This window comes from Drosophila gunungcola (assembly GCF_025200985.1).
Source record: "Drosophila gunungcola strain Sukarami chromosome 2R unlocalized genomic scaffold, Dgunungcola_SK_2 000017F, whole genome shotgun sequence".
Classification (NCBI taxonomy): domain Eukaryota; kingdom Metazoa; phylum Arthropoda; class Insecta; order Diptera; family Drosophilidae; genus Drosophila; species Drosophila gunungcola.
Genome location: NW_026453173.1, coordinates 791,968 through 864,056, shown reverse-complemented (window position 1 = coordinate 864,056; position 72,089 = coordinate 791,968). Strand labels below are relative to the sequence as shown.

The 72,089-nt window shown below is 36.2% G+C and overlaps 1 protein-coding gene across 4 annotated transcripts; it reads right to left on the bottom strand.

Annotated features, from left to right (window-relative positions):
* Positions 1-32,642: 32,642 nt before the first annotated feature.
* LOC128256389 (protein apterous) lies at positions 32,643-70,166 on the bottom strand. 4 transcript variants are annotated; one of them, XM_052986716.1, is made up of 8 exons: positions 68,573-70,166; positions 57,294-57,505; positions 57,021-57,237; positions 54,216-54,355; positions 34,417-34,590; positions 34,107-34,363; positions 33,685-33,881; positions 32,643-33,595 (listed from the first exon to the last, which is right to left on the bottom strand). In XM_052986716.1, exons 1-8 carry the CDS (start codon positions 68,609-68,611, stop codon positions 33,422-33,424), a joined length of 1,410 nt encoding a protein of 469 aa, XP_052842676.1. In that variant the 5' UTR covers positions 68,612-70,166; the 3' UTR covers positions 32,643-33,421. The 4 variants fall into 4 exon arrangements, with proteins under 4 accessions (XP_052842676.1, XP_052842677.1, XP_052842678.1 ...); XM_052986717.1 differs by having other exon boundaries at positions 57,294-57,502; XM_052986718.1 differs by lacking the exon at positions 68,573-70,166 and having other exon boundaries at positions 57,021-57,226; positions 57,294-57,466.
* Between the last annotated feature and the right edge of the window lie 1,923 nt (positions 70,167-72,089).

Below are 72,089 nucleotides of genomic sequence, written 5' to 3'. Positions count from 1 at the left end.
AACGCATAAAATCGGAGGAACGGGCATTGCTGGCCACAAATACAAATGTTCAAATTGTTGTATGCCGCTTTTTAGCCAGTGCTAGAAACATCTGATGTCAGTGGTGTGTTTTACAAGTTGTGTAGAGAACCTGAGTTGCCAAAGAACAGAGGCGGCGGAATCGCTAAAATGCCGAAGTCTAGAATCAACCCGATTCTGAGTTGACACAGAATTAACAGGGCTGATAATATATTTCGTATTCAGTGAAATGTCTCGGGTATGCGATGAAGTATATTTAGAGTTACCAAAACAACTGATAAATTCCGGCGGTGTGATCCATTTTGTACATTTTTGGTTAAGGCTCCCATCACCAATTCGTCTAGTATCAACAGAATAGGCTCATTATTTTCGTTTTCGATTGTTTCACGAACTCCTTTAAAGTATTCAAAAGTACTTAATTTTTGTTTTTATTAGGATTTTTAATTTTTTAGATTATATTAACCTTTTTTATGCTTTTCCTGGTCGCGTTTCTTGGCGCTGTTATTCTCGAAATGAGTATCAGATCCGCAGCAGACCCTTTTTTAAGGGGATCTTATCTATCAATTTTTTATAAAATTAATTAACGATCAGGTTGGGTCCACTAAATCTCCTACTATACCTAAAGCGCATGTGCCATCATTACTATATATATATTTCATAACTGGAGTTTTCTAAGAATACACAAAACAATAAAACAAATGCTGAGAATACGTGTGGTAGCGTACTTTTCAAACGTTCAACTGTCACGAGGCAAGATTAAGAGCCTGTATATGTATGACATCTGCAGACAACAATATCCCAAACGTCAAGGAAAGAAATAATAATGTTACCATCTGCTGAGAAGATGCTCCGAAGATCATTACTAGTGGCGGTACCCTATATATGAAAATTAAATCATTTAGAGACGCTCTAGAAGTTTGAAGTTTGACAGTTTATTTTTATAATACTAAGGTACCCCCAGGGTTAAAAAAAAAATTGTTTCAAAAATTTGAAAATCCTATCGTGGTCTAACCCCTTAAAGAAATTTTTTAATGAACATCGAAGTGGAACATTTTCTTATGTATTCTACAATTAGTGAAAAAATTGGGTAATTTAGTTAAACTTTTTCGAATATCTTTATCAATTTTGTGAGTTGATAAATATTTGGTTAAAAAGACTTGTTTTTGGTTTCACCAGAAACAATCAGTTATAAAATCAGTTTATAATATTCACAAAATATTTCCAAAACAATAAATTTCTGAAGGGGTCTTCGTTAGAATAAGTAAATAAACTTGGACTACCGAAGATTTTAAAGTTAAACAGCCCTGTTCCCTCTGTTAATTCTCTGTTAACTTCCGTAAAAATCTCACAAAAACTTTTCGCCAAACATTTGGCAGACGGATTTAGATCCGCAAGAACAGAAATTAATTTTTTAAAATACTTTGCGATAAATTAAAGTGCAAATGATAATTTTACCTTATTCTTTGATGTTTTAAGAACATTGTTGCATAACTGATTTTGTTAATAGTGACATATTTGGCTTTTTAACAATTAGTTTGTGATCGCATCTCAGAATCGTCTCGATACTAACCTACTGGAGTTTTGCAAATCCGCCGCCCCTGTTTTAGTTTTCGAACGATTTTTCTTGGGACTTATTTTTAGCAAGCGCTTTTCGGATTGTTTTTATATGGTTAGAAGTTTAAATTATCTAAGTTTAATTTAAAAGTGTCTTTCTTCTTATTTCCCCTTAATTTAAAGTACTTATTGTGCAAAGCGTGTTGTTTTGGGACCTTTTTCATCGTCTTTGGCAACTTGGTTCCGGACACTACTTGTGAACCGATATAAAAGCCTCCGTGGCCAAAAGCCAAATCTTTGGAGGAGGTTTGCGTTACAAAATGGAGCGCGTGGTGTCTAGGAGTTTAATCTGACAATGCGCACCCAAACCGAATTGAGGTCCCAGCATTATACAGAGATGCAAAAGATCGAAGACAAAAAGTTGGAAGTCCTTTCCAATATGTTAAATAATAATAATAAGGCTATAAAACGTAGAATGTAAGATAGATAGAAATATTTAAGTTCCTTTCCGTAATGAATCTCCTCATCAATCTCAGGCATTGACTCATTACGTCGGCGGCAAAAGTTATGTAACAGGCAACAAACATTAATAATGCTACAAACAAAACTTGGATCATAATGAAGAGCATATAAATCTACTTTTTAGTAGACCAATAGTCCTTTCTACATGTTCCGAGCTGCTGCATGTTTCTCGTTATACACATGCTCCATACTTTCATTTTGTGGACTGTTATATGTCGTTAACACAAAGGGCTCTAAAGCAATCCCTGAGTCTGCTAGTACAAACAAATTAGACGTTTTGGAGAAAAATTCTATCGTCCTGCTGTTATTCCAAATAAATTGAACGTGGCATCAAGTGCTAATATCTCCATTATGTAGTTGCATAACTAAGGAACACTCAGTTACACAACACTATCGAATTTAAATAATTCTCTAAAACAAACTTACCACCATTGCATTAATGCTGAAATAGCCTTTTCTATTAAAATGTATAAATATTTATCGCAACCAATGACATTATACCGAAAAAATTTGAGAACGAAAAAACCAAGAACAAATCTGATCTTTTTCGTTATATTTACTTCTCAGTTTATCGAGCAAAAACGTTCTTGAAATTGAGGAGAAATTGTTCTATTAGTTCTCGATTTTGCTAATCGAGAAGAAAAGATCTTGAACTCGAGAACAAAAGATCTTGAACTCGAGAAGAAATTATTATAAAGCTTAAAAAAATTAAAAGGATAAAGGAGAAGGACCACAACTATTGAGAATCGAGGAAGACAAGGCCCGACAAAAAAAGTTCAGCATAAGAAGAAGAAAAATCCAAAATCCAAAAAATCTGGAAAAAAAAAGCAGCAAAGGCGGAAAATTGAAGAATTATATAGACTTATTAACCTATCAACAGGGGAATATAAAAAACAATAATTTAAAGAACTATTAATATTAAAGCATCTGCTGATATGTGATGAAAAGTATGAATAGCCTTGGACATTTTAAAAAACGTCAGTTGTTTATAAAAAATGTTTATGTTTATGATAAACAGCAAATAAGAAAGAAGTGTCTTAAACATGCTGGACACAGCACAAAAATGCACTCATGCCATCAAGGGCATGGGCATCGCATTAGATGACACCGATGTATTCATTGCTGGAATATTACTGAGGAAATTTGATCGTCTAGGACAACAACAATATGAACATTCTTAAAAAACAGGATAGAGGTTCAGACGCTTAAAGATTTGTAGGAAGCAGTAAGGCAGCCCAGACACATAATTGTGGTAGACGCTATCACGAGTTGTTACATGGGCAAGAAGAAACCAAAGCAACTATAATATCAAAATAGGGAAAACAACTTTGTTGGCCACAGCGCAGATAGAGCTCTAAGATGCAAGTGGATAACCCTCCGAGCATTAGTGGACCAAGGATCTTAAATTACTGTCGTTTTTAAAGAGGCAGTTCAAATGTTAATAGTACCCAAAAAGAAAAAGAGAACCCAAATATATGGACTAGGAGAAAGGTTAGGTTATTAAAAGCGTCGATCCAGCTTTTAATACGTCCAAGATTTTCCAGCAATGATCGATTTGAGACCGAAGCTATGGTTTTAACGAAGTTATTAAGACCACAACCACCGCAGTCATTTGAGTATGATTTGTAAAAAAGGATTGTGATTTGTGGCGGACTCAGCCTTTAACAAGATCTCTTGGCCGAAATTATTACTCAAGGATTGAAACAAGATAAAACCATGATAGGTCAATGTACTAAACTGGGATCGATTTTATCTGAAATTGTGCTAATACCGGGTAGTAAACGCATTCACTCGGAAGTTGGAAGAAGTTCCAGAAACAACAACCGTGACCGATACTGAGAAATGTATGGAATTATACAAAAAAACGACGAAGATTGATGTCGATGTGGAAAATAAAGAGTTGGGAGAATCCCGAAAAAAAGCAATGGCCCCATTAATAAATTTGGAAAGCTGTTTGGAAAAGATACAAAATTAAGGCAACAACATTCGGAAATCATGTATGATTATACACGACACGGACACATGGCGGAAGGAGAGGTTAATGATGCAGAAAAATAATATATTTCCCCTCCAACCGATTATAAGAGAAAAACAAATTATAACAAAAAGAGGAGCTCTATCGACCTTAGCAAGAATTTTTGATCCAATGGGTTGGTTGGCACCATCAACAATCATAGCAAAATTAGTTATCTAAAAGCTGTGGATGGGATGATGTGCTGGATGAAAAATAAATAAATGGATAAATTTTAATGCAAAATTAAAAGCAATAGGCAACATTAGGATTCTACGACGGTCTGGAGGATCGAAAAATGAGCCTACAGAAATATATGAGTTTGCAGACGCCTCGGAGCAAGCATATGCATCAGTAGTATATGGGAAGACATCAAGTGGGATAACCATAATAGCAAGCAAAACAAAAGTTAATCCAATAAAAAACCGAAAAACTCTGCCAAAATTGGGACTGTGTGTAGCACACCTACCAGCAAAATTGTTGAATGTATGTATGAATGCGACCATAGCGACGAAAACTGATGTCTTTGCTTGGAGTGATTTAACAATTTCGTTAATTTGGATACAAAATTGGATAAATAAACACAGGTTTATACGATCAAAAGTAGTACAAATCAAGCAACTCGCACCAACGACTGCATGGAGACACATAGGGTCAAAGGAAAATCCTGCTGATTTAGGAACGAGAGGCATACAATTAGACAAGCTAGGAAACTCTGAACTTTTGTGGAAAGGACCGAAGTGGCTTAAAAAAGAAAAGAAAGAATGGCCCTTGAAAGAGGAGGAGACAATATTAGGATTTATCTTCAGGGAATATTGTTCAAAATAGTTACAGACTAAGCCGTGTGGTTAGCGGCGAAGAATACTGCCACAGCACGTCATTGCTTGTCGTAGGAGGCGACTAATATGAAACAGGGGCTCCCTATCCGGGCTTGTCGGAGCCAAAGGGGAGGGCCTACCGAGCCCCCGGGCCGGACTAAGGTGTAAATCGGACCGTGCCGAGAGTCAGCCTGGCTGAGGGCCCGGGTTAACAACTAGCTCAGTCTCAAACGGTGGGTTCAGGGAGATGGTGACCCCCTGTCCTAACTATCGCCATACCCGGGCATCGCGGATCTCTGCCCGGGTGGACCTTCCTTTCTCCGCAACTCGTGGGATTCAATAATGAACACAAATAATAAGAAAAAAACACCACAATGGAGCCGGACACTCCTAAAAAACCCGAAACGTTGGCAAAGGTGGGTGCTGCAACAGTGACAGGATCTGCGAGCGTTGGCTCCGCCTGTGCTGGCACCAGCTCGGGGGCTATCCCGGAATTCGGGGTTGAAAGATGGAAAACAGTCGGCCGCCAGCACCTCTGCAAAGTGTGCGTCGGCGCCAAAAACTGCAGAAGGTGCGACTAAGACTGTCGCTCCACCGAGCTCGACCGAGCAAAGCAAAATTACATATGCGGAGAAGCGGACTGCCGCGCAGACACTCCGCTCACAGAACAGGAGCAAGATCGCCAACCCCTCATCCGAATGGTTGAAGAAGGTGGAAGAAGAGGCAGCGATCTCTTGAATTACCTGGGCCTGCGGCAAAGAGATCGAAGGTCCAACCAAACCTGTATTTTGCGGACATCACGCGGGACAGGATTTTGATTGGGCTGGTGGACGAGGGAAATTCCAGAGGCCCGATCCCCAAAAATCAATGGAAGGCAGTCGAGGAGAAGCTGGCCACCTAGTGTATGGCACTGCTCCGAGACTTCCCCCAGCCAACACCATGCTGCAAGGATGCGGGGTGGTTCAAGGGCAGCGTCAAAGTGGTGGCCTGTGATATATACACAGGAAGGGGACAGCGCAGCTTGGCGAGGTGTACAAAGGGGCGAAAATCGTCGCGCTGGATTAGCGTGACGTCCCCAGTAGGCCCCGAGCGAGGATTTGGCTGCCGTCCTCCATAAAGACGCCGGGCTTGAAAAAGTCACAAATTGGGAAGTCTCAAGCGAAAATACTTTATCAATAGACCCTCCCACTCCAGCTGAATTCGTCAACCTTAGACGAATAAACTGACGCGCTTATAGAGAAGCCTTACTAGGTATTCTTCCAATAGAACCCCCAAATGACAATAGTGATCTACCCAGTCTAGATAGGGACCTTCACAGAAGCCTGCAATATGGCCTTCGAATCAGCCTATCCTAAATGCAAACCGAGGGGATCCAAAAAGCCTCCTTGGTGAACCCAGAAACTTTCAGAACTTTCAGAACTTTAACAGGGCGAAAGCGGGGAACGAAGATCTAAAATGGCAACAATGTAAGTTGGAGCTAGCCTCCTACAAGAAGGCCATAAGAAGTGGAAAACGATCAGCTTGGCAGACCTTCTGCTCAAACATAGAGGAAACAACCGATGCAGCTCGGCTTAGGAAGATCCTCTCCAAAACAACGCCTTCCTTGGGATACCTTAAAAAACCAGATGGCTCATGGTCAGACTCTAGTGAGGAGACCCTAAGCCTTCTTCTAGACTCCCACTTTCCGGGTAGTCTCCAGGCAGAACGTCTTCCAGAAAATCAGTCTGGTTCAAGCATCGACCTGGAAACGCTTATTTATGAACGTAACATAAGATGGGCCATAAACAGTTTCAAGCCCCTCAAATCAGCAGGACCTGATAATCTCTCCCCTGCGTACATCCAAAATGCTGGTCAACTTGCTGTCAACTGGCTAAAGAAAATTTTCCGCACCATACTTAAGATAGGAACATTTCCATCAACATTGAGGGAAACAAAGATAGTCTTTATACCCAAAGCGAGCAAAGCCGCGCACACGACGACGAAAGATTTCAGGCCTATAAGTCTGACATCCTTTCTACTTAAGAGTTTTGAACGACTGATTGGACTGCACATCAGGTCAGTCATGGACTCAAAACCATTATCAGCAGCACAACATGCATACTCAAAGGGCAAGTCCACCGAATCAGCTCTACACGCGGTAGTCAGCCAAATCGAAAAGTCACTCAACCACTCAACAATGTTCTCCCTGCAGCCATAACCGAACCCCTCACCGACCTGGGTGTTGAGGTTCAAGTCGTGGAGCTAATCCATAAATTGTTGATGAGCAGAATGGTAACCTCCACCCTAGGAAACTCAGCACAAACAAGGTTCGTGAGCAGGGGAACCCCACAGGGTGGTGTAGTCTCCTTTCAACTATGGTACATCGCAGTAAATAAGCTGCTGTGTAACATGGAAGTGGGGTGGTAGTCAGGTTGTGGCGTATGCGGACGATGTAGCCATTAATTTCTCAGGGAAATTCTCTCAGACACTATGCGATCTAATGACCACCAAACTTAAAATACTCTCTGACTGGACAACAGAAAAGGTTTAGGGGTAAACCCCTCGAAAACGGAGCTGGTGCTGTTAACAAAGATTCAAGGTTCCTCATCTAAACCCACTAACTTTAAATAACTGATCTCTCTCTTTCAGTGATAACGCTAGATACTTGGTGTTAGTATTAGATAAGCGTCTGAACAGCCGAGAGAGAACGAGAAAGGTAACAATTGCCCTCTATTCCTGCAAAAAAGCCATCGGAACGAAATGGGGCATGTCCCCGAATGGATACACACAGCGGTAGTCAAGCCTATTCTACTCTACGGAGTGTCAATATGGTGGCCTGCGCTAATGAAACAGATAACACAGCAAACCGGCATGGAGCGGGCCAAGATAGCTGCGGTTCGAATGAGGGAAAATATTTTGACCCTACCAGCTCAGGAATTGCTAACTCAACTTGCGAAGGTTTTTCAGTCCAAGGAAAGCAAGATTATGTCCCGACGCAAGTTTCAGGAGCGCAAGTGGCAACCATCTTAAGACTTTGCCACCTATTTCAACGGAAAAACACGTTTAGCTGCACACATTCAGATGTACGACAAAAAGTTGATTGATTTCGTCAACAAGCGCAAATGCACTGCTTCAACTCGTCTGCACAAATTTTGCAGACATTCACGAAAGTTTCGTTCCGCAAAACACCGTTTACACCGGACGCCTCAAAGTGGCTGCCGGGAGTGGACCTGGTTTGGGCACCACTATTAGACGTTTCATTTGCAACTCTGTTGGACATTTCGCAGCCGTATGCCGCAGGCCCAAGCGCGAGTTCGGATCCTGCTACGCATGTGGAAGTCTGGAGCTCCAAGTGGTTCAGTGCACCGAGAAGAAAAACATACCCAGCAACAATTACGTAAGACCGTTTAAAATTTACTTTAGCTGTGGCAAGTCTTTGTTTGAAGAATGCCTAATTGATTCTGGTAGCCCAATTAGTTTTATAAAGGTATCCTGCGTTAAAAGCATAATGAAAAGTAAATTTGTTTGTATGAGTGAAAATTATCTTAAAAATTACTTTGGCTTAAACAAAAGCCCTTTAGGTATACTTGGAAAATTACCATGCTTTGTTGTTATGAATAAAGAAAAGTTTAATTTTGAATTACTGGTTGTGGCGAACAAATCAATGGCATATAGCGCTGTTCTAGGAAGAGATTTTATGAACATATGTAAGATCGTTTTAAAAATGATTGCTCAAATGCTAGAAATATTGAAAATGATTGCTCAAATGATAGAAATATTGAAAATGATTGCTCAAATGATAGGATTACTGAAAATGACTGCTCAAATGATAGGATTACTGAAAATGACAGGATTGACAAATGATAGGATTACTGAAAATTATTGCTCAAATGATAGGATTACTGGTAATCATTACTCAAATGATAGGATTACTGACAATTATTACTCAAGTCATAGGATAACTGAAAATGTTTACACGAATGAATATAGAAAAATATTACTCAAATGATAGGATTACTGAAAATGATTTTTTGAACTGTAATAGAATTGAATTTGAGGGTTGTATTAAAAACGTTCACTTGTTTAATAAATATGTTAAGAACAGCTGTGACATTACAAGAATGACTGATGATAGAATTAAAAATGATAGCAAAATAGATAAAACTAAAAAGATTTAGGGTAAATATGATAGGATTACTGACAATTATTACTCAAGTCATAGGATAACTGAAAATGTTTACACGAATGAATATAGAAAAATATTACTCAAATGATAGGATTACTGAAAATGATTTTTTGAACTGTAATAGAATTGAATTTGAGGGTTGTATTAAAAACGTTCACTTGTTTAATAAATATGTTAAGAACAGCTGTGACATTACAAGAATGACTGATGATAGAATTAAAAATGATAGCAAAATAGATAAAACTAAAAAGATTTAGGGTAAATATTAGAGAGCAATGAGCAATGTAATAAAATTGAACGCAACTTGAGTGGTTCAAATGATACGGCAAAGTCAAGTCCAAGTTTATGCGTGCAATTTGAGTCTGAAATGTCAATTGAATGCCCCATTCTAACTGAGTGCAACCAATTAAATATAAATGATGAGTGCGAGTTTAGTTTAAGAAACAATCTTTCAAACATTTTTGACAAATATTATATAAAAGCGAAACGGCCAGAGATCTCTTTAGTTAAATGGGCAATGAAACTAAGTTTTAACAAGAAAAAACCGTTTAATTACGATCCAAGTCAAGTGCAGGACTTGTTAGATGATTGTATTAAAAACGGTATCATACGGGCAAGCGTGTCAGAATATGCTTCACCAATAGTACTAGTTAAGAAAAAGTCTGTACGTAGACTATCGAATACTTAAAAAAAATATGTTAAAAGATAGTTGTTACACCACCCCTTCAATAACTTTAATAAAACCCATTTTACCAAGTTAGATCTCAAAAATGGGTTTTTCCAGTTCAGTTCAGTTAAATTTAGCGCCTTCACAACGTCAATGTGAATGGCTTAGAATGCTGTTTGGATTACGAAACGCCCCTGCGGTGTTCCAAAGATTTCGAAGTAAAATTTTGGCCGATTTGGTTAGAGAAGGCCAGGTTCGTATTTACATGGACGACATTTTGATAGCAACAAAAGATAGTAAGAGTCAATTAGAAATATTAACTGAAGAGTTTAAGCGATTGGTAGATAACAAACTCGAACTAAGGCTAGACATTATACGATCTGGTAAGAAAGGATAGAATATTTGATTAAGGTGGGCCAGAGCTAGAGCTTCGACATGTTAAAAATAAACCTTCTAGAAGCTCCTATTTTGGCATTGTATAATCCGACAAAATTTTATTGTGATGCTGGCGCCTTAGGTTTCGGTTCAACTCTGATGCAGGAAAAGAAAGACAATAAATTTCACCCGGTGATATATTATTTTAAACGCACGACAGATGTGGAAGCGAAATACCATAGTTTCGGACTAGAAACTTTCGCAGTAGCTTGCTCCTTACAACGGTTTAGAACTTGTCTTCAGGAATATCGTTCAAAATAGTTACAGATTGTAACTACTGCAAGGTGGGCTCTATTTCTTCAGGATTACGACTGTAGTCTACAACATAGAGCTGGAAATCGCATGCAACACGTTGATGCACTGAGTAGACACACACATACTCACGATAGATTCTTACTCATTTGAAGAAATTATTTGTCAGAGTAGAGATAAGGAAATCAAAAGCATTGTTAAAAAATTGCAACGAGAAGAACTCTAAGATTATGAAATGGAATAGTTTACAGGAAAAAGGATAAGGCAGCTTTTTTATTTTATGTACCAAGCGAAATGGAAAAACATGTTTTGTTTAGTTATCATGATCAGTAAGGACACGTTTGTATAGATAAAATGGTAGAAGTGATTTCAAAAAGCTACTGGTTCCCAAAAGTTAGAGAAAAATGCAGCTTATAATAATTAATAATTGCCTGAAATGTATTGCCTATTCAGAAAAGTCTGGAAAAAATGAGGGTTTTCTTCACAACATCCACAAAGAAACTACTCCCTTTTACGTAATACACATTGGCCATTATGGTCTTGTAGATAAAAGTAGAACTAACAAGCACGTGTTAGTAATTATAGATGCGTGTACGAAATTTGTAAGCTTTAATTAAGCTAAAACAACAAAATTCAGTGATGCAATTTTAGCGTTAAAGGACTATTTTAGGGCTTATTGAAGGCCGATATGTGTGATTTCAGACCGAGGAACATGCTTTACATTCAAAGAATTTCAAGTTTTCTTAGAGGAAAACAGCGTTAAGCAAAAAAAATAACTACTGGATCTCCGCAGGCAAATTGTATAGTCGAAAGAGTAAATAGAAGCATTGGCCCCATGATTGCATGTTCTTAATAATACAGTTCAAAGATCGATAAATCAACATCCATGTCAGGAAAAAGTTATAGATAACTTGAAGGAAAGTTTTGAAGAATAAAATAAGAATAGTGAAATTAGAAACTCGGAAAAAATTAGACATAAAGCCAGTAACAGCATTGAAAAGTTACAACAGAGTGCAACAAGTTGCTAACAGACTCTAAAAGAAAACAGCATCATAGGTACGAGCAAGAGGATTTAGTAATGATTAGAAATTTCGACTCTCACATAGGAGCGTCGAAAAAACTTATACCAAAGTTTAAAGGTCCTTATAGAATAACTAATGTACTACGTATTGATAGATATGTCTTGGAGGATGTTGAAGGTTTTCAACAGTCCAGACTTCCTTACAAGGGAGTTTGGGCAGTATCGAATATGCGCCCATGGATCAATAATGTTTGTAGTTAGGAGTTCAGGAGCTCTCTAGTCAGGATGGCCGAATGGAGCAAGCAGTCATACACACCTACACTTAAGTACTAAGGATCCTATTATACATTCATGCTCTAAGTTAAGTTCCACAATTATAATATCCTATATATGTATCTTTTACTCTTGTGCGAAACACATTTTTAACCGGACGATATGTCTGTCACGGTCTCTCACGTACTATCGGTTTAAGTTCCACTGTTGTCAAATAGGCTAAGCATGCATAACTCAGAAAAGAATAAACTCACTTTTGGTGCGACCACTGAATCAAAAGCACGTAATTGTGCCTCCTACACTACTGAAGCTTTTATGGCAGACCTAAAAGGATTCGTAGCAAGAAAAGGTCGATGGAGACATACTTGTATAATATTTAATCAAATTATGCGTGCAGCGACAAGTGGTATAGGATAGGCAATATCATCCGAATTCACATAAACACGAAGGGGATAGCTATTTCGCTCGCGGAATTCCAGTGCTCCTCAGGTGTTTCAGTGGACTTACATCTGCCCTCCCTGCCTTGGCCATTCTCTACCAAAAACCTCCCACATTATCATTGAATGGCCAATTTCTCTCATTGGGGTCTCTACAGGGGACTCATCCTAGCCGAAGGCAAAGAAAGTAGAACTTAGCAAATCATTTTAAAATATATTTAAAGCCTAATACAATTTCTTAGCACTAGAGGACATTTTAAAATAGATATTAAATAAAAACATAAATACATGCAATACAATTAATTTAAAGTCGAAATAACATATAAATGGAAGTTACAGAAATTGCACTGATGAGCTTTCGGCGAAATGGAGAGGTTTAAATTTAAAATTTATCTCACTCATAAATTCGAGAGTCGGGAGAGATGATAATATCGCTCTCTTTTTTTCATTTATGAATATGCTTTGTATATGTGGGACATTTCTTTTGGCTTGCATTTTTATAGAGTCAAAAGCGCTTCTATTTTTTTTTCCTTTTTATTTGGCTTCTTTTAACACATTTATTCTTATTTAACCACTGAACAAACTAAAAATAAATATTGATCAAAGCCATCTGGGCCTTTGGCTAAATCCTTTTTAGCCTTTTAACCATCATCACACATTCCTTATCCTTTTTTTTCTCTTACACTCACATCCTCTTTTTACATAACCTAAACAAAAAAAACTTATAATTATCCGTTTTCCGCATTCTTCGACTGATCCTTAGATTTTCGATTATCTTTACATTTCGTGTGGCGTTAACTTAAAACTCTTAATTTTTATTTATCATACAACTGGAGTGACTCCTAGGCCTTTAAGACCCCTTTGGTAACGATAATTTCCTTTCTGTGAGATGAATTAGATCTCCTTTGGGTATCTTTTGGTATTATTTCCTCTACAAAGCAAGGGCCGGATCCAATATCTGACACTGAGCGCCAAACCAGAATCCAAAAAAAAAAGTTCGAGTCTGCAATTTCCTGAGTATTGCTTCTTTTCCTTACCCATAAACAGGATTTAGCGCCATATATAAGCTAATCCGGAAATTCTGTCCGTCACCTTAACTCGATGCCACTCGACGCACAAACTAACTAAAAATCAACATACAATTAATTAGAACTGCACTCGATGACTGCTGAAAAGGAAAAGACACCATGCAGCTCGTGGCTCTGGGCGGGAAGCTAAGTTAGCCCCCATCGGATAACTCTCCCGTTTTCCGGGGAAATGACAGCCGACTCTGTTTCCCCTTTGTCTCCGAAAATTCTTACCACAATCGCAGCACAAAACTGACCCCTAGATGTCACCATTTTCAGATCTTGCCTCATAGATGGCCCTGCCCAGCGACTTATCTGCCTCAAGCGTTACAAATTCCCCCAACACAAGATGAGACTTGGGGGGAAACTCACAGGGCTGACCAAAACTGAGCTGAGGCAGCTACATTACTGTTTCATATCCATGGCATGATGTCTACCGATTAATCGCACCTGCAAGTATTCCAGATCATAGTAAGCATTTCCCACTTCCACTTCGCTTTCGATGTCGGAAAATTCGGCGGCTCATCTGGCAACGGATATTCGAGCAGTTCTTCAACTTGTTTCAGGTAAGGCGTTACCTTTGTGAATGCATAATTCCGCCTACGGTCCTCCAGAAAACTTTCCCTTCGCCTACAAATTTCTCTTAATTGCCCCCCAGAATTAATTTGGACATGAAGAAGTTCACGTCGTATAATTTGGGAAGGTGTTAAAACTTGAGCTCGCTTTCACTCTTTCCCCTCTCTCCTTCCTTATTCGGCCTCCAGCGATTTAATAAATAAAACTTGAGTGATCTTAGGCCTTAGAGACCCCTTTTGGTGACGATCGTTTCTTTTCTGTAAGATGAATTCGCTCTCCTTTAAGGTATTAATACCTCTACAAAGCAAGGGCCGGATCCAATATCTGACACTGAGCACCAAACCAGAATAAAAAAAAAAAAACGTTCGAGTCTGCAATTTCCTGAGTATTGTTTCTTTTCCTTACCCATAAACAGGATTTAGCGCCATATATAAGCTAATCCGGAAATTCTGTCCGTCACTTTAACTCAATGCCACTACATTGATAGATAGCTGTTTTAGGTAAATCCGCACAAACTAACTAAAAAGCAACTTACAATTAATTCGAACTACACTCGATGACTGCCGAAATGGGAAAGAAAGCCTGCAGCTCGTGGTTCTCTGTTGCGTCTTTGTCTCTGAAAATGGCGCCATTTTTAGATCTTGCCTCATAGATGGCCCTGCCCAGCAACTTATCTGCCACAAGATGCTATGCGAAAGGACAGATGTACGGCCTAATCCATTTTCGGAAAACGAAGGAAATAATTCAATAGTATCTTTCAGTTGCTTACGCTGTTCCGTTGGAAGCCTCTGCGTATGGGCTAAAGCACCTTTGCACGTTCCTGCCTAATTATTTTAAAACAAATTCGATGACGGATTCCTTCACAGTTCCAACAATGCAGCTCTATTCTCTGATTTTCATCGATCTACTGATCTTTTTCTGATCGACAAAGCTCTTGTTGTATTTCTGTTAAAAGTTTGGACCTTAACACTGGCTGAGACAAGTGGTCTGCCATAGCAGCTGTAACCTGATGGTATTCATCAAAAGACTCGTTGGGTTTCTGCTTGCGCTGATCAGTAGTGGCTTGAATATCCCTATCAGTACGCGCATCTCTGAACTGGGTTCTTAGAGCCTGACACAAATCTGCCCAAACTGTGGACTCTACTGACTTGCGGTATCTTGAAAACCCCTCAGTTGTCCCGCCTTCAATAAAGTTGCTTAAATACTGAGCCAACAAACCAAATCGTCCTGCTAGGGTATGTTTAGGCAAGGCTTCGGCACGATAAAAAGAGTTATCTACCGATAAGGCACCAATTGGTCACTATTTGAATAATACGACTTTAGGTCGAAGTAATTCGGAGCAGCGGCCGAAAATGGGAAAGAGCTATGGATGGAGAGAAAACGGAGAAAAAAACAGTGTCAAGAACAAAAATTACTGTATAGAATACCCTTTTTTAGAAGCGCTGGTATTTTTATTAATTTTTATACCCTTGCAGAGGGTATTATAATTTCAGTCAGAAGTTTGCAACGCAGTGAAGGAGACATTTTCGACCCCATAGAGTACATACATTTTTTGATCAGCATCACTAGGAGAGTCTATTTAGGCAGGTCCGTCTGTCCTTCCGGATGTCCGTCCGTCTGTCCTTCCGTCAGTCTGTCCGTCTCTGCGTCCGTTTCTTAGCAAACTAGTATCTTAGTTTTAAAGATATCTGCATGAAACTTTCTTAAAAGTTGTCTTTCTATTGCAGGTAGTACATAAGTCGGAACGAGCCGATATTTTAGAATTACGGTTCAAATTCCAGCAAAATCTGACGACTGTAATAGCCGTACCTATTTTGCATTAAAATTACTGAAAACAATAGCGAGCGCAGCATATCCTGCTCGCAGGTCCACAATGCATTACTGCACTGGCAGGAAGAAACACCCACATATACGGAGATCCTTGCTCTTTGTTAGAAACTGTGGTGCTCTCCTTTGCAAACCCGTTAAACAACAACATCAGCTTCTCTTCCTTGTCGTCCAAGTTGGCAAATGCCTCGGTCGCATTATGGATGTCCTGTTGGGCATTAGAGACATCCGTAAACTCGCTTATATTTATAATTTTTAATTCATATAGTTTTGATTTGCGACAATTCAAAAGCAAACAAAGCCAGGTCAGCTGTTCGTGCCATTCACATGTCGGAGTAGCATTAGCTAAATGCTAATGCGCCAATGGAATCAGGCACATTTAAAAAGTCCACTAATGCGGCAATGGAATCAGGCTATAAGATGAAGGTCCCATGGGAACAATACATAAAAAAAAAATTTGTTAAAAATGTAACTTTTTTATTTTGTAATTTTTTTTTGATTATTTAATTATTTTAAGTTCAAAATTAAGCTTTTAGTTTTGTTAAAATTGTAAAGCGGTATCATATAGCTGCCATAGGAACTCAAAAAATTGAGCTGCAAATCATCATATCTTAAATTTTTTAGACACACAGGCAAGTAAATCATAATTTTAATGTCTTCAAAAATATTTAATTTTTGCAATAGCATCAAGGGTATATAAACTTCGGCTTGCCAAAGTTTGCTTCCATTCTTGTTTTTCATTTATTTTCCGATTGCTTCTATGGAAGCTATATGCTATAGTCGTTCGATCCGTCTCGTTCCGACTTATGTACTATCTGCAATACAAAGACAACTTTGGGGAAAGTATCATGCAAATAGCTTTAAAACTGTGGGACTAGATCGACTCTCCTAGTGATGCTGATCAAGAATATGTATACTTTATAGGGTCGGAAATGACTCCTTCAATGCGGTGCAAGCTTCTGACGGAAATTATAATACCCTCTGCAAGGGGTATAAAATTCAGGGACCGTAATCATTATAAGCAATATTCAAAAAAATCACAAATAATTTTTATTTTTGAATTTTATTGATTTTGCTCAGAAAAGTAATTGTTTTTGAGTTTTATTATATACATAAAAAATTAATCATTACATGTAAACGAAAAAAAATATCGATTAGAAATAATGATTATTTAGTGAGCGATAATATTTCGCTTAAAAATATAACTCAAAACCCGATTGCAGCCGTTCTATACGGAAATATGACAAGATTGAAATGTGTACTTATAGGTTAAACCATGGAGCACATACACAAGGTATAAAATTGTTCATACAGTAGGGTTAATAATGTTTGTATTTAAAAGACAAAAAAATAAAATTAATTAAAGAAATAAACTGTTTTTTGAGGGTTCTACTTTGCTTATAAGGAACAGAGTTCATATATATCTTGCTAATGGGCTTATAACACTACATTGTTGACCTCATTCATTGCTCATTTATTTTTTTCACGATTCGATTTTACGTAAGTGCGAGCAAGATTACCTATGACGATTTCAATGAGTAATGAATGAGGAAAATTGTCAGAACCGATACCCGATAGTAAAAAATGTGCACCGGGTTTTGGTGTAAAAATACCATTCGATGAAATACCATCGGGGCCGATACATCAATGACCAAAATTGTATATAAGACGTACAATTTTGCACGTTTATTGGAGTTGACGACGAAACGGAATAAAAAAGCGAGGCTTAAGGATATACGAAATATTACAACTCTAAACTTTTAAACGCTAAAATTAATTTGAATTTAACGCTAAAAAGGCGGCATGACCGTGAACTTATTTCCAAAAAATCTCAAGCAGTATCCATATTGTTGTCTTTGTCTCTGACAAATCCGTCAACGAATGAGGCGAAAAATGTTGTCATACCCGCATAAATAAGTACGTGCGGGTTCGACTACAGACGTCGCTACTTGGTCAGTAGGCCGGTTTTTGATCTGGCAACACTGGCATTTTTTTTTTGGTGTCATCAAAGCTTTATTTTCAGTATCTGCGATTTCCCTGCAATCAAAATCAAACTCAGTTGCCTTTAATTATAAACTTAATTTTTATTTCTCACAGACCCTGGTAGGTCTCTTTCTTACTGCCGAACTGGCAATCGCTGTGAATCGATAACATAAATATGAACAGAGTGGAAACGCTTATAGAGTATATGTAGGTGGCCGATTGCGTAAGTATACCGCTGTGTATACTGCCTCTGCCCACAGTGCCTCGCATAATCCAGACTGCACTAGTAAGCATCGGGACATTTCCACCAACGCCCGGTTTAAGCGCTCGGCAACTCCGTTTTGCTGCGGAGTTTAGAGGACCTATTCACGTACTCGCGGTCGTTGTCACTCCGGATACACATTAGTTTTTTCCTGTTTGTCGCTCGGCCATATTTTTAAACTCCACGAATTTGTTAAATACTTCGTCTTTAAGCTTCAAGAAATATATGAACACACGCCTCGACTTGTCGTCAACGAATTTGAGTAAATATCTCGACCCACCAAGCGAACTTGTTCCAAAAAGCCCGCACACGTCAGAGTGAACTAGCTGCAACAACTCCTCTGATCTGTTCTGATCTGTCATGTGTATCTTGCTCACCATGCACGTCTTACATGGCGGTCTTCGAGAAAAATCAGCCTTCTCCAATCCATTCACAAACTTGTTTTGCTCATCTCCATAAGGCTTGAGTAATTTAAGTGTCCAAACCTTTTGTGCCATAAAAATTCGTCAGGAACATGTGCAGTATAACATTTATTTTGTTGCTGCTTGGCTCACGGACATGAAATTACTTTTTAATCTTGCCACATACAGAACATTTCTCAACCTTAGTTCACACTCTCCAATTTGGAAGTTCACTTCTCCTTTATACGAGACATTCCGATGTGCGATAGACAAGAGATGAATTACCCAGCGCAGATATTCTCCGAGTCAAATTTCTAGAGGATCGCGAGGAACATAGTGCACTGTACACAAACAATTCAAAGAAAAAACCTAAAGAAGACAAGTTTCAAAAAGAAACGAGGAAATGTTTTACGTGTAATAAGGTCGGTCATCTTTCACGAAATTGGCGAAGCAAATGTAAAGTGAATCGGCAAAGTGATCAAAACGAATCAAGCAAGATTCAAATCAATAAGGAAGCTTTGATATCTGTATTCGTGGCTGAAGGTGAAGGTAATATGTGGTGTCTAGACAGCGGCTGCTCAACTCATATGAGCCCAAGCAAAACCATTTTCGAGGAAATTGCAGATGTTGAAAAAATATTGCATTTGGCAGACCACAGCACGACAAAATAAACGGTGTCGGCGAAGTAAATATAGAAGTGAAGGGAAAACAGAAAAATAACGAAATTACACTGAAAGAAGTTTTGTTCGTTTCGGAGCTTCGCTAAAATTTACTTTACGTTTCTTAAATCACTGACAGAGGTTATGAAGTCCATTTGCCGTAATTGTGAAAACAATAAAGAAATTTGGCTTAGCGCAAAAAGGTATGGGAATTTGTACTATCTAAATACGGCAGAACCTCAAGCTAATAAAATTAGTGACAAGACGAATGGTTTATGGCACTTCCGCATGGGCCATTTAAACGAGAAAGATTTAATAAGTTGCTAAAATTGGAAAAGTATTCGGCATGAATATCATGCAAGGTGAAAAACTTTCGAACTGTGAGACTTGCATCACAGAAAAGCAGGTATCGAATCACTATAAGAATTCCACAGAGAAAAGATCAAGAGGTACCTTGGAAATTGTTCACAGTGACGTATGCGGACCGATGCGTATATGTTGTTACTTTTATTGACGACTGTTCCCGATATTGTTACATATATTTTCTGAAGCAAAAATCCGAAGTATTTGAAGCGTTTAAATCGTATAAAGCTTTAGTGGAAAACTATACAGGAAACAAAATCAAGGCGTTGCAGATGGAACGAAGTTTCGAAACAAAGACTTCGACTATTTCTTAACGATCAACGGAATCGCACGACTTCTGACAGTACCACACACGCCACAACAAAATTGCATAGCTGAAAGGAAAAACCGTAAACTGGTCGAAATGACCAGGTGTATGATGAAACAATATGAGCGCCACCTTCATTTTGGGCTGAGGCGATCAACACGGCATGTTACATCCGGAACAGGTGTCCGACTTTCGGGCGATCCATACACATTATGGACAACGAAAGTTTGTACAGTTTTCTACATGCGCACTTTTGGGATAAAAGGCTTGCATTATTAAATGGCCAGAACAAGGATAAACTTGAGTCTAGATTGGAAAAATGCGATTTTTTGGATACTCCAGCGAATCAAAAGCTTATCGACTTGTCCGAAAAGGCGTATTGTAATAACAAGCAAAGATGTTAAATTTATGAATGTTTCAGGTTTTAAAGGCGAGTACCAAGAATTCTACGAAGTTGAAGAAACTGATGGCGTAGACATCGAAATAACTGGCACCTCGACGAGGCAGAGGACGCCCTAAAATACTGAGGACCGGACAGCGTGGGAGACCGCGAAAAATCTATCAAGAAGTACCAGAAAGTCGCAACGCAGCTGCACCTGAAAACAATGATCACGATCCAGAAGACACAGATACCTCACTTGAGGATGTGTTTGAGGAATGCGAAATGGCATTTGCCGCAGCAATCGGAGATTCAATGAAACTTAAGGAAACCCAAGGTTCCGGAGATGGGATCTACTGGACACGAGCAGTGGAGGACGAGTTTATGGCCCAGATTCTAAACAACACATGGATAGTAGAAGAACGTTCGGATAATCGCAAGGTCATTGGAAACAGGATGGTTTTCCAAACGAAAGATGAAGGGAGCAAATCTGGCTGGAAAAAGGCACGTTTAGTAGCGAAGGGCTACGCACAGAAGTCAGGAGAGGATTTTTTGATTTTTTTACGTCGGTCCGACTTTTGGCAGCACTGTCTGCAGAGTATGACATGGAGATTCATCAAATGGACGTAGTTACGGCGTACCTGAACTGTAAGCTTAAAGAAAAAGTGTTAATGGAAATCCAAGACGATTTCAATGAGTTCATGAAAAAATTAGAATCCGGAGCGCCCATTGGATCAAATCAGCAAGCAGTCTCTGCTGAATTTTTCGAAATTGCAAGCTCTTGGATAAAATCCCTAACACGAGCCAAAAATCCTGTTTGATTAATGAAGAAGGCTTTGTATGGACTCCGTCAATCAGGACTACGTTGGTACTGCAAGCTCACAGCAAAGTTAAAGGAAATCGATCTGTACCCGACCGAACAAGACCCATGCTTGTTTCAAAAACGAGAGAAAGAAAAACTTTTGCTGGTTTCGATTTATGTTGATGATTTGTTGTTGGCATTAAATCATCCAGAATGGCTGCGGGAGACAAAGGAGGATTTATCCAAAGCATTTCAAATGAAGGACTTTGGACCAGTAAAGAGGTGCCTGGGCATCTCATTCAAGCAAAATGTCCAACAACATATCGTTTTTATGTCTCAAGAGAAGTATATCGATGCCATCCTTAAGAAATATGGAATTTCAGACTGCAAGCCGGCAGGAAAACCGATCGAGTCTAAGTCAACGCTGAAACGACCACCTGAGCCAAAGAAAAGCGAGATAAAAAGGTATCCATATCAAAGTCCAATTGGGTTTTTAATGTTTCTTGCAGTATCAACGCGACCAGACATCGCATTTGCCGTAAATTACATGAGTCAATTTAATTCCAATTACACAGTCGAGCACTGGAAGGCATCAAAATGTATCCTCCGTTATTTGAGTGGAACGAAGACTCTTGGACTCTTCTTTAAGCAAACTGATGAAGAGCTATACGGCGTCGTAGATGCAGACTGGGGCTACAATTTATCGGTTCGACTTTCGTACTCCGGGCAAGCATATATATTGGCAGGTGCGCCCATAAGCTGGGAGGCGAGAAAACAGCGAACAGTTGCTTTGTCAAGTACAGAGTCAGAGTACTTAGCAATGTCAGATGCAGTCAAGGAAGCGCTGTATCTTAAAGCTTTACTTAACCGGATTGGTTCTAATTGCGAATCAGTACGACTTTTCAATGACAACCAAAGTGCCCAGCAACTGGTTAAAGGTTTCGGGTTCCATCCTCGTACCAAGCATATTGATGTACGAAACCACTTTATCCAGGAAAAACATAGAAGTGGTGATATTATTATTGAATATATGCATACGGAGCGCATGCCTGCTGATGTTCTTAACAAGGAGTTAAGCAAAAACATACGCAACGAATGTATATCTTCCCTTGGCGTGACTAGTATTTAGATTTGGGTGTGTTCAAACTTGAAGTTCACCTCAGTTCCGTTCAAAGTAACTATCAGGCAACTCTATCTTAAAGAACATCTGGCCACTACGTTTTTGTTTTCACCACATCTTTGTATTCTCATTCTTATGTATACTTTGTCATTCCTTCACCTTATGTTACCGGTGCAAGAAGACGCCGACGAGTATATTAAACGTATTATAATCACAACGCATTCTTGGGCTTATTTCTGGTCAACTGCATCTGTTCTGTTGGTTAAATCCCAAAATATACATTTTTTTACGTTTTTTTATATTTTCCCTAATAAATAATTACAAACAAATAAATAATAATTAGCAAATGGTTTGCTCAAAGCATATTAATAAATTAGCTGCAAAAGAAAGGAAGGCTTTATTGAGGCGATGTGCCCTAGGAAGTCCAAATGGAAAGGGAGGGCGTAGATGTAGGTGCACGGCCTAGCACATCAGTGAAAAGGGAATCTCTGGAGCCACTTTTGAAATAGGAGTTAGTGTTATTGACAAAGGTAGCTTAGTTTCACATGCACCTGATGACTGTGATATGAATACTCAATTAAAAAATTAGTACTTAAAACATAAGGCAACGGGAGGATGTGCCATGGAACTTATTGAGATTTTAAACGCTCATAAGTTGAAAATAAAGCCCTTTTATAAATTTAATAGTTGCAAAAAACCCGATATTAGTAAAGGAGAGGGCGGCTCCTATTTACATATAGGATTTTCGAAACAGTTAAATAAGTTATTAGAGTTTCCCCAATGGCCGGATTTAAACATTGACGGACTTCCAATTTTTAAAAGTTTTAGTGCACAGTTATGGCCCATTCTACTAATAATAAATAATATCAACGGCCGCCCCGTTTTGCCCATTGGAGGTTTTTTTTTGGCCATAATAAGCCTTTAATTAATTTAATAATTAAAAAAATTGGTTTGGAAATAAGAGCCGTCGTTTGCGATGCTCCTGCTTGATCATTCGATACTGGCACGCCTGGACATACGTCTAGCAATAGCTGTAGACATACCGTCACCAACATAAAGTAGAATGTTTAACTGTTCAGTCCGCTTTAGAAAAACTTCGGGATCTAATGGTGACTTAAGTCCCTCTTGATTGCATGCGCCTTTTTGAATTGGGTGTCATGAGAAAAATTTTTAAAAAGCTAGTTGAAAATAAAATAACAAAAGATTATAGAGTTTCCAAACCACATATTCGAATGTTTGAAATCGATGAGCAGCTGCATCTCAAAAGAGTTTGCTCGAAGGCCTAGAACATTGAATGAACTGCCGCTTTGGAAGGCCACTGAATTAAGGCAATTTTTATTATATACTGGCAATGTTAACGATGCAATTAATGATGACTAGTATTACTTATTTCTTTTGTCCGAAAGCCTTCACAATTTTACAACAAATTTATAGAACGATTGTTGAGGATAGTCACATTCGGGTGGAAGATGATTCCAATAGAGGTAGATTCGTTTAAAGAGGATAAGGAAGGCTTTTTTTTTATAATTGGTAGGAGATTTTTAGACATTCATAGCTTTTTTGATGAGCCTGTATCCTCATTATCTCTAGGTATTTTTTAGCAAGTGGGAATATGGCACTCGATTTAGCAAGATTTAGTGTTAAGGAGATGGTTAGGAAAGCCTTAGCGATGCCATATAGGAGCGAATTAGTCTTAGTACCTTTTTTGCAATTTTCGTTGAGACTCCCTCTGTTTATTTAATTTTAAATTTTTTTCGGAGGTGATTACTCTATTTTTCAATACGAATTTTTATTGAAATTAAAGCAAAAAAAACTCATTTAAAACAATTATATATTTAATATAGCATTTAGGAAGATGGCAAACCCTAATAAAATCCAAAAGCTAATATTCTCTGTGGATGGCAAGTAAACCAAATAAAATCGAATTAATTTTATTATTATATTAATACTATTTGTATTTCTTAGAAGACGACTTTGTAACGGAAACCCCGCAGAACAGCTGCAATCCCTTACCAGGATCCTCCAGGTGGAAGAGCTAAAGGTGAAAGTTCGTGACTTGGAGGGAAAACTGGACGCCAAAACGTTGGGCAAATACCACCCAGTTGGGTGAATGCACGCAGCAGGTTTCAAAGCTCACGGCCATGCTGCAGAAAGCCCAAGGATGCAGAAGTTCACGATTCGTTCCCGATCCCAAATGAGGAGGAGCTGGTGTCTTCGGAGCTTAAAACATGCTAGTCGTCTAAAACCGCCTATATAAGTAAAATATTTATTTTTTCGACAGATTGAGACCATCAATACAATCCTGAAGCGAAACAACATGCCGAAGGATATAAAAGGAGTTCAGCAAAGCCCATTCTTTGCGGGTTCAATATAGACGGCGTCAACGGACCAACGGCCCTGTAGGCCTTTCCAGCGTTCTTTTCCGTGATAGCCGGTATGTATATTTAAGCAAAATATATCAGTTTTTTTATTTTATTCTTATATATATAAATATGTATTTTGTTTACAGTCAGCATATCTGCGTTGGGGGGCCAGCAGCCGGCGGAAATGTCTCTTGCGCACGCCTAAGCCTGCGCCCAAAACTACGCCAACAAAAAAAAAAGCAACAAATAAATGTTAATAATATTAATTTTAGTAAAAGGTTTTCCCCAGGAATTCCTCAGGATTTTCCGTAGGATTTCTGAAGGGGGTTGCATGTGGTTTTCCCCAGGAATTCCCTATGATTTGCCACAATTATTTAGATTTTCGGAGTAATTTAAGGCGATTTTCCCTAGGAATTCCAGGGGAATTTTTTACAGTTCAGATCATGAATTCCTCGGGAATTTGCCTTCAGTTTCACGTTATATCTCTCGTACCAGAGATTTCGGGGATTTAAAAACCTCTGGCATCTTTATGTAATTTTAATGCTTTAACGGTGCCACACTTATAGCCGGATTCCATTGGCGCATAAAAAAGCATTTAGCCTAATGCGCATTTATTAACACAGGGAATCCCATAAGGCTAAATGCCGGATTAAAAATAATAATAATACAATGAGGAAATGCAACTAAAAATCATTCGCCCCGAACATTTTTAGAAAAAATACCGGAAAATACTAATTTTTAACGATTCCGGGATACCATTATAACAGCTGTTTTCATTTTGCAAGGATGGCGCAATTTTGACACAAGAGCAACAAGAGCACACGCAGTAAATTCTGGTCGCAGTACCACAATACATTACTCTCACTTATACGGGGATCCTTGTCCTTTTTAAAAACTGTGGTGGTCTCCTTGCAAACCCGTAAACAACACCATCAGCTCCCCTTCCTTGTCCGTCCAAGTGGCCAAATGCATCGGTCGCATTATGGATGTCCTGTTGGGCATTAAAAATATCCGTAAACTCGCTCATATTCATGATTTTTAATTCATTTCGTTTTGATTTGCGAAAATTAAAAATAAAACAAACCCAGCTGTTTGTGCCACTCACATGTCGGAGTAGCATAAGCTAAAAAACAAAGTGCACCAATGCGGCAATGGAATCAGGCTATTATACTGTTCGCGTCATGCACTGCCGCCGCTCTGCATAAAATAAGGCCAATGCTGCCAGATTTTCATATACCATATAAGATAGATTCTGGATAAAAATAGACTTAAAATTAAAATTATATGCTGAAAAACAGGCTATGTCCGAAACATAGAAAACATACAAAAGAAGGAAAAGGTTTTGAAATGACATTACTAATTATGTCAAAACTATGAATATTTATTGCTTGTTGATGTTAAATTAATTTATTTATCATCCAATTCACATAAATTTGTATAGTTGTTTAAATAATTGCCTAAGGCCAGTTAATACTAATTTCAAGGGCCACAAACTGGTTTTTTACATTAACCATTAACTTATTATAAGTAACTGATATTTTGATATAAACTTTATTAATAATTATTTAGCAAATATCACTATGGACGACAATACATGTAGTGACGATGCGCACCAAGAGCCTGTGCAGAACTGAAAATCTGCTGTGATGGTCCGATCGTGACAAGTAATACACCAATAGAAAGGTATAGCTAAATGAATAAGAATTGCATACCAAGAGTTAAGAAAAATTAATTGTTCGCGGAGATAGAAGCGGTGAAAGTGACATACTAAAAATGAATTACAGCAAATTTGCTTGGAACCGATGCCCCGCTCAAAAGTTATTAAAAACAAGAAAGAAAGCAAACTTCGGCAAGCCGAAGTTCATATACCCTTGCAGCTATTGCAAGAATTAAACATTTTTGAAAACATTAAAATTATGATTTACTTTCGTATATGTTTAAAAACATTGAAGCTATGATGATTTGCAGCTCAATTATTTGATAGTTATTTTATATATTTTTATTATTTCTAAGGGATCTATATGATATAGACGTCCGATTTTGATAAAATTTAAACCATAATTCTGAAATATTTAACCATTGCTATATGTCGAAGAACTAAACAAAAATTAAAAAACAGAAAAGTTATAATTTTTTTCATTTATTTTTCCGATTGTTCCTATGAGAGCTATATGATATAGTCGTCCGACTTTGATGAAATTTAATCCGTAAATCGGAAATATTTAACCATTACTAAATGTCGAAGAACTAAACAAAAAAATAAAAAACAGAAAAGTTATAATTTTTTTTCATTTATTTTTCCGATTGTTCCTATGGGAGCTATATGATATAGTCGTCCGACTTTGATGAAATTTAAACCGTAAATCGGAAATATGTAACTATTACTAAATGTCGAACTAAACAAAAAATTGAAAAACAGCAAAGTTATAATTTTTTTCATTTATTTTTCCGATTGTTCCTATGGGAGCTATATGCTATAGTCGTCCGATTTTGATGAAATTTAAACCGTAAATCGGAAGTATTTAACCATTACTAAATGTCGAAGAACTAAACAAAAAATTGAAAAACAGCAAAGTTATAATTTTTTTCATTTATTTTTCCGATTGTTCCTATGGGAGCTATATGCTATAGTCGTCCGATCCGGCTCGTTCCGACTTATATACTACCTGCAATAGAAAGACAACTTTTGGGAAAGTTTCATGCAGATAGCTTTAAAACTGAGAGACTAGTTTGCATATAAACGGACGGACAGACGGACGGACAGACGGACATGGCTAGATCGACTCTACTAGTGATGCTGATCAAGAATATATATACTTTATAGGGTCGGAAACGTCTCCTTCACTGCGTTGCAAACTTCTGACTGAAATTATAATACCCTCTGCAAGGGTATAAAAAGTACTTTTTTTATACCCTTGCAGAGGGTATTATAATTTCAGTCAGGTGAAGAAGACATCTTCGACCCTATAAAGTATATATATTATTGATCAGCATCACTAGGAGAGTCGATCTAGCCATGTCCGTCTGTCCGTCTGTCCGTCTGTCCGTCCGTTTATATGCAAACTAGTCTCTCAGTTTTAAAGCTATCTGCATGAAACTTTCCCAAAAGTTGTCTTTCTATTGCAGGTAGTATATAAGTCGGATCGAGCCGGATCGGACGACTATAGCATATAGCTCCCATAGGAACAATCGGAAAAATAAATAAAAAAAATTATAACTTTGGTGTTTTTTAATTTTTTTTTAGTTTTTCGAGATATAGTAATGGTTAAATATTTCAGAATTACGGTTTAAAGTTCATCAAAATCGGACGACTATAGCATATAGCTCCCATAGGAATAATCGTATAGCTGCCATAGGAACTATCAAATAATTAAGCTGCAAATTATCATAGCTTCAATGTTTTTAAACATATACGCAAGTAAATCATAATTTTAACGTTTTCAAGAGTATTAAATTTTTTAAATATTTGCAAGGGTATATGAACTTTGGCTTGCCGAATTGGCTTCTTTTCTTGTTTTGGGAACCTTTTAAAATACAAAAGCTTTCTACATCGTTTCTCAATTTCAACAACATGTTGGACTTGTTTTAGAGTTCTGGAATAATTTTTTTTGTAATGGGCAGGAAGTTATAAAAAAAAGTTTGTTGTGTTATTGTTATTAACTAGCTTATTTAGCGGAAAATCGCTTAAAACAGCTAAACTTAGCACGGATATAACTTCTAAAATTGTTAAACTAGGTTAGCTACAAACATGTGCAATGTCATTAAAAAGGTCAAATGCTAATGCTAATAATTGGTCTAAATAAAATTATTTAATTTTTATTTTTATTTTACTCTTTGAAAATATTTAAAAAATTGTTAAAGTTGATTTTTGTTTATTGAATGAATGCTTTCGAAAGTTATTAGGCAACCAAAACGGCAACTTTTCTCAGTTTGTAGAAGTTATCCACTTCCAATTTGGTGAGGAAAATTCTATAAAAAAAAGTTTCAGGTTAAGGGAAGAAGATTAAATAAATTAATTAAATTACATATATAAATTAAATTATATAAACTAAATAAATAAATAAATATTATTTTAATTTCAGTCAGAAGGACACATTCCCGACCCCAACAGGATCATTAGGAGAGTCGATCTGGCCATGACCGATTGTTTGTCCACTCGTTTCTACGCAAACTGGCACATCAATTTTAAGCTATTAGTAGAAATTAAAACGAGCCGGATCGGACGACTATATCATACAGCTCCCATTTGAACAATCAGGAAAACATATTAAATTATAATGTATATTAAATGTTGTTATTTTGAATATATCTATACAAAGTAATGGTTTATAATTTGGTTTCAGATTACGGTTCTAATTATACCTTTGCAGAGAGTATTATAATTTCAATCAGAAGAAGGAGACGTTTCCGAACCTATAAAGTATATATATTCTTGATCAGCATTACTAGGAGAGTCGATCTAGCCATGTTCGTCTGTCCGTCCGTTTATATGCAAACTAGTCTCTCAGTTTTAAAGCTATCTGCATGAAACTTTCCCAAAAGTTCTCTTTCTATTGCAGGTCGGAACGAGCCGGATCGGACGACTATAGCATATAGCTCCCATAGGAACAATCGGAAAAATAAATGAAAAAAAATTATAACTTTGCTGTTTTTTAATTTTTTTTTAGTTCTTCGACATATAGTAATGGTAAAATATTTCCGATTTACGGTTTAAATTTCATCAAAATCGGACGACTATAGCATATAGCTCCCATAGGAACATCGGAAAAATAAATGAAAAAAAATTATAACTTTGCTGTTTTTTAATTTTTTGTTTAGTTCTTCGAGATATAGTAATGGTTTAATATTTCAGAATTACGTTTTTAATTTCATCAAAATCGGACGACTATAGCATATAGCTCCCATAGGAACAATCGGAAAAATAAATGAAAAAAAATTATAACTCTTCTGTTTTTTAATTTTTTGTTTAGTTCTTCGACATATAGCAATGTTTAATTATTTCAGAATTATGGTATAAATTTTATCAAAATCGGACGTCTATAGCATATAGCTCCCATAGAAATAATAAAAATATATAAAAATAACTATCTAATAATTGAGCTGCAAATCATCATAGTTTCAATGTTTTTTTTTAGCACATACTCAAGTAAATCATAATTTAAATGTTTTCAAAAGTATTTAATTAATGCAATAGCTGCAAGGGTATATGAACTTCGGCTTGCCGAAGTTTGCTTTCCTTCTTGTTTAATTTTTTTTTTAGTTCTTCGATGTTAAATATTTCAGAATTACGGTTTAAATTTCATCAAAATCGGACGGAAAAAATTACAACTTTGCTGTTATGAAATTTTTTTTTTACTTCTTCAAGATATTGTAATGGTTAAAAATTTTAGAATTACGGTTTAAATTTTATCAAAATCGGACGACTATATCATATAAAAAAATAGAATATAACTATCTATTAGTTGAGCTGCAAATCATCAAAGCTTCAATGCTTTTAAACATTAATGCAAGGAAATCATAATTTTAATGTTTTCAAAAGTATTTAATTCTTGCAATAGCTGCAAGGGTATATGAACTTCGGCTTGCCGAAGTTAGCTTTCTTTCTTGCTTTTCACCATATTTCTTAGAAATTTTTTTACATTTTTTATAAATTTGTATAATTTAACTATATGTAATTAAATTTAAAAAAAAAAACAAGAAAGGAAGCTATGTTCGGCAAGCCGAAGTTTATCACCCTTGCAGCTATTTCAAACATAAAATATTCTTGAAAACATTAAAATTATGATTTACTTGCGTATATGTCAAAAAGCATTGAATATATTATGATTTGCACATCAATTATTCAATAGTTCCTATGATAGCTATACGATATCTTTTGCGATTTTAATATAATTAAAAGCGTAATTCTAAACTGTCAAATTAATAATAAATCAAAAAAATATTAAATAAAATTACAAAACAGAAAGTAAAATTTTGAAAGAACATTTTTTTTAATATTTTTATTTTTTTATGGGAGCTATTTGATATATTCGTCCGATATTGATAAAATTTAAGCCGTAATTCTAAAATTAAGAAACAGCTAAGCTATAATTTGTATATCCTTGCAGAGCGTATTATAAATTCAGTCAGAAGTTTGCAACTCAATGGTTCCTATATAAAATCGGAAAACGATATCATATAGCTGCCATAGGACCTATCAAATAAGCTTCAAATAGCTTCAATGTAAACATACACGCAAGTCAATCATAATTTTAATGTTTTCAAGAATATTTAATTTTTGAAATAGTTGCAAGCGTGTATGAACTTCGGCTTGCCGAAATTTGCTTAATATCTTGTTTTTATACCCTTGCAGAGGGTATTATAATTTCAGTCAGAAGTTTGCAACGCAGTGAAGGAGACATCTCCGACCATATAAAGTATATGTATTCTTGATCAGCATCACTAGGGGAGTCGATCTAGCCATGACCGTCTGTCCGTCCGTCTGTCGGTCCGTCTGTCCGTTCGTTTCTACGCAAAAGTTGTCTTTCTATTGCAGGTAGTATATAAGTCGGAACAAGCCGGATCGGACGACTATTGAATATGGCTCCCATAGGAACAATAGGAAAAATAAATAAAAAAAAAAATAACTTTGGTGATTTTTAATTTTTTTTTAGTTCTTCGAGATATAGTAAGAACATTAAATTTTTGCAATAGCTCCAAGGGTATATAAATTTCGGCTTGCCGAAGTTTGCTTCCCTTCTTGTTTTCAATTATTTTTCCGATTGTTCCTATGGAAGCTATATTCTATAGTCGATCGATCCGGCTCGTTCCGACTTATATACTGCCTGCAAGAGGAAGACAGCTTTTGGGAAATTTTCACGCAAATAGCTTTAAAATTGAGAGACTAGTATGCGTACGGACTGGCAAACAGACGGACGGACGCACGCACGGGCAGACGGACATGGCTAGATTGACTCTCCTAGTGATGCTGATCAAGAACATATATATACTTTATAGGGTCGGAAATGTCTCCTTTACTGAGTTACAAAAGTTGCAAGGGTATAAAAAAAGGGTTTGTAGAAAATATTTGCTAAACTATAGAAATCATTTTTAAATTTCCTAACTTTAATGTGTTTTTTTCTGAGCTGCCTCTTCTTAATTTTTTAATATTTATAAGTAAAATCGCCATTGCTTTAGAAAATATATACACTAGTCTCTTCTAAAACTAAGAAAAACTCCTTTTAGTTTAAATATATTTTAACAATCCTAGAAATCTACTTCTCTATAAAATAGACATTTTTTATAAACAGTCCCTATTACTTATGGCTAAAAAATCCCCTTATAAATAGAAAAGAATTTTCTAATATGTTAGCCTAGTGAGTTAATGTCTTGGAACATTAAACATTAGAAGTCCAAATCCCCTACAAAGTATTTAAATATTTATGATTTTTATGGAAATGTTCTGTTTTTATACCCTTGCAGAGGGTATTATAATTGCAGTCAGAAGTTTGCAACGCAGTGAAGGAGACATCTCCGACCCTATAAAGTATATATATTATTGATCAGCATCACTAGGAGAGTCGATCTAGCCATGTTCGTCTGTCCGTCCGTTTCTACGCAAACTAGTCTCTCAGTTTTAAAGCTATCTGCATGAAACTTTCCCAAAAGTTGTCTTTCGGACGACTATAGCATAAAGCTCATATAGGAACAGTCGGAAAAATAAATAAAAAAAAATTATAACTTTGGTGTTTTTAAATTTGTCTATAAGTTCTTTGACATATAGTAATGGTTAAATATTTCAGAATTACGGTTTAAATTTCATCAAAATCGGACGACTATATCATATAGCTCCCATAGAAATAATAAAATTATAAAAAATAACTATCTAATAATTTAGCTGCAAATCATCATTGCTTCAATGTTTTTAGACATATACGCAAGTAAATCATAATTTTAATGTTTTCAAAAATATTTAATTCTTGCAATAGCTGCAAGGGTATATAAACTTCGGCTTGCCGAAGTTTGCTTCCTTTCTTGTTATTTTTATTTTTTAGTGAGCTGACTTTTAAAGACTAGTAAGCAAAAGCTCTTTTATTGCATTTTCCTTTCATAACTTTATAATTGATCATATTTTCTTGTATTTCAATCCAATTACAGAAACCGGACTCAAGAAAGTGGGCAGAAAAAAAATTAATATAATATAAAATATATTATTACAGATGTTATAATAGGTACCAGCCGGCAATAGAAAAAAGACTTTTGGAAATCTTTTCATTTTTATAGCTTTATAACTAAGAGACTAGTTTGCGTTGATACGAGCGGTTTTTAAATTCCCATAGCAGATTTATTTAAACAAAACAGCTAAGCTGAAAACATATTGATTGATGGTTTAAATGATTTTTATTTGGCTTCTATGGTAAGACTTATGGTTAAACTATTTGTAAGTATAAATCTCTCTGTGTTCACGTCGTGTTCACGGTTACACGTCGTTTTCATAACTTAATGACAGTTTCGTTTTGATAGCTCTTAAATCCCTGTCTGTTGGCGTAGGCGAAGCTATTATTTTTTCGTAATAATACATGTACATATCCGCTATTTTGTTACGACTGCTCTCGCTAAACTAAATTCATCTCTAACTATTAATTTTGGGCAATAAATATTAGATACATATAAATACGTACATGCATATCATTTTAAGTAGATATATGCACTTTATGTAAATAAATAGTGATGTGGTTGCTTAAAATAATAAGAATATATTAACAATAATTCTGTGTCTACGTAAGTATATAACCCATACAAATCAAGTACATATTTACAAGTGAACGATAGATCTATAGAAACACCATGGGAGGCAAGAACCAACTGTGAGGTACTGGCAATGGCCAAGAAGCAACTACAAAAATACATAATTTACGCGAATTTCAACAGCTAGGCAGCTTATCAAACAACATTCTCTAGGCATAATACGTATGCATTCATCAAATCAATTCGGTATTGAGTGGAACGCTGATTCCCGATTTTATTCCTATCCAATGCGACTATTCAAGAGTTCTCCGTTTCGGATCTTCACCCGGATCGGACGTATAATGTGGAAGTTGAGTGCAGCGCCATGCTCGTTTCCCACTACCATCCCGTTTCCGCTCTTCCTAAGCAGCCGTTAGTCCAGGTTGAGTGGCGGTGTATTATTTGGGCCGCCTAATATAAACGACGTAGGACTATGTACTGAGATGCTATCGAGATCCAGAGCGCCGTCACCCTTCTCCAGCAAACCGCTTCCATCCTGCTTCATCATCATTCGTCGCCACTTGGCCCGTGCATTTTGAAACCATACCTACAGAGAAAAAAATATCCAGTAAGCGACTATCATCAGTTGGGATGGTTGGGTAAAAGAAGCTGAGTGCGTCGGAGGGGATCACTCACCTGTAGTACTCTCTTTGGTAAACCTGTTTTCTGTGACAACTGCTTCAGATCCTTGGCGTCGGGGTTGTGATTAATGGCAAAGTAGGACTTCATGGTCCGCAGCTGGTGATGCTTAAACGATGTGCGCATTCTCTTGGTGCGCGACGAGGAGCTCAAGTGGGAGCCCCGTCCGAAGTCCACGTACTCAGTGTTGAGATCTGCAATCAATCCGAAGAGCCTTGTAGTTTTTCGATTTTTAAAGCGTCTTCCGAGTTTTATGAGGCAGGCACATAAAAGCTGATGTTGCTGCAGCTTCAATGGCGCCTGCTTGTGCTTCAGCGGCGGTTCCAGATCGGCTGTGCTGTCATAAAGACCCCAACAGCATGTTGGCACTTTTATGACCGACAGCCTGATCGCGAAAATGCTGGGAATTTACAACGTACCTATGTTTGCGGTGAACGCCTCGATATCCTTGGGCTTGCGTTTGCGAGGCCTGCCCTTTTGGCGAGCCGGCTGCGGGAGTCCGGTGATGACATGGGACGCGGGCACGAAGATGCCCGTAGGAACAATGCTCCGACTAGGGTCCGAGTGCGGGCTCGAGGATTCGTTGTGCGGCGAGCCGAATTGTGCGCTGTACGGGTAGCTGGCGCTCATGCTGGACGAGGCGGCGTCGCCCTCCCTCGCTATACTGTAATGGGTCCTGCGTGTGATCTTTAGTAGTGGCGAAGCCTGTACGGACTAGGAGCGGCTTACCTGCAGTATATGAGCGCGTCGATGATGCCGTATTGGTCGCCCTTTGTCAATGGCGAATGGCAAACGGTGCAGCAAAAGCAATTGACGTGAAAGACCAGGTTCCGGGCGCGCATCACTAGTTCGTTGGAGCTGATAGATGCCAGACAGCGGGAACAGCGGCGAGTACCAAAAAAACTGTGGGCGATAACATTGATTGTCTTCTATTATTCAGGTCGTATTAAGATTTGCAAGCCCCTAGTACCCGTAACCCAAAGCATATAATTATGTGTCGTGATATTGGAGAAATTGGGCCCTGGGACATGATGTGCTTTGTGCAGATCTCCCCTGCAGAATCAGTAATCATATGTTTGGCAGGAAGCTGCGCGCTACTGACTGTTTGCCTCCTCGACAATCATGAGCCACCGACAGGTCAGACTCATTTAAGTAGGCCCAATGGTTTGCCCATAAACGCCTACTCATCGTCATTTTCATAGTCATCCCATGATGATGAAGGTCTGAACATTCGTCTCAATACGGTTTCGATCCGTCTCCGGCTACTGTTTTTACTTTCGCGAAAGACAGATCAAAGATTACCAGCATCCGTCCGTAATCACTGGGGAGTCGCTGCTTTCGTGCCAGAAATGAGCCAGCAAGCCGTCAGATTGGTAGGAATACCGGGAGTGCTTTCATGGTCCCCGCAGATGCAGGGGTTAGGAGAAGTCAAACATCAAATGCACGAGACACGCGATTTCTTTGACATTAATCAAAATAATTGGCGCATTTCGCTTTAGCTTCAACGACGCTCAACAGACTCATTCTCACATTTTGAAGTGCTGGAGTGGATTCTGTGAGACATAAGCAGACAAATCAGGGAACAGCAAACACCAAGCCAATTTCAATTCTATACGAATTTATCATATTCATACGTTGCGCATTTCAAAAAGCCATTTTCATCCCATTCCTATTGCCCCTCCTATCTCATATTCCTATTCCCGTTCCCCTTCCGACTCGCGTTGTGCATCTGTGTTTTCGTTTTGTTTAAAATTATTTGGGATGTGACACCGAGATTTTTGTCACATCCCCATGTCGCACATCTTGTCGCTACACGAGTCTCTGCGACTGTGCCTCCCGACCGATCTTTCACTCGGGTTCTGTCCCCAAAAACGCCCTTTCAAAGTGTGCATGTACCTTGTGCTGCTGCGCGATACGTAAGCCCCATAAATAATATTAAACATGTATTCTGAGGACGGCGACGCGGTCGGAACTACCAACTCATAAAACTGCCCCAGACCCCAGTTTCGAGGCACTTCCACAGCCCTGACACGCCCCTTCCCCGATTCGGAGAGCTAGGGAGAGAGAGCGAGAAAAATGAATTATGATTATTGCCATGTAAAAGAGCAGGCGAAATGTCAAAGAGACAACGCCTAATATATGATTATGTTTTCGAGCTCTCGAAATCTGATACTTTCACACACATTTGGGACACTCTTGTTCTCGCTTCCCCAGAAAGTTTCACTTACAACTTGTCCTTCTTTCTATGCCTATGCCTTGGTTTGTGCCCCCAGCAATCCACGTTATGCCAAAACTGATACGTAAATAGACTAACTTTTTTCAAAATAATAAGATTCAAATTGATGAATTTAATGTAGGTTATAGGCTTATAGATTTTAAATAGAGAAGTCGCAATTTTGAAAAAAGTTTTGTTTTGGGAAAACTAATTTTTTTAATTACTAAAAAAATCGGAGTGTCAATTTGATAAGTGTGATTCATTTTGACACTACACCTAGTATCAGAATTTTGTCAAAGGATCACTAAGCGATCTTAAAAATGGAATTTGACACTAAATAGGATACATTCGAACCAGCTGTATTTGTTAAACTCACAACTTGACAGCTTGCGCGCCTCTAACCAAATAGCCCAGGGCGTAGAGTGCCTGGCTAGTATTCTGAAAAAGTGAGTTCGAATCCCACGGCGGAAAACGTATTTATATTGGTTTTTTTTTTGTTGTATTAGATTGCCCGATTTCTTAGAATCAAGGCAGAAATATAAAAATATGGCAGGGCAAACATGTGTATGTTTGTTTAAATTTGACATTTAACGAAAGTTTTTCAATTGCGAGCGTAGCCTAGTGATACACTGAGAAAATTTGAGAACGAAAAAACCAATAGCAAAGTTTCTCTATTTCAGTATTTTTACTTCTCACTTTATCGAGCAGAAACGTTCTTGAAATCGAGGAGTAATTTATCTCTTTGTTCTCGATTTCGGTAATCGAGAAGAAAATATCTTGAACTCTAGAATAAAAGATCTTGAACTCGAGACGAAATTAGTCTAAAACATAAACAAATTTATAGAGATACAAATTGGGAGAGAAGTTCTCTCTCAAATTGTTCGGAAAGTTACCGAAGTATACTTCGGGTCTCGTCTCTGTTTCCCTTATAAAATTTCGCACGCGCCGCGGGGTAAAGCTTTTTCTTTGATTGATTGAGTGTTAAAAAGTGGTGTGATTGCAAATGACCTAGTCGACCTGGTCGCATTTAATTTGTGGGAGGCCCAGCGATACATTTTTTTTATACAAGTTAGTTTCGAATATAAAAGTTTTACACTTTACACTGTTCTAGGTGCCGGTGTTAATTTCGAGTGCCTTGAATTTGTCACTGCAGGGGAAATAAAAGAGCCGATTCCGCCATCGGAATAAGAATTCTTTTCCGCGAAAAGCTGTTCGCTTGGAGGAAAGCAAAGATAAGACATTAACCTCTTTTCAAATTTCTTATTAACTTTCTCTGTTTATTAAAAATATAGTTTGCTCAAGACATATCGCCACAATCATCGCCCCCAAAGCCATCGCCACAAAAGCCACCGTCAGCACAGTCACATGTACATATGTTTTAAATATTGATAAGAAAACTATAAGGTTGAAATATAATTAGCTATATAATTTCCAATGTAGATGTATAAATAAATAAATAAAAAACACAAAATTAGAAAAGTTTTTGGGATCTGGCATTTTTACTGAAAAAACCCGTTCTCAACATTCGCAATTTCAGAACGGAAATTTTCTCAGATTGCTTTTTATACCCTTGCAGAGGGTATTATAATTTCAGTCCGAAGTTTGCAACGCAGTGAAAGAGACGTTTCCGACCCTATAAAGTACATATATTCTTGATCAGCATCAATAGGAGAGTCGATCTAGCCATGTCCGTCTGTCCGTCCGTCTGTCCGTCTGTCCGTCCGTCTGTCCGTCCGTTTCTACGCAAACTAATCCCTCAGTTTTAAAGCTATCTGCATGAAACTTTCCCAAAAGTTGTCTTTCTAATGCAGGTAGTATATAAGTGGGAACGAGACGGATAGGACGACTATAGCATATTGCTCCCATAGGAACAATCGGAAAAATAAATAAAAAAAAAATTATAACTTTGCTGTTTTTCAATTTTTTTTTTAGTTCTTCGACAAATAGTCATAGTTAAATGTTTCAAAATTACGGTTTAAATTTCATCAAAATCGGAGGACAATAACATAAAGCTCCCATAGGATCATAAAAAAAAAAAAAAAATTTTTTTAAATTTAACTTTTTTATTTTGTAATTTTTTAAGATATTCTTTTTGAAATTTTAATAATTCGACAGTTCAGAATTACGCTTTTAATTTTATTAAAATCGGAAAACGATATCATATAGCTGCCATAGGAACTCAAATAATTGAGCTGCAAATCATCATAGCTTCAATGCTTTTAAACATACAAACAAGTAAATCATAATTTTACTGTCTTCAAGAATATTTAATTTTTGAAATAGCTGCAAGGGTATATAAACTTCGGCTTGCCGAAGTTTGCTTCCTTTCTTGTTTAAGACTGAATATTCTGGATTTGAGAATAAGTCTTTTTAGTTTTGAGAACGAAGAGGCTCTTGAGTTCAAGCATAGGCGCTCTTGTTTTCAAGAGCAAAATAATTTTTGATTTTGAGAACATATTACTCTCGAAGCCGAGAAGACTTATTCGGAAATCGAATATATTAAGTCTTAAAATAGCAGTCTTGATCTAAGAAAATGTCGCAATTAAACAAAATATTGGACTTGGAACATACTTTGTTAGAAAATTTGGCTTCTGATCCCAATGCTGCAGGTACCATAAAATCCTTTTCCCAAATAATTCATTACTTGATTCAAGAACGACTTTGTCTTGAACTGTGCTGAAATTGGTAGCTTAGTTCATGATATTGTGGTTCTCGACAGTGGAGCCTACCGGGAAATTGGGTCTAACTTTGAATTAGAAAAATTGACTTGGCAGTGGGTAGTCCCGTGTTCGAACCCACTTAGTCAAGTGATGCCGCATATTTCCCCAATCTCTCTAACGTATTATAAATTCCGTTAAAGACAACATGTGCTTTCCATAGTTATTCCTTGCGTAAATGTTTCAAAATATTTTAAAATGAAACTTGTTTGAAAAACAAACTTTTTATTTGTGTTGTTTTAAAACCATTTAAAAATTTCTTCAGTTTTAATCATTTATCCTGATCTAAGACAAATTGATTGTGACTCCTGTTGAACACAGTGTCTTGACTCAAGAATGTTCTTGACATAGACAAATTCTTTTTTATGAATTATAAGAATTTTTCGAATGAAAAAAATTTAAGCCTCCGCTTTGATAATAAAAATAGATAAAATAAACCAGCAGCATTTTGACGCCTTTCACTCCATGGGCTAAAGGCCCCAGCTGAAACTTTGAGTTCAAGACCCTGCTGAACACTTGGCTGAGGGCTGGTTGAACTCTTTTCGGAGGGCGAGAAAGCTGAGCTGCAGTTCAGTCCGCAAAGCGACGTGTGGCCCGGCTGGATGCTGTGATAAAACCGGGTTTGTATAGGACCACAGGCATGGGAGCGTAGGGCGGCCACGTTTTGTAACGTGAGAGCAGTTATAGCGCGTTGAGGGATTGCACGTCGAAATCTCAAGTACCACCCGCTGGGATCAGCTCTTCTGATTACACATGTGTAAGTTCACCAGTAACAACAACAGCGGATTTCCCAGACGCCACGCCACCACCGGCAGCAGCGGCTTCCCTTCCCGTTCGCCAGTTATCGTGAGACCGCTTTGAGCGCCGTAGTCCTGCCCCGAGACCTAGCACCACTCTTACCCCAGCTGATGATGACGTCCCGTGGCGTTAATTCAATTCTAGACCCTCGCCCGATGCCTGCCTTAACTTGTACAGTAATTATTTGCATTTCTAGTCTTGTGTGTTTGGTCTTGTTTTGACTACAAGGCCTTGAATTCATCCGATAATTTCACGGAAAAGATTTGTTGAAAAAATGTTTTTGTTTTTTACTTGTTTAATGCGGTGGAAAATTAGTTTGTATTGGTATCTGCTGGACTTGTGCCTACGACAAACACATACCTATGGCCGTGCTCCTGCTGTGGAATGGTGTGGTCTCAGCTAAATGCCAATGAGCCGCCACAAAGCGGACAAGCCGACGTCATTAGCATTCGCATTTGCATTTCTAAGCGTTCTTTAATAGGACTCTTCCGGCTTCCAGGAAATGCAAGCCCATGCCCAGTGAAATTGTATATAATGTTGTAGTCAATTTGATTAGATAAGCACCCCATTGTTAGTTTTTGGCTGGTGGAACGGATTATATCCCCACCACCACCGCCCCCCTTTTCTCTTTGTTATGGAGCTCTTGCGTATAAATTCGGCGTAAAATCTTTTTTAAAGATGGCCATTAAACATTTTAATTATCGGGCGGTCCCTATACTCATGTATGCTCTTGTTCCAAAAACCAAGTCAAAGAGTATCCAGGTGGCAGCGGTTAACCAAGACAAGGCGGTGCTCAGCCAAGCGAAAGACCTGCGTGATGCAGAAGCGGCGGTGATTGGGAAGTTTTACAGTGGGATCGGTTGAAGCGCTCTTGGTCAAAACAAGTAAACGAATTTGTGGTTACTTAAAATGATTCAGGCAATCAAACAATTGCATTTATGGTAAAAAAAAAAAGGGAAATGGCCTTGTAGCTTTAAAATATTATTATTGATTGTAAACGCTTTGTATGTCTCATCGGTATTGATCCTTTTTGATCATTTCAGCACATGGTTATATTCTGTTATTATACCCTTGCAGATGGTATTATAATTTCAGTCAGAAGTTTGTAACGCAGTGAAGGACACATTTCCGACCCTTTTAAGTGTATATATTATTGATCAGCATCACTAGGAGATTCGATCTAGACATGTCCGTCTGTCCGTCCGTTTCTACGCAAACTAGTCTCTCAGTTTTAAGCCTATCTGCATGAAATTTCTTAAAAGTTGTCTTTCTATTGCAGGTAGTACATAAGTCGGAACGAGCCGGGTCGCACGACTATAGCATATAGCTCCTATAGGAACAATCGGAAAATAAAAAAAAAAATTATAACTTTGCTGTTTTTTTATTTTTTTTTTTAGTTCTTCGCCACATAGTAATGGTTAAATATTATCAAAATTATTAATAATTTGACTTCAGAATTTCGCTTTTAATTTTATTAAAATCGGAGATCGATATCATATAGCTGTCATAGGAACTATTGAATATGTTTTTAAACATATACACAAGTAAATGATAATTCTAATGTTTTCAAGAATATTTAATTTTTGCAATAGCTGCAAGGGTATATAAACATAAGCTTGCCGAAGTTTGTTTGTAATGGTTACATTTTTTAGAATAACGGTTTAAATTTCGTGAAAATCGGACGACTATATCAAATAGCTCCCATGGAAACAACAAAATATATACAAACAAACTATTTTAAAAATGTTACTTTTCTATTTTGTAATTTTTTTTTAATTCCTTTTGACTTATTAATAATTTGACAGTTCAGAATTACGCTTTTAATTTTATTAAAATGTTGTTCCTTTGTATACGTCTTAAGAGCTATGCTATCGGATAAAAATTATTTTATTTAAAATTGTATTAGTACTTATAATTAATTTTTATTTTTATAGACATCAAGCGTATGTTTCCCACATTGATAATCTCTACGGGATATTTGGGATCTAATATCCAGATTCTAGATATGTAAGGGGTCAGTTAAATATAAATAAGCGTAATGTGTTCATTAAAAACCGAAATTTATTATTTAAAATTACCTATCGCCTAACTCTCGCGCTGAAGACTTAGGTTCTAGTCTCAGCGGAGAATGTGTTTTACAGAGGGGAAAATATTAACATGTTAAAATACCAGAATTTATATATATTTAATTTTTTGGGTTATAAGGCGCCTAAATCAGCTAATGATGCCGAAAAAATATATTTTATATAGTCTTCGGACTAGTCCCCCTTTTGACGCTTTGCAGATCTTCTGATACCGGGTTATACCAATTTTGCAATTTGAATTTTTAATAAAGTAATTAAAAATTTAAAAAATATCACGTATGTATTAAGGTAATTAATTCTGTAACACGGCAGTACGTGATGAATATCTTATAGTTGGAGAAGCAACCCTATGGTCCTTGAATTTAATTTTGAACAGTTTACTACTTAGCATTCTTTTGAGCAAATTAATTTTTAGTTTAACAATTTTTACATTTTTTTCTTGACCCTATAACACATTTGTTTCCTCGACTTAAAGGTAAGCTAGAAATAGATTTCACAACTGAGACAATGTGTTACATTTATCAGTTTAAATGTGTGCTTAGCTTGAAAACGAGAAAACGCTGTCACTGCACTGTTGGTCGGCTTATCCCATTGTCGCTATTTTTTGAGTTTGTGTTGAAAGCGCGTCGCAACACGAGCCAGCCGACAAGTGCCATAAAAATTAATACTGTGATTTTTGCAAACCTTTTTGTGTGCGTTGGGTGCACGCTTTTTTGGAGGCACATTATTAAATCCAATTTCTGCTCAGCTCTTTGATGGGATTTTATTCTCATGCAAACTTTAGAGCCTAATGTTTTAAGCACTCGAAGGCGGTGACTAGAACATTAAAAGCCAACGTGAGGTTATATCGTTAAGCTGATGTGCCCTGTTGTTAATCTCCAGTCTCTGTTTTAGTCAATTTTCAATTTCATCAGTAGCGGCGTTGTGAAGTCTTCTTACACTCCATTTATTTAATGAATTCTTTGAGATTTTACTTACCTTTTGTTTGAGAGGTAAATAAATTATTTTATTGAAGAACCCACGACTTAAGTTGGGCCATAAATTCAGTGCTCGAGTCTTCTGCCCTTACTAGCCACAATTAAATGGATGCGCTTTGCTGACTTTTAAAACTGTAAATATTTTTTCCCAAACTTTTTTTTCCACTTGCCTACATATCTGCTCACCGTAGTCAACCCCAACTAAATCGGTTGAATGTTTTACGATGCGAAGACAGAGCTCGCCCCAGCGTTGATTAAGACATTTCATCGACCTCGAGGTCTGCACTTTGGCATGCCTTTCTGATAGCAGAGGAAATCCAGCCAGCAGAAAATCTCCCGGACTATAGTTTCTGACGTGCCACATAAAATATAAATTATGACACGGCATCTGTCCCAATCTGATGCTTGCTTAGCCGTCTTATCCGCTGTACCATCAGCACAACATCATCGCTATAGATAAGCACTTGCTGCCCGGACTTTTCTGACACAAGCAAAGAGGAGCAGCGTCCATGTAGACATGAGACAAACCAGCCTTACTGGGTTTGGCATATGCAGGTGACAGCCAAAACTTTTCATGTGTGCTTTTCACTCCTGCTGGCGTGCAGAAAAACGTGAATTGGCAAGTCAAACTGGTACACTGAACTATATGTAAGCCTGAGGGAAACCACAACAAGCAGACAGTGGCACCACCGGAACGGCATCAGCTCCAAGAGCCAACGGATATCTGTAATCCACCACAATCTAATTATTTATTTTGCGAGATTAAAACTTAAGAGTTATTTCCACCTTTTGCAGCCGAATAAAAAAAATAATTTAAATTTGTTTGGCAGAAATTTAAATATTTTTTGATCATTTCAGAAGACTTATAAAAATTATTTTATATACATTATAATAGAAAATTGCCTTAAAAATTAAATAACCCTTAAATTAAGTGTAAATTAAACGTTTCCATTCGGACCGCTTCATCCAGGTTCTTGCCCACACAGACATTTTTTATCTCAGCGTGACGAATGTCGAATACATATTTATTTTTCGTCACAAAATTTGATATCAGATAATTAATATTTTGAAGCTGCGATCGTCAAGACTTTTTTATCTCGTTAAGAGGTGTTTTTTTTTTCTTTTTTTGATATCAGAAGTTTTTGTTTGAAATATAGTCAAAGTACCTCAATATTGGGACCATGGTTTTTTACTAAAAAAACTTTTACCTACACTTCAGTACTAATTTTGTTTGTTAAAGCTTAACTAACAAGTAAGGAAGCAAACTTCGGCAAGTCCAAGCTTACATAACCTTGCAAATATTCCAAAAACTAAAATTTTTTTAAAAAAAAATATATTGATTTTTATGCATTTATGTTTTACAATCAGCTATTTGATATCGTGGTCTGATTTAAATAAAATTAGAACCGTAATTCTGAAACAATAAATGACTTTGAAAAACAGCAAAATATAATTATAATCATATGTTTTCCCGATTGTTAAAACTGATGGGCTACTTTGAAACGAGTGGACATGGCTGGATTGACTCTCCTAATGATGCTGTTAGGGTAGGGAACGTGTCTTCTGACTGAAATTAAAATACCATTTGTAAGGATATTAAAATAAAGGAGCAAGTTATCTGACCCTATAACGCATTAACATTTGAACAGCTTCGTTGTTTTTAAAATATTTGCTTACATCTTACTTGGTGGTGGATACTCTTACGGGGACTTCTTGCCTAAACAGCCTTAACTTCTCCAAACTGAAAAAAGTTGCCGTCTTTGTAGATAATTAACTTTCGAAAGCATTCACGCAGACAAATATTTTTTGTACATACCAAAAGATGGGGAATCTCAATGGCTATGAACGTAACAAAATAAACAAAAATCGACTTTAATTATTTTTAAAATTTGCAAAAAAAAAAATGGGAGCACCGCATCCAAGCAAACTTGTTGTCATTCGACCCGTATTTTGAATAAAATTTAAACTGTGCAAAAAAAGTGTAATATTTTACCAACCCATCAGTGATATCTCTTGTCATCAGTGATATCTCTTGTCTGTAGCTTAACTAGCTTAGAAGTTATAGCCGTGCTATATATTTAGCGATTTCCCGCTAAGTAAGCTAGTTTTTCAAAAAGTCGTTGAACAAACTATTTTTTTAACAACCTGCCCAACACATGAAAATTTATTCCAGAATTCTAACAATTTTTCGAAACTGACAAACAGACACGGAAAAATTTCATTCATTTTAAGATATAACAAAAATAAGTATGTATTTAATAAAAAATTTAATAAAAAATAAACTCTGCTTAAAAAGTGGAATATTTTACCAACCCGGGCTCAAGAACTTTAAAATATTTTTATTATGTCACTTTCACCGCCCTTTCTCCAGAACCAATTAATTTTCCCAAAGTCTTGGTATGTAATTCCTACTCTTTTAGCGATTCCTTCCGATTAGTGTATTACACGATACGATCAGACTATCACAGTAGATTTTCAATACTACGGCTATATATACATGCTCTTGGTACGCATCGTGACTACATGTACTATCGTTCATAATGATCTTTAAACCAATAAAATAAATTATCAAAATCTTTATCTTCTGTTATATTATGATGACTATATAATATGCATGGATTACTACTACGTTTTTGCTTGTCCAAACAAAATTTTGTTATTAAAACGAACAAAAAACTTGCCCTAAGTCTAAATGCTCGTCCTAAAGCTAAGAACAAAACAAACTACTTTTTAAAAAGTTTGCGTAATTAAAACAAAAAAAACAGCCTTTTTTCAAGATTTATGAAAATTTTATAGAAACATCGCCATTAATTTAGGATAGATCGACTTTGGACTTTTTTTGTCCGATTTCCTTAGAGCGATTTAGGCCGAAATTTGTATAAGTAATTTTGTAACCCTAAAAATACGAAATTTGCTCTAATTTTGTCTTCAATGACAAGTATTTGATTTTAAAATTTGCCAAGTCGCAACCGTAAAAAAGTTTATCAAAATATTCGACAGCAATATTCTTAAATATTTGTTAGTTAATTGGATCATTTTCATAAAAGCCAAATGTTCTCCAAACTTAGTTTTGAAAAGTTAAAAAATTAGTGAAGTAAAAATGTTCATGTCGGCAGTGGTATTTGAACTTAAAGCTTAGAAATCTTATCATACGCTTTTACCCCTAGGCCACAAGCTTTTATACTTCGTTGCGACCAAGTAAGCAATAAAAAGTGTCAGAGAAGTCAAATGGAACATTTCTATTTTTTAGGAAATATTTATAATTCCTGGGAAATATTTCTTATATTTCCATGCCCACTCTAACGCCCAAAAATTGTGAAAGTAGTACTGTCACTCTGAGACATGTTAGAACGTAGGGGTTGGTTCTGCCTGCCGCCCCTCTGCCACTGTTCAGCCACTGATCGACCGCTGTTCTGCCGCTGCTAGCAGATGGGAGAGAGAATGAATCACAGAACTGTTAGCGGGGGGTGTGGGCGCTGCTCTTACACTCATAGAAAAAAAAATTCCAAAATTTAGAAATCTCGCATTTAAATCGTCCAGTCTTTGAATCAATGACAAAAATTTCTTGGTTCAATATAAAAATTGTAACTAAAAAGTGAAATCCTTTCTGATTCTAAACTTTTAGGAAAAATACTTTCTTAACAAGAAAGGAAGCAAACTTCGGCAAGCCGAAGCTCATATTCCCTTGCAGCTATTGCAAAAATTAAATATTAAAGAAGACATTAAAATTATGATTTACTTGCGTGTATGTCTTAAAGCATTGAAGCTATGATAATTTGCAGCTCAATTATTTGAGATCCTATGGCAGCTATATGATATTGTTTTCCGATTTTAATAAATTTAAAAGCGTAATTCTGAACTGTCAAATAATTAAATATTCAAAAAGAATATCTAAAAAAAATTACAAAATATTTTTTATTTACATTTAAAAAAAATTTTTTTTTAATATTTTATTGTTGCCATGGGAGCTTTATGTTATAGTCGTCCGATTTTGATGAAATTTGAACCGTAATTCTGAAATATTTCACAAATACTATATCTCAAAGCACTAAAAAAAAATTTAAAAAAACCAAAGTTATAATTTTTTTTTATTTATTTTTATGATTGTTCCTGTGGGAGCTATATGATATAGTCGTCCAATTTTGATGAAATTTAAATCGTAATTCTGAAATAATTAACCATTTCTATGTGTCGAAGACCTTAAAAAAAATTAAAAATAGAAAAGTTATAATTATAATAGGGTATATGAACTTCGGCTTGCCGAAGTTTGATTCCTTTCTTGTTTTTTGTATTTTTTGAAATACACTCACGTGTCGTAATGTGCTTAGCTAAGTTCAGCAGACAGAAAACTTAAGGAAATTATCTAAAATGATCATAACTTTTTATTGTTAATTCATAAAAATAAACTATTTCTGCATAGATACTATCAATTTCTGAACCATCTCTGAAAATGTATGATTGTTTTGATATTTTTTAACATGACTCGTCCAAGCTGACGAAACAGTCTTTGCTTTTGCCTTTCATTCTTTGAGTGCGAACATAGCCTAGTGTTTCAATGTACAACACCCGCGCGGAAGGCCCGGGTTGGATTCTCGCCGACGACCAAATAAAAATGTGAGTTTTTTTCAAGTTTTGGTATTATTTGTGTATAAAAATGTTCTAATGTGAATTTTACAAATCATGTTTATCTTTAAATTAAATTGCATGTGTGTTAGCTAGCAAGCGGGGTGTTCTTCTCGTCACGCGCTTTATTTGTTGGCTGGGTACGGGCTGGGTAACTGGTATCTAATAGTCGGGAAACTCGACTAAAGCGTTCTCTCTTGTTTAAAAAAGATTTCTATATTATAGAAAACATTTATATTTCTTAAGGTTATTTAATTTTAGGTACAGGCAGAGAATTTTTGCAAAATAATTTCTATACTATAGAAAATATTTCTATTTTTTAGAGAAATCCGCAAAAAAGGTAAAAATTTACTTAACAAAAATTTGTTAGGTTTTAGTTCAATTTTGTTGAACGGTACAAATTTCTAAATTTGAGAAGGAAGGATATTTTAACTTCGGAAACGCTCGACTTCTCTTCCAATTGTGCCTTACGAAACAAGCATTCTACAACGCACTATTAGAACGAACTTAGAACTGTTTCTCGGGTTTCTGGAACACATCTTTAGAATGAATCTTGATTCGTTCCACAATAACATATTTAGAGTGGTTCCAAAAATAGCCTTACCCAAGAATGTAAAATATAAATTTTTTTAATTTTAATTTATTTTTTATTAAATTTGATTTATTATACATTTTTTTATTTTTATTATATTTTTCGTTATTTCGGCTCGTTTGATACTTCAGTTGCCTTTAAAGTGAAAGCCAGCTTAAGGTTAATAATGTGGTCGGTAAACCGTCCCTTCTTTGTGACTCTAAAAATATAAAAATTAGAAAACTATTGTGCTGTCAGTTAACACAGTATTTGTAAATAAATGGCGTTTTTATTTGTGCTCAAAAAGTGTAAACAATTAAAAAACTAAAAAATCTGAAAAGTAAATACCTGTTTGAGCAAAAATGAAACGAAATCTCCAAAAAGGAATAATTCAATTTTGATAAATATAAATTTAAAAACACTTACCAAATAAAGCCTAATTTCTTGTCCCTTGTCCACCATAAACAAAGACTACTTTTATTTTGAGTTCACCCTAAAAAGAAATGAAAGAAAAAGAGAAAAAAGAGTGTACTCACTAATAAAATTATTTTTCTAAAATATAGAAAATATTTCTTTTTTCTACATTTAAGAATTTCCTAAAATATAGGAACTTTTATTTTTTTGTCTCAAATTTAATGTGTTTTTTTCATAACTGCGGTTTTCTGATTTACACTAGCCTTTCTTAAAAAAAAAAAAAAAAATGATGAATGGTTGCCGGTCGACACATATACTATACTTCCGATAATAGATTAAAAAAGAGGTACCACCCCTCCTCCTGACTAAAATATTTTTAAAAACTCAATTTTTTCTAAAATACATAAAATTGTTTTACGTTTTATACAAATTTTGATCTAGATTTTCGAAACCTTCTTTCTGTAACAAAGAAAAAATTACAAAATCAAAGGCGATTTTCTCTGTTTAAAAAAACAAATTTCTCTCAAATTTAAAACATATTTACGTATTATAAAAACTTTAAGTACCTTATGTTTTGAAGTTTATTGTTCTGTATTATAGATTAAAAACTGATATCTTTTTGCAGCGTATGCTTAATAAAATACATTTCTTTTTTTTTTTGAAATGCGATAAAAAATCATTTATCCCGAACGTTTTTTAAAAAGTACCGGAAAATACCGATGTTTAACGATATTTTGTTCGTCCCACCACTACAACAGCTGTTTTTTGGTTTGCTTTTGACTGAAAACAAGAGCGCACGCTTCAAATTCTGCTCGCAGTACCACAATGCATTACTGCTGGATCATTGGCAGGAAATAACTCCCACATATACGGGGATCCTTGCCCTTTTTAGAAACTGTGGTGGTCGCCATTGCAAACCCGTCTAACAGTACCATCAGCTTCTCTTCCTTGCCGTTCAAGTTGGCCTCGGTCGCATTATGGATGTCCTGCTGAGCATTAAAGAGTTGAGTAAACTCACTCATATTCATTATTTGTAATAAATTTCTTTTGGATTTGCCAGAATTTAAAAGTAAACAAACCCAGATCAGCTGTTCGTGCCACTCACATGTTGGAGAAGCATTAACTAATTGCTAATGCGCCAATGGAATCATGCGCATATAAAAAGTACACTAGTGCGGCATTGGAATCAGGCTGTTACTCTATGATGCAAGTGGCGAGCAATGCAAAAGAAACGATAAAGACCGCGCGCATCTTTGGATGTTCCTTTTTGTTCTTTTCATTTGTTTTTCAAGAGTAATGTTTGTTTGGTTACTGCTTGCAGTCACTGAGGCTGCGAAAAATATAGCATTGGACATTTTAAAAAAGTTCAGATCAAAAAAACGTATGTACGTAAAAAAGTATGTTAATATCTGAAATATTTTAACAAAATTGTTATAACATTAATTTAAAAAAAATTATTTATATATATGATTATTATTTTTTTTGTGTATTTCTTTCACTTAAACTGTATTAGTTTTACGAAAATATAAAACTGTCGCTTAACACTTATAGCCTGATTCCAGTGGCATAGAGTGAGAAGTTCTAACTCTATGATTGTAGTACTGCGACCAAAATTAGCTGCGTGTGTTTTTTTCAGTCATTTTTATTCAAAATAGATTTTATATTCAAAAGAAATCATATATTGCGCCATCTTTGCATAAAACCCAGCTGCTATAGTGGTGGCACTAACGAAATATCGTTAAAAATCTGTATTTTCCGATATTTTTCTAAAAATGGTCGGGACGAATGATTTTTAATCGCATTTATTTATCGCATTTATTTTAAATGCGGCATGTTGCCTTATGGGATTCCCTGTGTAAATAAATGCGCATTAGGCTAAATGCGTTTTAATGCGCCAATGGAATCAGAATATTACTTAAAAATTGTTTTTGTTTTTTTTTTGTTCTATGAATAAAAAGCGCACATATTTCTGCCGCTGGTGTAGCTAGAGAAAATATATAAAGTTAGTTTCCTTTCTGGGATTCTAAAATTCATCACTGGCCCAAAACCATGAGTATTTCTACAGTATGCCGACTGCTATGCCGGCAGAACCGACATCTCAGCCGACAATCGTAGCAAATGCAGAAAAAACCCACCCCACCCTCTCAATCTCTCTTTTTAGATGAGAGAGCGAAATTTGCTGATGATTTTATGTGCTTTTTTGCTGATGATTTACTGATGATTTGGTGATTGTTTGACTTAGGGGCTGTTCATATATTACGTAATCCCGTTTTTGATGGTTTTGACCCCCTCCCCCCTGATAATCAAAAGTAATCATTCAATTAATTTTTTAAAATTATGTCCACCAAAATGCAAAGCACGTTGTTGGAGTCACGGTATATAACAAACAATATGTATGTAACAACAATTACTGCACATGCATAGCGAATTAAATCAAATATGTTAAATATATCGTACATACCTTTGAAGCATCCAGGACATCGTTTTGATTTTTTTTGTGGCACCTGCTTTTCATTAATTTTTTATCAATTCTTTTATATGTTTTTGAAACTATTTTTCTTATTTTTGCTGTTTTCCATATTGTCGTTGCATTTTTTTTGGCAATCTAACGGTCTTTGGTCTGGATAGCGATGCTTGTAGGATTTAAAAAACGCTTGAAATATATCACGAAGTTCTGATTGCAGTGTAAAACACACGAGCACTTAAATCCCAGTGGAAATTGCAAAACATATTTCGGTGATTTGCAAACTTTCATTACGAACAGCTGATTCTTGATATACAAATGGTAGAATATGTAGGGTTGCATTCCAAACATATTTGCGGAGTAATGGCCCAAAATATATTATTGAATAAATGCTTTTAACAAAAAAACTCTTTGCACATGATTACGTAATCATTAACCCCCTCCCCCCTAGGTGATTACGTAATACATGGACAGCCCCTTAATAGAAAATTTCTATGATATGCCCATATTAAAATCATCACTAGTTTGATGTTGTTTTGTGATGAATCATAAGTAAAAAGCTGCTCTCCGCCGCTCTTTATGCACGAACGTAGTTTTTTAAATATGCAGTGACGTGATAATAAAACATAATGGCCAATAACTTATAAAATATTAGCTCGATTTTGAAAATTGTAGTGTTAACCCTACATAGCCCACGGTCTGACATGTCTCATAGTGATTTTGGTATTGAGCTCTAGAGAGATTGTGGCTCAATTTTGAAATGAACTTGCGGTAAGTAAGAATTACTTGAATCTGCATGTCAAATACCAAATCTATAGCTTTCATAGTTTCCGAGATCTCAACGTTCATACAGACGAACAGACAGGCGAACATTAATAGATCGACTAGACTATTGATCCTGATCTAAACTTTTTAATAGTCTTTAAACTATTTTTATTAGCTATAATCGTCCTGCAACAGGAAGACAACTTTTGGAAGAGTTTTATGCGTATAGCTTTAAACAAGTTTTTTTTATTGTTTTTTTTTTTGTCTTTTTTGAAAATTTTTAAAAATTATTAGAGCCGATTTTTGTTTAACTTTTTCCTTTAATAGCCCTTAAGATTCCACAACCTTGGTATGTAACAAATTTTTCTGCATGAATGTTTTCAAAAGTTATTAAGCAACGAAAACGGCAACTTTTCTCAGTTTGGAGAAGTTACCGCTGCTTAGGCAAGAATTTTCTCCTAAAAGTATCCACCACCTATTTTTTCTGTTTTTCTCTGGGTGTAGTAGAAGTTGAAACGAGCCGGATCGGACGACTATAACATACATCTCTCATGGGAAAAATCGGGAAAATATATAAAAAAAATTATAATTTGGCTATTTTTCAATTGATTTAAACATACTTTGATAGAAATTTAAGGTTAAGGTTTATTGTTTCAAAAATATCAAATAGCTTCTTGTAAAACATTAAAGCATAAAAAACAAAATAATGCTGTTTTATAAAATTTTTAATTCTTGGAATATTTACAAAGGTATATAAGCTTAGACTTGCTGAAGTTTGTTTCCTATCTTGTTAGTAAAGCTTTAAAGTCTTCACAAAAGTAGTTTGCTAAAACTAAATTAATGCTGAAGTATGGGTATAAGTTTTTTTTTTTTGTAAAAGCCATGGTCACAAGATACTTTGACTATATATCAAACAAAAACTTCTGATATCAAACAAAAACACATCTTAACGAGGTAAAAAAGTCGTGACGATCGCAACTTCAACATATAAAATATCTGATATAAAATTTTGTGACGAAAAGTGAATAAGCATTCGACTAAATAAATACACTTTTTAAATGTTTCCATTCGTAACGCTGAAAAAATGTCTGTGTAGGCAAAATACCTGGATAAAGCGGTCCGAACGGAAACATTATTCCTTATTTTGTTATTGTGAACTCAAAAAGGCAAAAATGTTCGTTAAAACCGGATTTAAAAATGATGTAGCCGACTTGTAGCTATTTAATTCATTTTAATTTATTTGTATTCGCTTGTCTTAAGCTGGACATTTTATTTTTATTCCAAATAATAAGATAATAATTTAAAAAAAACACATCAGACAATTTGGCTATCAAGTAAAACAAATTTGGTTCCTTACAAAATAAAGCTATAAAAATTTTACTGAAAAGGACTTATGAGTTTACCCGAGTTAACTGTAAAAAATGCTTTGCGTTTAAATTTGATTTTTAGTTCATATCATTAGATGCGCCGATGGGCGTTTTTATCGAGTTTCTATTTATTCCTCATCCCGAAAAATTCACTAAACTCACATTCAGTGCACATGACATAAGTTCGCCTACGCTATATGATATTGGCCCCGTCCCCACACTCGACCCGGGGGATGTCACATTTGACATCAGCAGTATAAATCAAAGGGAATGTGGGGACTACGTAGGGCGAGTGGCGGGTTCATTGTGATTGATAATACCCAGCAGCAGCAGCAAAAGCCATCGGAATGAAACGAAATGAAACATTACGGCGGAATGGATTCTGCATGACATGACAAGCCACCCCAGTCCCCCTAGCTCTCCAGAGTAAACCGCTACTGTCTGTTTGTGCAACTTGCAGCAGAGCGCGGCGGTTGCGCCGCTGGAATCTGGCGATCAGTCCCACACCCATACAGATAGAGCGACCCTAATCCAGGCGGACGCGCAACCAGATTCAGACACTTGCTCACAAGGGCTGCAACTGCGACACCCAACCCGACGGTTGGTATTTTGAAATATGGAGCGGTCATAAATGTCACAAGAATCATTTGAGAGGAAATACGAGTGACGAGCGTGACTTGCATGGATTTATGGTTCTCGAGCCAAGGGTATCTGAATTGAATTAGGAACTTATGCGGTGCCACAGAACAGGTGTTGCTCTAGCCCTCGTAGCTCTGAAAGAACGCAAACAAATTGGTGTCTCCCAACTGCAGAAGATTACCGTACACCTACAAAGGGGTGCTGAAATATCGGGTAATTATAAACCGTTTCTGTTGCATTTCGTACTGATCACTCTAGGAGCTCGCGTGTCTGCTGCGACGCGTAAAATCGCATTTATGCAGCTTCCTCCAGCAGCGTTTTTAAAATGGATGAAGTAGGCTGGGAAATCCACCCAGGCGCAGACTGTCAACGCTGGCGGAGCTCCAAGTCCCAGCCCCCGACCCCAAGCAAGGCAGCTCGTGAACGGTGGAGGGGTGGAGGCGTAAGCAGGTGAGCGGGCGTTCTCGAGAATGCGGTGGAAGGCAAACAGCAGAACACACGCAGAGCCGCTCACCCAGCGGATAGGCGGATGAGCAGATGGGTAGACTGCTGGCGTCTTCGTTGCGGTCTGCTTCCACTTGCATTCGAATTTGCTATCGCGTTTTGCACCCTCTCAGCCGGGGCACATTGGTCCGAAACAATGACGGGTTTTAGATCTTAGGGCAGCCGCGTTCATTAAAACATTACTCGCGTGTTTGGAAATCATTTTCTAGTCTATGTCTTGGAATGCAGTCGCGGTTTTATCTGATTCATCAGACTCATGCTCCAACCCCCCTTTTCGGACTCGCTTCCCAGAAGCTCCCAGCCGGAGATTCAGCCACTGCTCCGTATAGTACAGTAATTTCCTCCAATGGTTGGAACTTGCGTCGGTTTTGTTTTGGCTTGGCGACTTACCTATAGTAATCGTTTTTGCAATAAATGTTGCCGTCACGTGAGTAGCATGAGGATTCCCGTTCCAGCGGCTGCCGACAAGCGTAACACTGTAAACAGCTGGCATGCCATCGTTTTTCCACAGCGGAGAGGTAGAAGCGATCCTAAGAAAAGACCAAAAATATTCTGTAAACGACATATTCAAAACTTTATTTTGAACTTTTTGAAATTAAACAATTTCGTAAGATTATTTAGCTTGTTACCATTACAATAAGTTTATAATTTTAAAATTATTTTGTGTCATTACGATTTAAGATGTCAACAGTTGTACCATAACATATAGAAATATGACGATAAAAAAAATAAAACAGTTTTCACACTTTTACTTTTTAACAAAGCCGTAAATTAATAGAGTCTGAACACAATCAATATAAAGCAATGTAAATCAATCAGTCAAATACAATATTTGGCTATTGTATACGGGATTTTGATAATTGTGAAATTTGTTTAACTGTGTTAATTTATTGAACTTTGTATAGAAGTAATAGTAAATATTATGACAAAAAGTAATTGTTATAAATTCTAAAACTTATATTGCCTCGTCTTTCCATCTAGCTAAATCTAATATCACGAGAAAATGCAAGGAAAACAAGAAAGGTAGAAAAGCCGATTATTCCTCAAATAAAATATTCTTCAAAACGACTACATTTCGGTTGCTATGTGTACAAGCTGAAAAAACGTAATGCTATGCTGAATTTCCTCTTATATTTTTGATCGTTCCTATGGTAGCTATCGTTGATATAGTTGTCCATTGTTTTAATAAAATAAAACCAATAATTCTGAAATAATAAACTATTTCTCAAAGTATATTTAAATACAAAAAAACAGCAGCTATGACTGATACCCCTCCTTAAGCCTAGTTTTAGACTTAAGCTTACAATGTACAAATAAGTACAAATACAGAACAGTCAACTTATAATTTTGTTTCATTTATTCTTTAGATTGTTCTAATGGGAGTATCGACCTGCAATAGATAGACAATTTTTGGGAAAGTCTTATCCAGATAGCTGTAAAAATGAGAGATCATTTTGTGCAGGCGGTCGGACAGACGGGCATGGCTAGAGCGGCTCCTTATAGGGTCAAAATGTCTCCGCCACTGCGTTGCAAATTTATACTCAAATTTTGACCTGATAGGCAAGATTTTTAGCATGATCAGTGTGCACATAACAAATACGATTTTAAGATTTTCAAAAATCTATATTCTTTAGAGAAAAGTACTCAGATCAAAGTAGTCAGTTTGCCAGCTATGAGAGGGAGCGAGATGCAAATAAGTGGTGGACACTTGTCGTCAAGGTCTTTTTTCAGCCCGGTACTCAAATCCAAAATAGCGTTGCCAGAAATGAACTCTGGGTGTACGTTCGTCAGGCCCCAGCAAAAATAATGTAAGAAATTAATCTTTTGAAGTTGGAGTTTGCACAGCAGATTATTTCTCGGATTGAAAAATGGACGGAAACAATCAAAGAGTCCATACAAATTTCCTGCAAATAAAAAAGTGTTGACAACCAATTGTTCCCGATCCATTTTTATGGCACTTTTCCTTATGGGTTTATGACACTACATTGTTGGACTCATTCCTTGACGGATTCATTGAAGCTTAGAAAAATCTTGAGATTTTTGTTGCCTAGGCATAAAAATATTTTTTTTTTGTTTTTCTTTGTTATCTACCCTATTTTTGTTGCAAAAAGATTTTAAAAAGTTTTTAAAAAACATTAAATTATCATCGTTTCGTTTTGTCGGCAACTCCAATGAATGAGCCAAATTCTAGTTTTTATACCCTTGCAAAGGGTATTGTAAATTCAGTCAGAAGTTTGGAAAGCAGTGAAGTGGACATTTCCCTATAACCCTATAAAGTATATATATTCTTGATCAGCAACAATAGAAGAGTCAATCTAGCCATGAACCTTTTCCAAAAGTTGTCTTTCTATTGCAGGTAGTATATAAGACATATATTTTAGAACTACGGTTTTAATTTCAATAAAGTCTATTACACATAGCTCCCATGGAAACAACCGAAATATATAAAAAAGTTAAGCTATTAACTTAGATTAGCTTAGCTATTTTTTTTTTAATTTTAGAATTACGCTTTTAATTTTTTAGTCTCGGAAAACGATTACATATAGCTGACATAGGATTGATCGGCATAGCTTCAATGTTTTTAAGCATACAAGAAGTTTGAAAGATGTTTGTTTGCCAAAGGTTGCTTCCTTTCTTGTTAGACACAATTTTGCTTATTGATGTATCGACCCCTAAGTATTTTTGTACCGAAATCCGACTAGTATTTTTTACTAACGGGCAGCCATTATGTACATTTTCTTCATTCATTGCTGATTGGAATTGTCATATTTCCGCCTTGCTCGCACTTACGTAAAATCGCATAGTCTAAAAACAAATTGTTGCAATGAATGAGTCCCAGGATATATGTAAGTGCAAACATTTATAAAGATTGTAATTTTTAATTTTAAAATATTTAATAATACATATAAATACATCAAAATTATTAAAAAAGCTTAGATTATATAATGTTTCCCGCTGACAAAACTGTTTTCCGATCTAAAAAATTGTGAAATTAATCGCAATCAGCTCAAAAAAGTTAAAAAATTAATTTGAAGCCGATTTAAAAAATGTAGTTCTATACCGAGTTGTTACAGTGTTCTTCTTAAATTACCAGAGAGGAACTCATATTTTTAATACTAAATTTAAATTTGGTGAGCAACACGTCTACCCGCTCACAATTCTACAAGGAACTAATGCGAAAAGATCAGACTTTACCTGTATTTGCCGCCCGCAGCCGGAGCAGTCGTCGAGGTTGCGCGTTATTTTGCTATCGTTGGTAGACTCAGGACTGCTGGGTGGTCCGTAAGGTTCAGTTTTGAATGATATGCCGGACGTTGTCTCGTCGCTGACCTCTGTGCAATCTGTGCGGCTGCGGCTGATTGAAAATTTGGCCGTGGAGTCCTCAAAGGTTGCGCGATCGGCTGTTTCAAAGCTGGAGGATTAAATATACTTTGATTTTTCGGACTCAAGCAAAAAGGATGTCCTTACCTTCTAAATGACTCGATGCCGTATGCATTGCCAAATGGCTTTGTACTGTGATCACAAATATCTTGACACGAGGATGAGGAGCATGCGCGAAACAATGAGTGATTGTTAATTGCACCTGTAGCACTGCCACATTGAATGCTTCCTTGATGTGCTACAGGTGGTGTTGAACTTTTCTCCCTTGCACCGGGCCCAAGAAATCTTGCGCTCTGCTGCTACATGTTTCGATAAAATAAAAAAAGTATGCAGATTAAGGGATTGATAGAGAGTGGTAAAATTCATTGCATTGGCATGGCTTAGCTGTGAGATACTCACAGTTACTCTAAAATACTTGGTAATTTTTAAATTGGTGCGCTTAACTATAAATGATGCATTTTATTTTCGATGACAATGGCGGCAAAAACAAAGTCGAAGCTAAAGTTTTTTGCAATTAAGAGACACAAGCGTTTTCGTTATTCCGAGAAAGCGCTGCGCGACATTTAAGAATCGCCAACATATGAGGGGCAATCCCGAGCAAATCCATCCAAGCTAATCTCAAATCATCCTACCCCAACCCATCTTTGCGAGCTTTACTCTTTTCCAAGCCATTAAGTGAGCACAGAGGCATTTTTTTCAAGCAGAAGATTGCACTTGCTTAAATCCAACGTCCTGTCCCACCTCACCTCTTGTCTCCCAACCTGTCTTGTCCCACGAAACATCGATGCTCCAATTTACTTATTTTTGATTAATGAGTGCAAAATAGATTGCAAAGGCGTGTCGTTGCATCCGAAAGCTGCCCCGTATGTGTCAGACGGATGACAGGTTTTCCTTGTAAAACATACAAGTTTCCCTTATTCTCTAGGCAATTTTTACGAAACTTACAAAAAATGTGTTAATTACGGCCTAGGAACACGTTGTTACCTTTAGGGGAACATTTAGCTATATTTGTACATTTAGATTTGAAGTTTCGCCATTATTAGTAGTTTTAACCAAGTCATTGCATCAAAAAAAAAAAATAATGATCGCCAATCAATACACCTCTGATAGGATTGTAATTTAAGTGATTCAATTTTTTGGAAAACCGATATAATTATAAAGCCTTTCAAAAGGAAGAATTGAAACAAATTAGGAGAGCTTTTTTGGAAGACTTAAGGTGTTGCTACTACATTTTATGAAATAACATTTTCTTACAAAATATTTTGTATCCATGCAAAACTGTAAAAAAATACATTTTTAAGGGACCAGCCGCCGAAAGTCGAAAATAATTCGTGGAGAATTTAAAAGCTATATTTGTAAAATTAGTACTTAAGTATTCCTGAAATATTTGCTAATAATGGAAAAACTATAATCCCAATAATCTTGTTCTTTTTACGCAGGTTCACAGCCAAAAAAAGTGCACGAAACAATTGAACTTTTCTATAATAATTGGGTGCTCCTGAGTAAAAATATAAACACCGTTTTTCATGCCAATTTTATTTATTATTTATCTGCAGTTCTGCTAAACCGATTTCAGTCGATAGCATATTTTACTAGAAATAGGGATAGGTTTTTTAATATAGATGCTAGAGCCCGAAAGAGGTGAATAAATTCATAAAACTGAAGTTCCGACAACATAAATCAATTCTTAAATTAAATACTCCTTTAAATTGAAAATAATTTTATCACTTTAAACTACAGATGGTCAACAAATCAACGTTTTTGCCAGCTTTGAGTGACACCAATTTTGCTTGGATCCCATAATCCGTTCCAAAGTTATTCAAAAAATACTTTTTTTGTTATATTTAAAAAATACAAAGGTTTTCTACATTGTTTTCTTAATTTCAACAAATTTTAAGGACTTGTTTTAGAGATCTGGAATAATTTTTTTTGTGTTGGTAAGGTCGATATAAAAAAAGTTAGTTTTACGACTTTTTGAAGAACTAGCGTATTTAGCGGGAAATCGCTAAGAACAGCTAAGCTACAGACAAGTGCTGTATGTCATTAAAGATCGCACCTTCAACGTATAAAATATTTAATATCAAATTTTGTGACGAAAAATGAATAAGCATTCGACTAAACAAATACACTTTTTAAATGATCCCATTCGTCACGCTGAAATAAAAAATGTCTCAGTAGGCAAAAACCTGGATGAAGCGGTCCGAATGGCAACATTTAAAATGTGTATTTAAAATTTTTGGGCAGTTGATGTAAAAGAAGAAGAAAAGAACACAAAACTCAATAGCCCGCCAACAAATTTGAAACCAAATACAATTTTCACATTCGCATTCACATTCTTTCTGTGAACCAGAGGCGTTGTCGAAAGGGAAATGTTGGCTTGGGAGGTTAAGACTCCGCCAGGCAGCATTGTAAACACAGAGTAGATATAAACCATTATTTAAAGTTCAGAAAACATATAATCATTAATCCACAGCATTTAAATAAAATAAAAGCAGAAAAAAGTTATTCTTAAACAGTTTGATAGAGTTAAAGACCGTCTTCAAAAAGTTTAAGCCACTGTAGCTTTTGACGGATCGTGGCTCTGTGAGAACACCAGTCCACATCATATGAAATCCCAACCTTTTTGCTTGAATGGGCTCTGTGGGCCTGGGGTATAAGCTAACAAATATTAAAAAAAATATTCCACCCACAAAACAATTGAAGTTAAGGTCACGCCTTCCGTAGCCAACACTAGTAGCAAAAGGCGTGCAGCACTCCCACTACCCTCTAACAGTTCTTTTGTTCTTTCACTTCTAAAAGTGGTCGGCAAAGGCCTATACCTGGAGTATAGGCTAAGGCCAACTTGGCAGAGTAGCAGCAGAGCGGCGGCAGAGACCAACGTGAACAATATAAACATACACCGATAAGTTTCGCCGTGCAAATTACTCACAAGAGAAGAGTGCCGACCACTGTTCTAAAATGTTAGCTCGACTTTGGACATGTTTGTGACTACCTGAGGTCTAACATGTCTTAGAGTGACGTGACAGACTTTTGGGCGTTAGAGTGGGTAGGGCTCAGTTTTGAAAAAAAAACTTTCGCTGCTTAAAAATTACAAAAATCTGAATTTAAAAACTCAAATCTCTAGCTTTAATAGTCTGCGAGATCTCGTCTTTTATACATACGGACAGACAGACAGACATGGCTAGATCAACTCGGCTATTGTTCCTGATCAAGAATATAGTTTGTTCTTTAAAAAGTTGGAAACGCTTCCTTTCCCTGTTTCATACTTTTCAACGATTACAATGTATTTTTTTGCTAACTGAGATGTGTTCTTAGCTCACAAATTCGATACAATTTCATTTTTTCACGTGTTAGCCCCGTTTTTCCAAATAATATATATAGCATAAAAAAATAATGTTTTGTAAACCACTTGAAGTCTTATTTAAACAGATTAAAATATAAAATGTAACTAAAATAAACGTATATAAGGTGATTACTTCCGACTTTGTTTTTACGATTTTAGTTGGCGATTGCGAATTCTTTTAATTTATAAAAAGTAAAATAATGGCGCCCTGGAATTAAGAAAATCGCCATTAATATTTGCCATTTGCCATTAAAAGTCAAACTGGTGAGATTAAAGAAAAAGAAGCATGTTATTTTCCTAAGATTAAGGGGGTCATCCCGTTGTAAAGCCGGTTTAAAAGATACAACTTAAAATTGTTACCATATATTTGGTTAAATTCATACATTCATGATTTTTTTTTGAAACTAGTTAAGCTACAGACAAGTGCTGTATGCCATCAAAGATCGCACCTTCAACATATAAAATATCTGATATCAAATTTTGTGACGAAAAATGAATAAGCATTCGACTAAACAAAAACACTTTTTAAATGTTCCCATTCGTCACGCTGAAATAAAAAATGTCTCAGTAGGCAAAAACCTGGATGAAGCGAACCGAATGGAAATATTTAAAAAGTGTATTTACTAATGATATTAAAATTTTTTCGCTGGTTATCAGGATTCCGGATGTACCGGTGATCTGAACTAAAAATATCAATAGCATTTTAATATGTAAGTCTGTGGCTTTGGCCTTTTTGAAAATATTTTAAAAAATATAAATAACAAAAATTTTTTTGAATTTATGATTATAAAAACGTTTTTTTTTTTGCTCTATTTTGTTGTGCATAAAAAAAAGAAGTGACCTTTTTCAATTATGTTACTACACATGTGCTGAACATGCCCTATAAATTTAAGTCAAGTCGTTTTTTTAGATATCTTGATAGCCAGATGAAAAAAATTGTTTCGAGAAAAACGCGTTTGAAAGCTTAAATGCCAATGAAGCCATGCACAACCTGCTGGAAAACTTTTTCTTCTTAGTGTTATATCTTTTAGGAATATGTGAAAACAGCTTGATCCACATATTCTGAACAAAGTAAATTAAATATTCTTAAAAACATTAAAATTATGATTCACTTCCGTATGTGTTTAAAAACATTGAAGCTATTATGTTTCGCAGCTCAATTATTCGATAGTTCCCATGGCAACTATTTGATATCGTTTTCTGATTTTAATTAAATTAAAAGAAAAATTCTGAACTGTCAAATTATTAAAATGTCAAAAAGAACTAAAAAATATTACAAAATAGAAAAGTTACATTTAAAAAAAAAATTTGTATATTTTTATTGTTCGCATGGAAGTTTTATGACATAGTCGTCCGATTTTGATGAAATTCAAACAGTAATTTTAAAATTTTGTACCTACTATATGTCGAAGGATTAAAAGAAAATATAGCAGGCATATAATTTTTTTTCATTTATTTTTCCGATTGTTCCTATGGGAGCTATATGTTATAGTCGACCGATCCGGACGACTCCTAGTGATGATGATCAAGAACATATATACTTTATAGGGTCGGAAATGTCTCCTTCGCTGCGTTGCAAACATCTGAGTGAAATTATAATACCCTCTGCAAGGGTATACAAAGCGTAAACTGAGTTGTACTGCACTAAGCTAACAAAAAATATTCTTTTTCAAGTAAGAATCTCAGCTATGTCTAATTTCTACTGGATGGACTTTTTAACCACAACAACCTGTTTATATTTTAATTCCTTAAACTATACCTAAAACAATGTTGTTTTTTATTTTTAGTTCCGAAGCACAAATGTGTTGTAAGAGAAACGAAACAACAAAGTCGTGTGAGCACCGATTCCAACTTCGCTGACTAAAAATCGCAAACGTTATTTATAACCTTTTGGCTAGAAGAAATCCATTTTCTGGGTCATATGAATAAAATTTGGCTGTACTTCCGACGAACCCCAACGCCCGATCATTTTCAAATTTTCAGGATCCATGAATTTTGTGGTCCTTATTATCAATAAAGAGGTAAAAGCGACAAGACCGATTCCTTGGAATATAACGGTAAAAACCGTTATTTTTGGTTTTTTGACCATTTCTTGAAAAATATGGCTGCTAGCCACCTTATACTACCTAATGGGCTCATGACACTACATTGCTGGCCTATTTCGATTTCACAGCTTATTTCGTGCAAGAACTTTAGGTGCATTTTTTTTTTTTTTTTTATTGTCCTTCATAAACAATTGTTTCATTTTTATCCCATTGTAAATACTCTCAAATAATTTATCTTGCTTCCAGTGTAATTTGGTCACACTGGAAATTTCAGTTTTCATAAAATATGATAATGAGTCCCCAAACGACTATAGAACAGCGGGAATTAGTAATTACTCGTTTTAAAAATGGAAAAACACAAGGCAGTATTGTTGAAATGGTTAGCCTTAGTCCATGTACTGTTTAATACATAATCCAACGCGTCGTTCGTGAAAATCGTGTAGCAGATACATAAGGACCAAAATGCTCCCAACAAAATTTTAGCAAGCTTGAGGAGAGACGAGTTCTTTGAAATGAAAAAGTTAATCTCAAAACATCTGCTTCAAAACAAGCAGTTGAAGTTGAAAACCATTAGACGTGTATTGCGAGATCACAACTTCAATGGCCGAGTGCTCGAAAAGGATTTTTTGTAATCTAAATTAAATATATCTGGTTCCGATTGAATGCAGTATGTTTGGCGTCAACCGATTACAGAGCTCCACAGCAAGAATCTCTTATAGATAAGAATAGAGGCGGTAGGGTCAAGGTTTGGGCCTATATTTCGGCCGCCGGCGCGGGATATTTGGACTTCATCGAATGAACTATGGAAAAAAAACGTGTAAAGCTTCTGAACGAAAAATTTCTCCATAACGCCAAAAAACTAGGACTATAACGGCGTTTTCGGTTTACCAGGTCAACGACCTAAAGCATAAATCGGGTTTGTGCAATCCTAATTGTTCTGGAATTCACCTGATGAGGCCACCAGTCACCTAAATTCAATGTACATAATTGAGAATTAAAGGGCAATTTTGAACAGTCGTTTTGCAAAAGCGCATTATCTAATAAAATTATCTAAAAAACCCTTTTGGAAGAAAGGGCCAAAATTTCCAAAGGACGGAGGCTATACTAAATATTAAGTTTTAATATAACTTTTATTTTGAATCCTCTACCGCATACAAAGCCCTATATAGCTTCTTACATTCAATAATTTTGTTTTGTGATAAAAGATTTCATACGCTTATCGGAATGTTATCAGTTATTCGCTGTGTACTATTTTTTTTTGGAATTATATTTTCTGAACGTTTTATACCCTTGCAGAGGGTATTATAATTTCAGTCAGAAGTTTGTAACGCAGTAAAGGAGACGTTTCCGACCCTATAAAGTATATATATACTTGTTCAGCATCACTAGGAGAGTCGATCTAGCCATGTCCGTCTGTCCGCCGGTCCGTCCGTTTCTACGAAACTTCCTTTCTTGCTTGTTTTGCTTGCTTTATCTCAAGTTTCAAATAATTTTGTGCAAATGTCTCAAATAGGTGAACGAAAAGTGAATTTTGGTGAGTTTGAAATTTAATCGCTAAAATTTATTTTTTATTATACCTTTATTGTAACAAAATACAAATATCATATACTATTTTATGCAAAAAACTGCTGAAGCACTTTATATATATTTTTTAACTAAATCATGTCTCCACAAAAAAAATATAACCTCTATATTTTTTTTACCTAAATAAACACATATTAACTTACAGAGCGTTAAGTCGTTCGCTACAAATATAAGCTCACGAAAAAACGTTTTACTATCCCTAGGTAATATGATTAATTTTCATTTTGCTCACTTGCTTCACAACTGTAACAACAGATACTTAGTTCTTAACAGATACAATATTTTCGGAACGTTTGCGTACTTTTTCTCCGATTTGGCAATATACTATTTTACTCTTACGTCAAATCTTAAAACTTTATGTACAAAAGAAAATTAAATACTCAGTTAAACCCATATTTAATGCATTTGCAATAAGTGAAATAATTACCAATCAAAAAAGAACACCTCTTAACGTGGTAAAACGTCGTGAGGATTTTGTGACGAAAAAATGAATAAACCGCTTCAACCAGTAATTTTGCCTACACAGGCATTTTCTATCTCAGCGGCAAGCCGGAGTTTATATACCATATTGCAAATTTAAAAATTCTTTAAACATCTATTTTTCGAATTATACACGCATAGAAATGTTCGCCCTAAGACCCAGAAAAATCGCCATTGAATTTCGGCCACAGAAAGCAACCTTCATTTGAAGAAAATTTATTTCTTAAATAAAAGGTTTTTTTTTCTTAAAAATATAAGAAAGAAATATTATATCTTTAAACAAGATTATCAGAAAAAAACGAGGACGGAAGCTAACTTCGGCAAGCTAAAGTTTAAATACCCTTACAAACTTTGCCGAATTAGCTGATAAATTGCGCGAAATATCCTGATAAGTATGAAATTTTAAGAGATTTTACCATATTGTTTCTATGGAGCTATAGCATATAGACGTCCGGTCGGACCGCGATTTTACCCTGATCAAGGTATGCATAAGAAAAAGGATTTGGGAAAATCTTTCTGAAAAACATCAAATTTTAACCGATTTGACCCTATTGTTCCTTTTTCGCAAAAATAAAAATTAGCATTTTTTCATTTGTAACAATTGGTCTCGTTTAAAATCTATACTAATTTTTAGAACTAAATCCAAATTGGCAATAAAATTGCTTTAAAATATTACAGGTAGGTAATCTGAGAAAAAGGATGTAGAAAAACACCATCTAGACTCGCAAACTATTCTAAAGTTCTGTAAATTGCTTTTCTACTTTTGTCGCGTCACGTGTTTTTGTTAATTTCTAAGAACTTACTGGATATGTTTAAATAATTTTTTACCATTTGCTGGTATGATATAAAGCTATTCAAAACAAAAAATATACCAAAAATCAATTTTTGTATAAACTGTTTTCTAGACTAGGAATTATAATTTCAGTCAAACGTTTATAAAGCAGTGAAAGAGACATTTTATATTCTTCAACATTACTAGGAAACTCGATCTTACCACGTCCGTCTGTCGGTCCGTCCGTTTCTACGCAAACTAGTCTCTCTCTCTCTCTCAAAGCTATCTGCATGAAACTTTTCCAAAAAATTATTTTTCTATTGCAGGTACTGTATAAATCGAAGCCGGATCAAACTACTGAATCAAAAAACTCCCATAGAAGCAATCGGAGAAACTATGAAAAAAAACAAGAAAGGCAAGCCGAAATTCGAATACCCTTGCAGCTATTGCAAGAATTAAATATTGTTGAAAACAATAAAATTATGATTTACTTGCGTATATGTTTAAAAACATTGAAGCTATAATGATTTGCAGCTCAATTATTAGATAGCTATTTTATATATTTTTATTATTTCTATGGGAGCTACATATATGATATAGTCGTCCGATTTTGATGAACTTTAAACCGTAGTTATGAAATATTTAACCATTACTATATGTCGAAGAACTAATAGAAAAATTTAAAAACAGCTAAGTTATAATTTTTTTGTATTTATTTTTTCGATTGTTCCTATGGGAGCTATATGCTATAGTCGTCCGATTAGGCTCGTTCCGACTTATATACTACCTGCAATAGAAAGACAACTTTTGGGAAAGTTTCATGCAGATAGCTTTAAAACTGAGACACTAGTTTGCGTAGATCGACTCGCCTAGTGATGCTGAACAAGAATATATATACTTTATAGGGTCGGAAATGTCACCTTCACTGAGTTGCAAACTTCTGACTGAAATTATAATACCCTCTGCAAGGGTATAATGACACATAGCTATTTTTCAATTGATTTGAAAATATACTTCGATAAGTATTAATGGTTTAATTTTTCAAAACATTCTTAAGATAACCAGAAGTTCTCCCAAAATCGCTGTTTATGGGTGGGTATGTTCGCTCCTGTCAATCAGCAATCAGAAGAATGAATTTAATCAAAGTCATAAATTATCCTTAATGGCGTTTTCTCGAGGATATCAATTTATTTTTAGGAAAAAAATAGTTTCGTATGATTTTGATATGAAAAAAATTATAAATAAAAATTAATGATCCAATATCAAAATGGTATTACTGTTTATTTTCAGTGTATACATAAATATATATTATAATAGATATTTAAGCCTATGATAAAATTACCATTAAGCACTGGTACCTACACCACAGAACATAAACAGACAAAAATTAAATGACAGATCAGATAGAAATTCGAACCGTTAAGCCGTAGTTATTGTTGATTCTTGAAAACAACAAGAAATGATGCAGAACTCGACAAGCCGAAGTTAATTTACCTTTGCAGTTATTGTAAAAATAAAATATTCTTAAAAACACTATATAATATAGTTTCCGATTTAAATAAAACTGTTATGTTGAAATGTAGTATTACTATATCTCAAAGAATAAAAAAAAGCAAGGTTAAATTATGAAATTTTTTATTTCCGATTGAGCTATACGATATATTCGTCCGACACGGAATAGAAAGACAACTTTTGAGAAATGTATGCTTATTGTTTTAAAACTGATGGACTAGTTTGCGTAGGAACACGAACGGAGAGACGGACAAAGCTAGATCGACTCTTCTATTGATTGATTGATGATCGAGAATATATAAATTTTACAGGGTTGAAAGCGTCTCCTTTACTTCAAGGATGGACATCTAGAAAAGCCCCTCACGCAAAATTGCCTTCTTAAGCCTAGTACTAAGATCGACGAAATCCTTACGCCAGCTATGAGAGAGATCGAGAGACAAATAACCGGCGTACACTTTTCGCCAGTGCCTTTTTTCACCCCGGTACTCAGATCGACGAAAAAAACACCAGATAATTGCAAAGCGTTGCAAGATTTCTCTGGGTGAACGTAAGCCAAGCCCCGGCGTAAAGAATAAAGAATATAATTTTTGAGGTTGGAGCTGGCAGAGCATAGTATTTGTCGGATCAAAAAATGGACGGAAACTCGGGAAATTGTACTACAATAATACAATGTTGACTACAAGTACACCCGGTCCACTTATATTAAAAACTTTGTTATACGCGTGTTAAATTTAAATTGTTTTCCGTTTGTCAATAAGCTCAGCTGACTAAAAGTAAGACCGTAAAACCAAAACATCGGTCACACTAGGAAGAATAAACTTGTTACGCTGGCGTAACTGTTTGGCGATCTGTGTACTAGGCTTTACGAAAAAATATTAAAGCAAGTTTAAAGATTATACAAATTTGATCACAGATAACTTAAAACGATTTATCGTTATCTGTTCTGATGAGTCAAAATTAAACCCCTTTCAAACGGATGGAAGTTCAGAAGGAAAGCTCAAAAGACATAATTTAATACAAGCCGAAAAACGCTTAATACATAAAGTCTTTTGGGTATGCTTTACATGGTGGTACGTCGGTCTTCTACAAATAATATATGATGCAAGCAAAAGGAGGACTTTTGAATATTTTTTGCAATATCAAATTGATATGCCTAATGTAGGGTCAATTTCATTATGGAAAAGTACATGATTGATGACCAATTTTGGTATCTTTTTTCTCTGCGTAGTACTTTCTATTCACACACTGAAATTTGCCATCACGTAGACAGTCATCAACATAAACATTATTATCTAATATATATATAATTGTTAAGATCATAGTATTCTAAGCGGTAGAAACAGAATCTGATCTTATAAATCTAACAAAAACTACCCGCAAACGTTGAAAAATTCTAGGAATCGCTTTTAAACCGGAGGCGTTTTCTTATCGGCACTGTGCCGAGCTGACTGTATAGCCAGTTGGAATGGGCTAGCTTATAGTCTGACATTGATAACTCCGAGTAACCCGGTCTCGGGTCGAGATTAATCACAAAGGGCAGCGTTAGGATTACTTGCGGCGGAATGCTGCATAAAAAAGTCAAGCCTATCGGTGGCAGCCGTGGATTAATTGGAGTCCGGCGACAACTTACCCAATGCATCACAGGGCGCTCCTCGGTGCAGACGCCCATGTGCGTCTTTTGGAATGACACGAGGTCTATTTCCAAGGATGATGTCCGTCGGTTGTGGTATGTTTGTCGTTGTTTTGGCTGTGTGCTTTGTTCTGCGAGTATTGCGCCTTCTTGAAAGGCTGTGGTGCTACGTTGGTCCTAGGTAATCCTATGGGCGTGGGCTTGCCGTGTTAAAGGACAATAGACACTGATCGCGTTTGGTTGGTCGTAGGAGCCTATTTGGCCTGGTGAGAATATGTGGATATGTCACTTGTCGTTGTCTTACAGATTGGCACCGTTGGTTGCCTAATCTCAATGCATAACTAACTAACTTTACTGGCGCTTATATATTTCTCTTTTGATGCAGCATCAAGGTATTTTAAGGAACTTAAGAGTCACACACAAGTAAGCACGAGGCATTCACTGAAACACTTGATTCTAGACCAGGTAGAATGATTAGATCGATTAGGGTCCGTTTCTGGGCCCCGACCGCACAGACGGAGAGCCGATCACGGGACGGTGACAACGAGCGGTCAGCGGACAGGGTTTAAAGTAAATTTATGACATTAATTTACGAGACAGCGCGAGAATGGCACACCAGATCCAAATTGAGTGGTAAAGGTCGGCTTTTGTCGGGTTCTTCCTGCGACTGTCGCCGATGCTTACTACTGATACGGCAATAGAGAGGCGGATGCGGTTTCGTCTTTACTGCTGCGTTGTGTTGTTTATGGACAAGCGTTTACCGATCCCGATCGACCTTCTGTTTTTGGCCGCTTCTTCCGCTCCCCTTACTTTCGACTGCTCCAGCCGTCGATTAGTAGCTCAGCTCGGCAGCTGTAACCCGTTTTAGGCTCTATTCTCGCAAACCGAAAACTCCGGCAGGCTCTTACGCAAAATCCCGACCGCGACAGCTCTGCTGTTGATGTTTTTCTTCCGTGTAGAATAGAAACAGACGCGCATTCGAAACTCGATTACCGTTTGCAGTCCTCAACCGATCTGATCAGTGGCGCGAGGACAACCAGTCGGCGCAGCTGAGAAACTGCGAGTGTTTTGCCGCACTCCGAGCGCAGTGTCAGAAGCTGAAAAACTCAAAAACGCCCCGTACACCGTGTAGATGTGTGCGTGTGTGCGCGCGCCGGTGTGAGTTAGGGCAAGAGTGCGGTGCCGCGCGACTGTTGCTGGACTGCTCGCGCACACGCTCGGCGTCAGCACTCCACTGGTGGCAAATGGCGGCGCTCTCAGCTGATTGCACCAGTAGCTCGCACCCGCTCTAACGCACGGCAAGCGGCCGGAGAGGGCGTGGTGTTTTGTCACCGCTCTCACCCCAGCCTGCTTGCCAACCTACGCGCCCCGCCCACCCTTGCAGAGGGCTGCTGGTCGGCTGCCAAACATGAATAATGCAGCGGCAGCACTCAGGAGAACCAGAAGCAGAGCGGCAGAAGTCATATGGATGGAGATGGACAGCGACTGGGAGCTGTATGCGGAGCCCATGACAGGAATTTCGACTCGCAAAGGATGTACGCTGGTCTAAACACGCACAGACGAATCCACACTTACATTCTCAGAGGAGTCGCCGCTTGGCGCTGCTACTTCTTCAGCTCTGCTTGTTAATACTGTTGCTGTTACGTCCGCCGCCGCTTCTGGTCGCTTTCCCCAGCCCCTGCTAGAGTTCAAGAAGGCAAAAAGTTTGAGAACATCAGGTCTTATTTTTTTTTTTTTGGTTTGTTGAGCACGTTTGCTTATTTTGCGTATTTAATTTTAGTCTTGGCATTAAAGTTGTGTGTATTTTTATACACTCATGGAAATGTTTTTCTACGTTTCAAAATTTTTAAATACATAAAAAAAAATTTAATGTTATGTTTTAATACAGTTAGTATTAATGTAGAAGTATTAATTAAATATTAAATAACATAACCAAAATACTTTGTAGTTTCATTTTTATGCCGAAGAGCCTAAATTGTAGTTGAAGGACTTATTTAAGTCCCATACTTCTTATTTTGATACTTTTGGGTATCTTATTGATATCCTTTTCATATTTTAAAATTGTAAAATTTAGTTTGTATGACAATTTTTTTTGGGAGTACGCCAAAAATTTATAAATTTAAAAAATTATTTTATAAGCTAAGGCTAATTTTCTAAAAGGTGGGGAAATATTATTCGTTGGCGCCTATTTTAACCTCAAAGACGATTCGCCATGGATTTGTTCACATAACTTTGTTAAATCCACGGGTAAGTTGCTCTAAAACTAAAAATACAATTATTTTCTCAATTTAAAGGGCGAACTTGCGCTTAATTGTAGAACAAAAAGTCATCCAAAAATTTATTGAAGTAAGTAAAATCGACTGAAGGCTTACAAAATTGGTAGGCCAACGGTCTAAAGTCCTGCACTTTAAATGGTTGGGAGCTGATTTCTTCGGAAAGTTATAAGTTTTTTTTTTATTTTAATACAAACAAAATTATAGTTAATTACGAAAAAGGATAAATAAATTGTTATACCATTGCAGAGCGTATTATAATTTCAGTCAGAAGTTTGCAACGCAGTGAAGGAGACATTTCCGACCCTATAAAGTATATATATTCTTGATCAGTATCACTATGCGAGTCGATCTAGCCATGTCCGTCTGTCCGTCCGTCTGTCCGTCTGTCCGTCTGTCCGTCCGTCCGTTTCTACGCAAACTAGTCTCTCAGTTTTAAAGCTATCTGAATGAAACTTTCCCAAAAGTTGTCTTTCTATTGCAGGTAGTATATAAGTCGGAACGAGCCGGATCGGACGACAATAGCATATAGCTCCCATAGGAACAATCGGAAAAATAAATGAAAAAAAATTATAACTTTGCTGTTTTTTAATTTTTTTTTTAGTTCTTCGACATTTAGTAATGGTTCAATATTTCAGAATTATGATTTAAATTTTATCAAAATCGGACGACTATAGCATATAGCTCCCATAGGAACAATCGGAAAATAAAATGAAAAAAAAATAATACCTTTCCTGTTTTTTAATTTTTTTTTTAGTTCTTCGAGATATAGTAATGGTTAAATATTTCAGAATTACGGTTTAAATTTCATCAAAATCGGACGACGATAGCATATAGCTCCCATAGGAACAATCATAAAAATAAATGAAAAAAAATTATAGCTTTTCTGTTTTTTAATTTTTTTTTAGTTCTTCGAGATATAGTAATGGATAAATATTTCAGAATTACGGTTTAAATTTCATCAAAATCGGACGACTATATCATATAGCTCCAATAGAAATAATAAAATTATATAAATAACTACCTAATAATGAGCTGCAAATCATCATTGCTTCAATGTTTTTAGACATATACGCAAGTAAATCATAATTTTAATGTTTTCAAAAATATTTAATTCTTGCAATAGCTGCAAGGGTATATAAGCTTCGGCTTGCCGAAGTTTGCTTCCTTTCTTGTTTATTTTTTTTTTAGTTCTTCGACATATAGTAATGGTTAACTAATTCAGAATTACGGTTTAAATTACA

What these genes read in the sequence shown, in the direction of transcription:
- LOC128256389 (XM_052986716.1), bottom strand. Translation starts at nt 68,611, where the DNA reads ATGGGCGTCTGCACCGAGGAGCGCCCTGTGATGCATTGG. An exon ending in TGCAAAAACGATTACTATAG is followed by an intron (nt 34,591 to 54,215) that starts GTAAGTCGCCAA and finishes TATCGCCCACAG; the next exon opens with TTTTTTTGGTACTCGCCGCT. An exon ending in GGCGTTCACCGCAAACATAG is followed by an intron (nt 33,882 to 34,106) that starts GTACGTTGTAAA and finishes GATTGATTGCAG; the next exon opens with ATCTCAACACTGAGTACGTG.